The sequence below is a fragment of the Rhinolophus ferrumequinum genome, chromosome 22, assembly GCF_004115265.2.
Source record: "Rhinolophus ferrumequinum isolate MPI-CBG mRhiFer1 chromosome 22, mRhiFer1_v1.p, whole genome shotgun sequence".
Classification (NCBI taxonomy): domain Eukaryota; kingdom Metazoa; phylum Chordata; class Mammalia; order Chiroptera; family Rhinolophidae; genus Rhinolophus; species Rhinolophus ferrumequinum.
Genome location: NC_046305.1, coordinates 38,179,031 through 38,251,119, shown reverse-complemented (window position 1 = coordinate 38,251,119; position 72,089 = coordinate 38,179,031).

Here is a 72,089-nt window from a genome sequence, read left to right as displayed (position 1 = left end):
TAAGTTTAATGCATGTACAGATTTTGTGGTAGTAACCTAAAAAAATCTTAAAAATTCGCAGAGACATAAAAGAATTAGAACTTAATTGTTTTAATATATGTATATTTTGTAACAGTTAAAAACTGCATGCCAAATGTGGAGCCAGAGGGTGAGGACGAACAATACTAGAAACCTCTGATGAAGACAGAAGACATGAATGGGCCCACGGAGAGGTGTTCTTGGGTTTGCGCTGCTGGATGTAATGTGGGTCTCCTCCAACCGAGTGACCCCACTCCCATGCCACTTGATAATAAATTTACAAGGGGACAGGAAGAACCAAACTGATCATCTTATAATAGAAGCTCTGTGGTCAGGGCAGTGGGTTGAGAGGCAAAGGAGCCCTGAAGCACAATGCCCTCAGCTGTGGTTGAATTCACACACCAGCGCGGTGTCAGGCAAAGACTGACTCTCTCAGCCAACACAGTCACGCTAAGCTACTTTCTTGATAGGCAACTGAGGTGAAGATGCTACTACTATCCAGCAGGCAGTGGTTTTATCCATGGGGGCATATTTTAATATTTTTAAATGAAGAATAATGGACAAATTATTTCACTTCTGAAAAATAGACATAACACAGGATCAAGAGTCCTGATTTCTAGACTATAGTTCTTCTATCAAGATTTGTCGTAATACAACAAAAACTTAGAGATCCAAATGAAGTAATAATATACCCAGGTGGGATTGACACAACATCTAAAAATGAAGTGCACAGGACACTTAACTTAGCAGGAATTTTTCTGTGGCGCCAGGACCACTTTTGTTTTTGTGGCAGTTAGTACAATTTTGTTTTTTTCTGCTCTGTTACTTTTAACATTTAAACAACATTTATGTTTTATTAACTATTATGTCAGCATTAGGCATTATTTTAAAGCATTATAATTTAATTCAACAACAACAAAAATACGGGGTAGATTTATTCTATATTGATTCTTCAGCCTCAAAAGCCTCTAGCTTCACTCTTAGACTCTTTTCTAGCACGGATTTTCCTTGCAAAATCCAAAGACTTAAGAAGTATCAATGTTTTTTAAAGCTTGGTTAAAGCTGAGTTGTCCATGACTCATTCAATTCAAATGATAAAATACATGTGTTTTATTAACATCACTTTCTCTCCATTCAAAAAATACAAGTAAATGAGTGCTCCCAACGTTATTTTGTCTATCCCAAACATCAGGATGTGATTCCAATACCAGTCAGTATGCTAGAACATATCAGAGCACGTAAGTGCAAAATATGTTGCATTGACCCTAAAATATAATGAATTGAATATTTCCACACTTCTTGATTTGTAAAATCAATTTTGAAATGTGAACTACAGATATTCTTCTGCTTTTCCAAAGTTTGCTTTTTGCCACTTTGCTTTTTCAAACATCTGACACTAGCACCGCTTTTTGCGAATTGAAGTAAATCTGAAGAGGATTTTTGCTTTAAAAAGAGAGAGAGTGTGAGAGAGAGAGAGAGAGAGAGAGAAGAAAAAAGGGAAAATAGCAGTAACCATTTATTTTTCAGTGAGCCATTATAGAGGCAGCGTGCACTGGTAAGTGAAACTACACCATGCACACATTATTTCACTTTATGTAGGCTGTGCATTTATCATGTCATTCCTGCTTTTACTATGTTAGTGGTATCTGTGGCTTTATATGTTATTTGGTATGATTTAGCAGGTTATTCTGGGAATGCTCAAAAATTTTTCCCATATGAATTAATGGAAATTGCTTCTTCGCTCTATGCCACTTGAGCTTAGGAAAGGTATCATTGGAACGCTCTACTTTCAGATAGTAGGGGAACTTGTATTGCAAACTGCCTAGCTACAATCTGCTTGACACACAGAATCCTATACAAATAGAAATATTGAAGCAGGGGTTTGTTCAACTTGATCAAATATTGGAAGCATGCCATTGTAGCACATTTAAAACAAAGTATAAGCCCCATGGTGGAGTGGCTATCCCAATATAGGTAGAAATATCAGGTGTGGAAAAGAAGGTCATGTTGAGCCTGCTCCCTGGAATATTCTTTATTCTGCGTTCCTGGCTAACTTTTACTCACTATTCAGTTGTAAGATGAAATATGTCTTTGACAGAAAACCGTCCTAGCCCCTTTAGCCTCTCCTAAAGCCTCTCTGGGTTTTTTGTTTTTGTTGTTGTTGTTGTTAATATACTTATTAACAACATTTATTATAATTTATAATGTTATATGTGTTTCAGTGAGCCTTTTTATATCCATGTTCAATTAATTGTAAACTCCATCAGGTCAGCTTAATATATACATGTTCATCGAGGTTTATTCAGCTCTTAGCAAGAGCCATGCATATTAGAAACAGACAATACATATTTTTGAACAAACAAATGCAGCTTTTTAGGGTTATACTGATCATTTGGGTGCCTTTAACTAGCATTTCAAGAGCCTGGGCTAACCCCAAATATGTCATTATACAGATGCTGACTTTAATGGGTTAAGTTGAAAAATATTATAGAATTCTAATATTAGATATCTGTTTCCTTGAAAGAAAAAGGTTGGTCCAGGGTGGAAAAATGTGACCGGTGCATGCATCTGAAAGGCTGAATTTTTTATTTGACTTAGCAGACAAAGCAGAATATGTCCTTCAAATGCATTGAAAAACTAAGCCCGAGAGAATGGTGCCATTCTCATTTAGCCTTGCATTCTGCCCTATTTTTATCTTTGGAAATAGGAATGTTTGAGATTGTAAAAGGATAAGAGTGTATGAGTCTTTGCTGAATTCAAAGGAACATCTTTAGATTTCCAAGAATAGAAAGCTTCAACAGAACTTCTTAGAGTATTTATTATTGTGTCAGTATTCAAAACCAGCAAACTTCTACCAACTGCACTACTTTGATTTTAGTGTAACATAAAAGCTGTTTTACATGACAAATGACACTGTTGTAACCAATATTATAATTAGGGTAGAAAGCAGATATATTAGATTCACATTGAGAAAAAAGCTACAGAAGATTAATTACAATCTATTAAAATTCTACGTTCATCATCATTTAATGTTTTTTTTTTTTTTCCATTTGATGCCAGAATGGAAAGATTCCAATACATTGGTGAGATCAATCTTGCATGCCCTAATCTACCATGCTGAATGCATTCAAACTTAAGGACCCAAATGTGTTATACAGCATAATTACTTGAGAGTTAAATCTTAAGCAAGATAGAAATCCAAATTAAAATTGCCAAAAATTATATGTAGACAGAGAATATAATCAAGGAAAATCTATATAAATAAAACCTTGTCATTAAGTAGTCCAAAAAATCACAAAATTATATAACTCAAGTTGCTTACTATAGTTTAACTTGGCTTCTTATGAATTAATTGTTAAGGCATTTAAAGACATATCCATTTTCATGTGTTTCAACTTTCTCAGTTTGTATTAGCTTTTACATTAGCTGTCAGATGTCATAATAGAGTGTCATCTGAATCTTCTATCTAATAATGCATGAAAATGTAGAGAATCCAGCAAAAATATTTTTAATAATATGAGTGTTTAATGCCAGTATTTTATTAGACTAATTAATATAATTGCATACAATACCATTTGTGCCATAAATTCCAAGTAATAAGGTGTCAATCATTTAAATGTGACAATGTGACAGAGATTAAGGTCAAGATGGCAGAGTAGGTAAATGCTGTGTTCTCTTCTTCTTAAGACCACATCAATTACAACTTAACAACAGAGCAACCATCATTGAGAATCACCATTGAGAAAGAAGTCTAACTGAACCGAAGCCCTACAACTATAGACATACAGAAGAGACAACTTTGAGACTGGTAGGAGGGGCAGAGCATGGAACATGCTGGTTCCACACCTGAGTGTGACCATTACAAATCAGGAGTGATATCTTGACTGCAGAGGTAATCCCTGGAGAAGCAAGGAGTCCCAGTCCCATACCAGGGTTCCGGTGCCAGGAAGTCTTCATAACTTCTGATTGTGAAAAACAGTGGAGAATGTGGCTAAGTGAGACAGAGGGCTGCTGCACTCCCAGGCACTCCTTTTAAAGCACCGGGACATGGGCTTACTGGCTGATGGACTCACTCACTCTGAGCTCCAGTGCTGGGGCAGCAGCCTGAAAGGTACCAGGGACATATGTGAAGGAACTGAGTTGTCTGGCTTCAGGGCAAGGGCTGGAGGGGCAGCTTTCTCCTGGACAGAGGAGCTAGCAAAAGCTATTGTTTCTTTTTTGAGCTTTCCCTGTTCCTTGCATGCAGATGCAGGCAGGTGACTTGTCTGAGTCGCCATTAAACTGGCTATCACCTTTCATCAGCCCTGCACTAGTGATTCTGGGAGACCCCACCCCACCCAAATTTTGGGCACACCCAAGCTGCTTCCTGTGGCTTTTCCATATGAACACCCTGTCTTACCTCATGCTGCAGACTTTCAAAAAATTTTTCAAAGGTTTACAAAACCCAAATAAGTAGCATATGGTTTCAGCATATCCCATACCTCTTGCTGAGCAGCCCTAAGCCTGGCACTAGAGACAGCCAGCCTCCATTCAGAGACTGGCCTCTCGAGGCACCTCAAATTCCAGTGTCGGAAGTGGCCACCAGGAGATTGCTTTGTGGCTCATACCAGGTGGCCCCGGGCAGAGCATAGGCTGCAGCCTAACTTGGCCTGCAGTGGGTCCTCTCCCAGGGGACCCCAGTCCTGGCACACCTGGTGACCAGCTTCAGACAAAGCAGGAGCATCACCTTCAAGGGTAACACACCCAAAGGATAGGCTGGGCAGGCACCAGAGACCCACTAAAGCAAACCCTGCTCTGTTGAGTCAGCCTTGCACCACTGTTCCTCCACTGTAGCCATAGCCAGTCCTCACAAAAAAGTCAGCCTGAGGGTCAATTCCTCCCACTGATGTGTGAACAGCAACCAAGGCTCAACTACAACAGGAGGCCACACACAATCTACACAATGGACACACCTGGAGTACCCATGTCTGGTGACCAGGGAGACTACACCACTGGGCCTCAAAGCACACCTACTACATAAGGCTACTCTACTAAAACCAGAAGACATAGCAACCCTACCTAATACATAGAAACAAACAGAGGGAGGCAGAATAAATGGGGAGACAAAGAAACATGTCCCAAATAAAAGAACAGAACAAAGCTCCAGAAAAAGAACTAAACAAAATGGAGACAAGCAATCTACCAGATGCAGCATTGCAAACACTGATTATTAGGATGCTCAGTGATTTCAGGAAAACTGTAACAAAGAGAAAGAAAACTTAAAAATATAGATAGAAAACATGAAAAAGGACCACACAGAAATAAAAAATACAATAGCTGAAATGAAGAATACATTAGAAGAAATCCAGAGTAGATTAGATGAATCAGAGGATCAATTCAGTGATTTAGAAGATAAGGTAGAAGAAAACACCCAATCAGAAGAGCAAAAAGAAAAAAGAATCCAAAAAAATGAGGAGAGTTAAGGGGACTCTGGGACAACATCAAATGTACCAAACATTTGCATGATAGAGACACCAGAAGGAGAAGAGAGAGAGCAAGGAATTGAAAACCTATTTAAAGAAACAATGACAAAAAACTTCCCTAAAGTAGTAAAGGAAATATTAATAGACATACAAGCCCAGGAAGCACAGAGAGTCCCAAACAAGATGAACCCAAAGAGGCCCATACTAAGATACATCATAATTAAAATGCCAAAGTTTAAAGACAAAGAGAGAATCTTTGGCAGGACAGAAGGGATTGGCATGAAATATTCAAAGTGATGAAAAGCAAGGAGATACAACCAATATTCCCCTACCCAGCAAAGCTATCACTTAGAATCGAAGGACAGATAAAGACCTTCCCAGACAAAAAAAAGCTAAAGGAGTTTATCACAACCAAACTAGTATTACAAGTAATGTTAGAGAGACTTCTTTAATAATAATAAGAAAACCAAGAAGATAAAAAATTAAGAAAAATAAAATGGCAATAACTACATATCTGTCATCCATTACTTTAAATGTAAATGGATTAAGTGCTCCAATCAAAAGATAGGGTGGCTGAATGGATAAGAAAACAGGACCCTTACAAATGATACCTGTGGAGATGATCAAAAGACACACACAGACTGCAAGTAAAGGGATGGGGAAAAGATGTTTCATAAAAATGGAAACAAACAAAAATGCTGAGGTAGGAATACTAATACCATACAAAATAGACTTTAAAACAAAAGCTATAACAAGAGACAAAGAAGAACTCAGTAATCTCACTTCTGGGTATTCGAAAAAATCTGAAATGCTACTTTGTGGGGACATATGCATCCATATGTTAACTGCAGTATTGTCTAAAATGACTAAGATGTGGAGGCAGCCTGGGTGTCCATTGATGGAAGGGTAGATAAAGAGGAGGTGGTACATATATATAATGGAATATTGCTTGGCCATGGAAGGGAATGGGTTCTTGCCATCTGCTGTGGCATGGGTGGACGTGGAGTGTACTATGCTGAGTGGAGTATGTCAGAGAAAGATGCAATGAGATTTCGCTTATGCCAGTATGTGGAATCTAAAGAATAAAATAAACAAACAAATAAAACAGACACAAACTCATAGATACAGAGACCATTTTGATGGTTTCCAGTTGGGAGGGGGTTTGGGGGTGAGTGAAAAAGGGGAAGGGATTAAGAAGTACAAATTTGTTGTTACAAAGTAGTCATGGGGATGTAGGGTATAGCATAAGTAATATAGTCAATAATATTAGAATAACTATGTATGGTGTCAGATGGGTACTAGATTTATTGGTAGTGATAGACGAAGGAGGGGTGGCGGGAAGGTGAAAAAAAGTAAGGATTGAGAAATACAAGTTTGTAGTTACAAAATTGTCATGAGGTTGTAAAGTAAAGCATAGGGAATATAGTCAATAATATGTTAATAACCATGCATAGTGCCACGTGGATACTAGACTAGTCAGGGGCATCACTTTTTAAATTATATAAACGTCTAGCCGCTAGCTGTACACTGGAAATTAATATAAAATAATGTTGAATGTCAAAATAAATAAATAAAGTGTAAAAAAATAATAAAATAAAACAGGAAACTAAAAAGGATAGGGGAAAAATGAAATTGATTTTGCCCTTTTAGCTAAAAGTACTACATTAAAAAAACAAAAAACAAAAAACTGTAACACAAGTACTTTATTACTTTTTTACTTTTCTTTAATACTCATAGCCTAATTTATCCTGGAGTAATTATAGTTCAATGATCAGCTAATTAGGAGTAGTCATTATCATTTTCATAGCCTGTTAGTGGGGTATTATGTCTGAGTGATTGAATATACTTTGTTTTATAAGCCTCTCTTGTAAGTAACACACAAACAGAGCCATGGAAGATGAAAGCAAATGTCATTTCATGACCATAAAAATCACTTTATTTTTTAACCAGAGTTATGAATCTGAGTAAAGTTGTATATGTTAGAGTTGAAGTAATAAAAAGCAGCTTTAATCTTCAAAAATACGTTATCTGCATTTATGTATAATTTTCTGGTTTCCTACATAATCTCACTACATGTGCTTTTTGTTTTTCTGAATGTTAGAAATTCAAGACTTGTACTTTCATACTAAATAAATCAAGGAAATAACATTATTGAAGAAGGAAATTTGTGTGTTAGAAAAATTTAGTTTGAGATCAGGCTACTCACTGTATAGTGAGTAGGCAACTTTAGGTAAAATGCTTAATAACTCTGCACTCAACAATCTCATCTTCAAATGAGTCAAATAGTCTTTCCTCTGTCTCAGCATGGGTGATTTTAAATTTCAAAGAGGAAAATGTAGATCTAGAATGCAGTCTGTAAATGTGCTCTATACACATATCATTTAGACCTCACTCTTAAATTCAAGCTACTAGTGTTATATATAAAATAATTGGAGGACGTCATCAAAATGGCGGCATGAGGTGAGCCTCTATAAAGCTCCCCTGGAATTTACAACTAATCGAACAACAATAACTCCACAAAGGACTCCCTGCACAGCAGACAGGCAAGACGAAGAGGCCCACTACTGAATTCACCTAAAGGTGGGCTAATCGCACAACCGGTGCAGAAGGGAAGGGAGAAGTGTAGAGAAGGAGCCCCGCAGGCACAGGACACAGACGTAGCTCAGTGTTCCTAGCTCGCTGCACCGCGGAACTCCCACAGCTGTGGGAGAGGGAGGAACTCGGACTGCTAGGGCTCCACTTATGGCCCACAGGGCTGAAGGGACAGCATATATCACAGCTGAACCCAACGCTCATGACAGAGACCTCAGAGAAAAGACTGAGGGAAAAAGACTGAAAACAGTGGTTTAAACTCTCACTGCAGAGCAGAGAATGGAAGCCTTAGGCACTGAGACTAGCCGCCCCCTCCTTACCCTCCCAGAGCTCACCCCTCCCCCACCTGCCCAGTGCTAGAAGGGGAACAGTAGCAGTTTCAGATCAAAAGAACAGAATATTTGCTGTTCTGAGAACTGTGGACCACAGACACAGATTCGCAGCCCAACTAGTTCCAGCAAAGCGGAGGGAGCTGTGGAAGCAGGACCCGCTGTGGTGGTGGTCGCCGCCATTGCTCTGGGCCACCTCTCACAACTTACCCCACCCCTGGCCCGACCTATCTGGGTGGATCCCTGCAGCAGTAAACAGAACTGCTGAAACATTCAGGCTCTCAATCTTGTGCAGGAAGAGCTTTGGAACTTCAAAAGCTCTCTGCATACCCACACGGACACTGCTCCCTGTGACCCAGGTGAACTATTAACAGAGGAGAAGCCCGTCTCCCAGGGAATCCCACTTTGTGTGAGAAGCTAGAATAGTCCACAGAAAACATAGCACTACCATGTGAGAGAGAAAAAAAGGCTGCAGTCGGAGAGAAAATAAAACATTCTACCAACAAGTACTGGAAAACAAAAGAAAGACCTCTTCCTATCAACCTGTTGCAGAAGCCACTCCTGTAGATATCTAGGAAGAGAAATAATAAATCAGTAACTGCCATGAATAACCAAAGCAAAAAGACAGCTCAGAAAGAAAATGAAAAGTTTCCAGAAAAGGAACTTAAAGATATGGAAACATGTGACTCAAATGACAGAGAATTCAAGATTGCAGTTCTGAAAAAATTCAACGAGATGCAAGAAAACACAGAAAGGCAGTTTAATGAACTCAGAAACACAATCAAGGGAAAACATGAGCATTTTACGAAAGAGATTGAAATTTTAAAAAAGAACCAAATAGAATTTCTGGACATTAAGAACTCAATAGAAGAAATTAAGAATGAAATGGCCAGCTTAGGTAGTAGAGTTGACCAAATGGAGGAAAGAATCAGTGACATCGAAGATAGAAATCTGCAAATTACACAGATGGAAGAAGAAAGAGACTTGAGACTTAAAATAAATGAAAGAAATCTACAAGAACTTTCTGACTCCATCAGAAAGAGCAATATAAGCATAATGGGCATACCAGAAGGAGAAGAAAGAGAGAAGGGAACAGAGAATATATTCAAACAAATTGTCGACAAGAACTTCCCAAACTTGTGGACAGAACTGGATCCTCAAATCCAAGAAGCAAATAGAACACCTAATTACCTCAATCCCAACAGGCCTTCTCCAAGGTACATTGTACTGAAGCTGTCTAAAATCAACGACAAAGAAAGAATCCTCAAGGCAGCCAGGGAAAAGAAGACAGTAACCTACAAAAGAAAGCCCATTAGATTATCATCACATCTTTCAGCAGAAACTCTACAAGCCAGAACGGAGTGGAACCAAATAATCAAACTATTGAAAGAGAGAAATTATGAGCCAAGAATAATATATCCAGCAAAGATATCCTTTAGATATGAAGGAGGAATAAAGACCTTTCCAGACATACAGAAGCTGAGGGAATTTTCTAATACACGACCTGCACTGCAAGAAATACTAAAGGAGGCTATTCGACCACCATCAACAGGGACAATTTGTGGCAACCAAAACATAAAAAGGGGGAGAGTAAAGGCCTGAACCGGAATATGGGAATGGAGAAAGTAAGCATGCTGAAGAAAATGGAATACTCTAAATATCAAACTTTCTTTTACATAAACTTAAGGATAACCCTCAAAAAAAATCCAGAACTGAAATATATACTGTAATAAAAGAAGAAACAGAGGAAAACATCATAGAATACCACCACACAGAAATAATAGACAACAACAAAAAGGCAAAGAAATAATGGAGACACAGCCTTACCAGAAAATTAAAGATAGAATGACAGGAAATCCTCACATATCAATAATCACCCTAAATGTAAACGGAATGAACTCACCAATAAAAAGGCACAGAGTAGCAGATTGGATCAAAAAACTAAACCCAACCCTATGTTCTCTCCAAGAGACACATCTCAGCTACAAGGACAAGCATAGACTCAAAGTGAAAGGGTGGAAATTGACACTCCAAGCAAATGGTACCCAGAGAAAATCAGGTGTAGCCATCCTCATATCAGATGAAACACACTTCAGGGTGAAAAAGATAACAAGAGACAAAGATGGACATTTCATAGTGATAAAGGGGACTATACAACAAGAAGACATAACAGTCATCAATATTTATGCCCCCAATCAGGGAGCACTGAAATATACCAAGCAACTACTAACAGAACTAAAGGGAGAAATTGACCAAAACATAGTTATACTACGGGACTTAAATACATCATTGACAGTTATGGATAGATCATCCAAACAGAAAATAAATAACGAAAGAGCAGCCCTAAACGACACATTAGATGAAATGGACATAATTGACATATATAGAGCACTTCATCCTAAAACATCAGACTATACATTCTTTTCTAGTGTACATGGAACAGTCTCAAGGATAGACCATATATTGGGACATAAAATCAACCTCAGCAAATTTAAGAAGATTGAAATCATACCAAGCATATTCTCTGATCACAAGGCTTTGAAATTGGATATCAACTGCAAAAAGAAAACAGGAAAAAACACAAATACATGGAGATTAAACAACATACTTTTAAAGAACGACTGGATCAAAGAAGAAATTAGAGGAGAGATCAAAAGATACATAGAAAAATATGACAGTGAAAATACATCCTACCAAAATTTTTGGGATGCTGCGAAAGCAGTTTTAAGAGGGAAATTTATATCATTACAGGCCTATCTCCAGAAACAAGAAAAATCCCAAATAAGTAACCTCATATTGCATCTTAAAGAACTAGAAAAAGAAGAACAAGTGAAACCCAAGGTCAGCAGAAGAAAGGAAATAACAAAAATCAGAGCAGAACTAAATGAAATAGAGAACAAAAAGACAATAGAAAAAATTAATGTGACAAAGAGTTACTTCTTTGAAAAGATTAACAAAATTGACAAACCCTTGGCTAGGCTCACTAAGATAAAAAGAGAGAAGACACTAATAAACAAAATCAGAAATGAAAAAGGGGAAGTTATCACGGACACCACAGAAATACAAAGGATCATCCAAGAATAATATGAAGGACTATATGCCACCAAATTCAATAACCTAGAAGAAATGGACAAGTTCTTATAAATATATAGTCTTCCAAGGCTGAACCATGAAGAACTGGAAAATCTAAACAGACCGATCACCAGTAACAAAATTGAATCAGTCATCCAAAACCTTCCCAAAAGCAAAAGTCCGGGACCAGATGGCTTCACTAGTGAATTCTACCAAACCTTCAAAGAGGATCTGATACCAATCCTGCTCAAACTCTTCCAAAAAAATTGAAGAAGAGACAGTACTCCCTAACTCATTTTATGAGGTCAACATTACCCTGATACCAAAACCTGGTAAGGACAACACAAAAAAAGAAAACTACAGACCAATATCTCTGATGAATACAGATGCAAAAATCCTAAACCAAATTCTAGCAAATCGAATACAACAATGCATTAAAAAGATTATCATCACGACCAAGTGAAGTTAAGAGCTTCTGCACGGCAAAAGAAACCATCGACAAAGTAAAGAGGCAACGAACTGAATGGGAGAAGATTTTTGCAAACATTTCCTTCGATAAGGGGCTAATATCCAAAATATACAATGAACACATGAAACTCAACAACAAAAAAACAAACAACCCAATTGAAAAATGGGCAGGCGATCTGAAGAGACATTTCTCCAAAGAGGACATACAAATAGCAAATAGACATATGAAAAAATGCTCAACATCACTAATCATCAGAGAAATGCAAATAAAAACCACAATGAGATATCACCTCACCCCAGTCAGAATGGCTATCATCAACAAGACAAATAGTAACAAGTGTTGGAGAGGCTGTGGAGAAAAAGGAACCCTCCATACACTGTTAGTGGGAATGCAGACTGCTGCAGCCGCTATGGAAGGCAGTGTGGAGGTTCCTCAAAAATTACGAATAGAATTACCATATGACCCAGCAATCCCTCTCCTGGGTATCTACCCAAAAAAATCTGAAAACATTTATACGTAAAGACACATGTGCTTCAATGTTCATTGCCGCTTTTTTTACGGTGGCCAAGACATGGAAACAACCAAAATGTCCTTCGATAGATGAATGCATGAAGAAGTTGTGGTTTATATACACAATGGAATACTATTCAGCGGTAAGAAAAGATGATATAGGACCATTTGTGACAACATGCATGGATCTTGAGAATATAATGCTAAGCGAAATAAGTCAGACAGAAAAAGTAGAGAACCATATGATTTCACTGATATGTGGTATATAAACCAAAAACAACAAAAGAACAAGACAAACAAATGAGAAACAAAAACTCATAGACACAGACAATAGTTTAGTGGTTACCAGAGGGTAAGAGGGGTGGGGGATGGGAGATGGGGGTAACGGGGATCAAATATATGATGATGGAAGGAGAACTGACTCTGGTGGTGAACACACAATGGGATTTATAGATGATGTAATACAGAATTGTGCACCTGAAATCTATGTAATTTTACTAACAATTGTCACCCCAATAAATTAAAAAAAAAGAAAAACATAAACAAACAAACAAAAAGAAGAATCAATACGCCATTTATTTATTACTATGACTGGTGTGATCTTAGATCCTGGAAGAGTCTACTTCCAGTAAATACTAAAGTGAAATTTTTGACAGAAGATTTAGTTAGAATTAGGTGACAGAGAATGAAAATCACATTTGCTTTAATTTTGATCTGAGATTTCAAATTTACTTTTTCCAGTAAACATGGATTTTTAAAAATAAACGTTAACATAAAAAAATCAAGCACTGTGATGTGCCTCCCAAATTTTTGTGACTGAAACATAACCAGGTCTCTGTTTTCACCTGGAGCCAGAGCTCCATTCATCACAATAAAAAGATACACATGTTCACATGTACAGATGACATTTTAAAGCACTGATAAAACTGTAGATATTATTGAAGTTTTTGTGAGATGAAAGAGAAAATTATATCAAACACCAAATATCCAAATATTCTAAAATATTTTACATGTATCTAATAATTTTCTCAATGGCTCTGCCCCCTGCCTATGACAACAATGAACAAAAAATACATTATTTTTATAGTTAAAAATATTATTTAAATTTTTACTTACCTATGATTTCCCACTATGTAATGATCCTATCCTCCTCTCCTCCGTTTAGCTTTCTTTTACTCCTCCAGTTTGCATCTTTCTTCTCAGAATAAAATCACCAAACAAAAGATCTCTTTAGAACTATCCAGATTTGAAGTCTGAGAGAATTATAAATAAATGTATTCTGGTTTTTGGATAAAGATGACAGGCATACACAATTTTTTCCTTGCCTAGCACTAATTCATGTAAATCGCATAAATGAAAGTAGCCAAAACAATATTAATGCCAGACAAAAGAATTGAAGGTGAAAAGCATAAGCAGAAAGGAAAGGTTAAAGAAGCCCCTGAGGTAGAATAAATATCATTAATCTTTAACTAATAACATAACTTTGAAATAAACCAAAAACATTTAGAAATGAAAGAACAAATTGATGAAGCTATAAACATAGTGGGAGATTTTTTTAACGTAACTTATAAATCAGTAGGTTAAGTATATAAATAATAGGTATTTATATATAAGACTTAAATGAAACAAGGTTGTCATAATCAAAATACATAGATTTTTATGCCGAACAAAAGAAGAAAAAGAGTCATGACAAATTTGCATGAAAAAGACTATAGCTCAAGATATGACTAAAAACAAGCATGCAAAAATCATCTTCACTAATTGAATATATTTGAAATGAATTACATCAATAAGAATTTTACTATATATCAGAACAATTTTTCAGTTACACAGGAAAAGAATAAAACCTACAAGTTACAAATGAATCCCAATTAAAGTGCTGTATACCAAATTACGTAATTTGGGATAAACTAATACTAAGAAAAATGTACAGCTTTAAAATGAACCTATTATAAAAACATGTATTCAATGTGAATGAAGTAAGCTTTCAATTCAAGAGGCCAAAAAAAGAACATTAAACAGAAGTTACTATTAAAAATATGGTATAGCTATTTGAAATAAATGGTATAACTTAAAGTATAAATTACTGACATGGAAATCTCCCTTTAAATTAGAATTAATAAATAACTCAAAAATCTCTTTTTATTATGGTAAAAATCACGTAAGATAAAATTTATCGTTGTAACCATTTTTAAGTATACATTTCAGTAGTGCTAAGCATATTAACATTGTTGTAAAACATCTCCAGGACTTCATCTTGCAAAACTGAAGGTCTATGTCCATTAAACAACACCTCTCACCTTTCCTCTCCTCCAGTCCTTGGGCAACTCACCATTCTTCATCCTGTTTTATGCATGTGACATCTTTAGATACCTTGTGTAAATGGAATCATACAATATTTGTCTTTTTGTGACTGACTTATTTCACTTAGCATAATATCAAGGTTCATCCACATTATAGCACATATTGGTACTTCATTCTCTTTTCATGGCTAAATAATATTCCATTTTATATATATATCACATTTTGTTTATCCACTTATCTGTCAATGGACATTTGGGTTACTATTACCTTTTGACTATATTGTGAATAATACTCTATGAACATGATGTGCACATATACATATCTCTTTGAGATCCTGCTTTCAATTATTTTGGATATATATATGTATCCAGAAGTGAGAATGCTGAATCATATGGTAGCTCTATTTTAAATTTTTTGAGAAGCAACCATACTGTTTTCCTCAGAGGTTAAACCATTTTATAATCCCACTAACAGTGCACAAGGGTTCCAATAATGTTTCCATATCCTCGCCACACTTGTCATGTTCCGGGTTTTTGCTTTAGTTTTTGATAACAGCCATCCTAATCAGTGTAAAGAAATATCTCATTGTGATTATCGTTTGCATTTCTCAGATGATTAGTGATATTGATCATCTTTGCACATGCTTGTTGAACATTTGAATATCACCTTTGGAGAAATTGACGTTTCTCCAAAGATTGATCTCTTTCCCTCTTTTTTAATTGGATTATTTATTTGTTGTTGAGTTATAGAAATTATCTTTATATTCTGGATATTATATCTTATTAGATATATCATTTGCAAATATTTTCTCCATTCCATAGGTTGTCTTTCTAGTCTGTTGAATGTGTCCTTTGATGCAAAAAAACTTTTTATTAAGTTTGATGTAGTCCCATTTTTCCAATTTTCTTTTATTGTCTGTGCTTTTGACGTCATATTCTAGAAACCATAGCCAAGTCCAATGTCTTGAAGATTTCCTTGTTTTTCTTCTAGGAGTTTGGGTTTTTACACTTAGATCTCTGATTCATTTTAAGTTAATCTGTGTATATGGCATATAATAAGAGTCCACTTTCGTTCTTTTGCATATGGATATCCAGTTTTCTCAACATTATTTATTGAAGAGACTATTTTCCCCCCATTGATTGGTATTGGCATCCTTGTCAAAGATCATTTATCTATATATGTAAGGGGGTATTTCTGGGCTTTCTATTCTATTTCATTAGTCTATATGTTTATCTTTATGCCAGTAAAAAAAAAAAAAAAAAAAAAAACACTGTTTTGATTACTGTAGTTTTGCAATGTTTGGAAATTAGGAAGAGTGAGCTCTCCAATTTTATTTTTCTCAAAAATGTTGTGGTTATTTTAGGTTCCTTGACATTCCATGTGAATTTTAGGATTTTTTTTCATTTCTTCTCCCAAAAACTGTCATTGGGATTTTGATAGGGTAGTATGACTTTGGGTAGTATCGACATTTTAGCAATATTATGTTTTCCAATCCATGAACACAGGGTGCTTTTACATTTATTTATATTTTTCATTTCTTTCAGCATGTTTTGCAGTTTTCAGTATACAAGTCTTTCATCTTCTTGATTAGGTTTATGCCTAGGTATTTTATTCTGTTTGATGTTATTATAAACGGATTTGTTTTCTTAATTTCCTTTTCAGATTGCTCACTATTGTTTGTATCTTGCAACTTTGCTGAATTCCTTTATTACTTTTTAAGAGATTTTTTTTGTGTGGGGGGGATCTTTAGGATTTTTTACATATAAAATCATGTAATCTTTTCTTCTTCTTTTCCAGTTTGGATGCTGTTTGTTTCTTTGTCTGCCTAAATGCTCTGGCGAGGACTTCCAATAGTATATGGAATAGGAGTGACAAGAGCAAGCCTCCTTCTCTTGTTCTTGATCTTAGAGAAAAAGCTTTCAGTCTTTCACCATTGAGTATGTTAGCTGTGGCCTTCTGATATGTGGACTTTATTATGTTAAGGTAGTTCTCTATTCTTAGTTTTTTCAGTGTTTTTATGTGAAAGGGTGTTGAATCTTGTCAAATGCTTTTTCTGCATCAATTGAGATGATTGAACTGTTTTCCCCCCTCATTCTGTTAATATGGTGTATTGCATTGATCAATTTTTATATGTTGAATCATTCTTGCATTCCAGGAATAAATCTCTCTTAATCGTGGTGTATTATCCTTTTAATACGTTGTTGAACTTAGTTTGATAGTATTTGGTTGAGGAATTTTGCATCCATATTCATCAGTGGTATTGGTCTGTAGATTTTTTTTCTTATAGTGTCTTTGTCTGACTTTGTTATCACGGTGATGCTGGCCTCGTGGAATAAATTAGTGAGTGTTTCTTTCTCTTCAATATTTTTCAAAGAGTTAGAGGAGGATTGACATTTATTCTTCTCAAATACTTTGTAGAATTTTCCACTGAAGCCCTTTTGGATTTCATTTTTTTGGGAGGTTTTTGATTACTGAGTCAGTCTCCTTACAAGCTATGGGTCTGTTCAGATCTTGTTTTTCTTCATGTTTCAATCTTGGTATGTTGTGTGTTTCTAGGAATATATTCATTTCTTCTAAGTAATCCAATTTGTTAACATACAATTGGTCATAGTTTTCTCTTATAATCATTTAGTTGAAATGTTGTCTCTTCCATATCTGGTTTTAGTTCTCTTTTTTTCTTAGTCAATCTAATTATGTATTTGTCAATCTTGTTGATCTTTTAAAAAATCAGCTCTTAGTTGTGTTGATTTTTTTTCTATTTTTTATTCCATTTATCTCTGCTGAAATCTTTATTATTTTCTTTCTTCTGATAACTTTGGGCTTAGTTTTGTTCTTCTTTTTCTAGCTCCATAAGGTATAAAGCTAAGATGGATTGTAAATTTGAGAACTTTCTAGTCAATGTACACATTTATAGCTATAAACTTTCCTTATAACTATTTTTGATGCATTCCATAAGTTTAGATATGCTGTTTTTCATTTTCATTTGTTTCAAGATCTTTTCTAATTTTCTTTGTTATATCTTCTTTGACACATTGGTTATTTAATAGTGTGTCATATAATTTCCACATATTTGTAAAATTTATCAGTTTTCCTTCTGCTATTGATTTCTAGTTTCATTCCTTTGTGATTAGAAAAGATACTTTGTATAATTTCAATCTTTTATAACTTGTTTTGTGGCCTAACATGTGGTCTACCCTGTAGAATGTTCCATGTGCACTTGAGAATGTATATTCTGCTCTTGTTGGGTGAAATACTCTACATACAGAGGGTGTCAAAAAACAAAATGTATACACATTTTAAGAAAGAAAAAGAATATATTAAAATTGTAATACTCACTACATACTGATGACAAAAGATAAATACAAGTCATGTTTGACTTCTGCAATTACAAGAGGTACTCAAAGTGGTTACCTTCAGTGTAATTTTAATACAGTTTTTTTTTTTCTTTTCTTAAAATGTGTATACATTTTTTGGCACCCTCTGTATATCTTTTAGATTCAATTGGTATATAATATTGCTCAAGTTTTAAAATTTTAAATTTATATTATGTGTGGTTGTTCTGTCCATTGTTATAAATATTGAAGTCTCCTTCTATTATTGTGTGGATATGTATATTTTTGTCTATATCAATGTCACTTCAATTCTGTCAAAATTTGTTTTGTGTATTTAGACGTTCTGATGTGTGGTACGCACATATTTTAATTGTTATACCTTCTTGGTGAATTGATCTTTTTATTATTACACAGTGTTCTTCTTTATTTTTGGCAATAGTCTTTGATTCAAAGTCTGTTTTGTCTGATATTAGTGTAACTACCACTGCATTTTTTCCCCATTCTTTCACATTCAGCCTATGTGTGTCCAAAGGTGAGCCTCTTATAGATAGAATAGAGTTAGATCCTGGTTTTTAATCTATTCAACAATGTGTGGGTTTTGATTGGGGGGCTTAATCATTTACATTTGAAAAACTTACTGATAGGAAAATTTACTTGCTATCGCCATTTTGATAATTGTTTTTTAATAAATCTTATAGCTTTTTTATTTCTCATTTTCCTTCTTACTAACTTCCTTTGTAGTTCCTTGACTACTTTGTAGTGACAACCTTTGAATCCCTTCTCATTTTATTTTGTGTATATTATATAGGTGTTTTCTTTGTGCTTTCCATTACAATTACATAAAACATTCTACAGGTATAACATTGTATTTTAAATTGATAATAACTTCAATCACATACAAAGATTCTACTTCCTTATAGCTCTACAATCCCCTCATTTTATATTATTAATGTTACAAATTACATCTTTGTGTACTATATACCCATTAACATAGATATGCCGTTATTTCTATGTTTTTGTCACTTGAATTCTATACAAGAAAGGAAAATGAATTTATGCACAAAATTTGGATAATGCAGGTAATTATATTTTCTCCATGTATTTACCTTTTGCTATGTTGTTGTATTCTTAATTTCCTTTTATTTCATGGAAGATATTCTAGTCACTGAAAGGTCTCATTTTTCCATGTATTCTTATAATAAATCACCGCTAACTTAACTACAATGGGCAAGCATTTAGTCCTTGAAAACTAAGAGTCTAACAAATTCCTAGGGCTTAAAATTTTTTTTTCTCTAGTATTATTTTTTCTCCAACAGACTTGCTTATAAAAACAATGAATGACGTAAATACACCAAAGTTTTGCTTCTGTGTAGTTGTCAAAATTAAATTTTGTCCTAATTTTAAAGCTTAACCCATCAAAAGCATCACAAGTTTTTGAGAAGAAATTGCAACAGGAAACCACTGGTTTAGAAATTTATCTGATAGAAACACGAACAAAATTGTCAATATTGACAATTAGGACAGTAAAATTTGGGAGGGGAAAGTCCTTGAAATACTAAAGTTTTGGTGTTTGCTTTTTACTAGATACTTTCTCTAATAACTGTTAAGCTTTGGGTCAGGCAGAGGTAAAAAGAGAACTGATAAATACTTTAATTAATGACTAATTTTAGAAATAGAGAAATAAGAATATATTGTGGAACATTGGGATGGTAGGGGGAGGTAAATCTACAGCAAAAATAATTCTATGCAAATATGTTTATTACTGAGTTTTAATTTTTTTTAATTAAAATTTATTGGGGTAAAATTGATTAGCAAAATTACATAGGTTTCAAGTGTACAATTCTGCAATACATCATCTATATAGCACATTGTGTGTTCACCACCGGGGCTTAGTTCTCCTTCCATCACCATATATTTGACCCCTTCTACCCTCTTCTACTCTCCCCCTTTACCCTCTGGTAACCACTAATCTGTTGTCTGTGTCTATGAGTTTTTGTTTCTTTATTTGTTTGTCTTGTTCCTTTGTTGCTTTCAGTTTTATATCCCACATATGAGTGAAGTCATATGATTCTGTTTCTGTCTGACTCATTTTGCTTAGCATAATAATCTCAATATCCATCCATGTTGTCACAAAAGGCACTATTTCATCTTTTCTTATGGCAGACTAGTATTCCATTGTGTATATATACCACATCTTCTTTATCCATTCATCTATAGAAGGACACTTTGGTTGTTTCCATGTCTTGGTTACCATAAATAAAGTTGCAATGAACATTGGAGCACATATACCTTTATGGATAAATGTTTTCAGATTATTTGGGTAGATACCCAGGAGAAGGATTGCTGGGTCATATGGTAATTCTACTCTTAAGTTTTTGAGGAACCTCCACACTGCATTCTTGTTTTTTAGTCTTCTCTGATAAAGAAGAATGCCCTTGGAGTCTTGTATTTTGTGTGAATTAATTGGATTTTTTCAACATAGTATTCAGAAGACAGTGTCTTTAAAATAAATTTGTGTTCAGAATAAGAGTCTTCCAAGTGGAAAATTAAAAATAGGTAATTGAGACGTAAAACAGTCATGAATAAATAAACCAAAACACCCACTTAAAATTTTTAATCTTTTTGGAGATTTCTGCTTAAAAAATGAATAAACATGACTTTGATCTGAACTTAGAGAGTATCTACATGTTTGATCCAAGTGTCTAACTTTTTCTTAATTTACAAATTTCATCATTTTCCGGTATTCCAAAATACACTGAATAGGTCTTGAGATAATTCCATGAAAGTGTAAAATAATTGACATCTATATGTTAGGCATGTTTTGGGAAGAATTTAACCTTAATGAAATAGGCCAACTAAAATTAATAGGAGAAGTTGGCAATGAACCAACAGAGAGGAGGGTAATAAACCCAGATTCTCTAAGGCTATGTCTCATAAAATCTTTGTTCCGGCTTGACTTGAAATCATGCTTCTCTTGTGTATGAGCTGAAAAAATGTGAATGGGAAAGGGGGAAGTCCCAAGCTTTTTTATGAAGTTAGTTCTTTAAATTATTACTGATTGTAAATGTTTTCACAATTCATTTTAATTTTTGTAGATCTAGAGAGTGTAAAATTATATCTTATGGGGACTTCCTTGATTATCAATGTGTGTTTTCTTGATGATCAATGAAGATGAGTATCATTTGATATGTTTATGGACCATTTGAGTTTCTTTTTAATAAAAGGCTTATAGAAATAAATATACTATCATTTTCCTGTTGTATTATCTTTTTTTCATTAATTTGTAGAAATCCGTTATATATTATGGGATTTTTGTCATTGATATGTGTTGTGAATATTTTTCCATTCAGTGATTTGTTTTGATTTATCTTTTAATTTTCTTTATAGCATCTTTTTTTTGATGAACAGTGATTTTTTTATTTTTTAACACATTACTTATTGCTTTGTGGTTAGTGATTTTCTGAGCTTTATTCCATTTCATTTGATACTACCATTTCATTTAATTATTTCAAATCTATAATAAATTTTGACAGCTAGCAAGGTAAGCCCAACCAACCTCTTGTTTCCTGAAGTTTACTAGCTTTGTATTAATTCTTAATTGCTAAAGCTCTTACTTGTAAGCAGTACTTTTTGGATTCTTCAGAGGCACCCATCAAAAATTTTCCCTGTGTTTTTCTCTGAACAATGATCCAACTGATTACCTATGACTTCTCTCATTATAGCACTAATCCTTGCTTTGACAGACCTAAATTTATCAGTAGGGTCCATTCAGTATGATCCATGCCCAAACACCCAAATATTTCCACAATATTCAGTCTAACTCATAAGAAAACACAGAATTTTTTTCTGCCAAATCTTTGGAGCTCAGTCTTTCCCTCCTGTTCTCCTATTGGGGCAGTTTCAAACATTTATGGCCTTTAAACTTTTCTACTGACAATAGAGTCTCAATTTTATGCTTCTGTTTCCTCTGAATTCCAGAGAACAGATTTTATATACTCCAAGAAATTTTCTTCAAACACTTCTTGCCCCATTTACTTTGCGATAAAAGCCAGGTTGAGAGTGGCAAAATGGATCCACACCATTAAGCTCATGAATTCCAACCCAATTCTCCAATGAAATTCTCACTCAATCTTTCTTCTTCATTATTCTTTGTCTCCTTACATAACCTGGAGATAGGTGCAGGGCTATAGCTCTCAGAATCAGTTTATCATCACTCAGATTGGATAGACTATCTGGGACTTCTCTTTGGCATGTGAGAACATTTAACACTACTCCTCTTTGGAATTTCCATCTAAAACCTCCAGGCATAAAAGGTCATATTTAGCAAAATGTTTCTCTGTATCGTTTGATATTTTTAATCAAAACCAATAACATATTATTTCAGACATAGTCAATTGAATCAATTAAGTCTATCAATATACTAGTATAGAAGTGAAAACTTTATAAAGATGTTTACTGAGCAAAGTTTGTTCCCATGACTATATCTTACACAATATATTCCCCACTTTTCTTTAAGTAACTATTGTTATTGTTTTATTTTTGGTTTTCTATACAGTTCTTAATTTTGCATAAATAAGAAGATACTTATGTGTAAAATTACTATGTATTTTCCTTTCTTATGAAAATGATGTATACTGTATGTCACATGCCTTATTGAAGAAATGATTGATTTCAAGACTAGATCTGGGAAAATACAAGGTAAGCCTAGGACACAGTATTATGCCAAAATAAGGAAACACTTAAGGGTTAATGGGGGAGATTCAAAAGGAATATGACCTAGTTGGGAGAGATTTTAAACAGCTACATTTGATACAATTTGAATGTCAAAACAATACAAAAATAGAGGCAGCAATTAATTATAAAATATTACATAAACGAGAATATTCATATCCATATTAATATTTATAAAAAAGAAAGTAAAAGTCAATTTCCAATATTGTAAGGGACTATCATAAAAATTCCTTTCTGAGATTAGTTATAAGAAAATAGTTAAATATTTAGTTGCTTTTTGAGGAGGAAAGCATTAATAGATATACTATGCAAAATATGGGAATGAGATATTCTGACAGTGCCCAAGTGATCAAAATATGCATCCATTACAGTGAGGCAGTCTGCCCTATGTGCCTACTTTGAAGTACATAGAATGAACTATAGACATTCTTCGCCAAAAATATTTGACCTGAATCTAATCAAAGCTTTAGATATAAATTCTTTTAGAGAAAATATAGTAGATAAACAAGTTAAATGATACCATGAAAAAACAATAAGACAACCATAATGTGGAATATTCTAGCCTTATCCATCTTATTTTTTCAAATCAATTGTCATAATTAAAGAAATGTTTGGATAAATACAACTAATGCAATATGTGAAACCTGACTGGGTCCTGGTTCAAAACAAAACTGTGTATGACATTATTGAGACAATTGAAGAAAATTGATTATGAATGATATTAGAAATTTTATTTTTTTATGTATAATAATGAAAGTGTGGTTGTGTTAAAAAATGCTTTTATTTTGCAGTAACTATTGCTGAAATATTGAGGGATGTCTGCAACCACTTTCAAATGAATCAGCAAAGATAGATGAAAGAAAGAGAGAGCAGGGGGTTAATAGTTGCCAAAGAAGGAGGTGATAAACAGAGGTGTACTATTCCACACATTTGTTTTCCTATATCTTTGGATCTTTGCATAATAAAGTTGAGAGGAAAAAAAGACAAAGTTAGGGAAAAAAGTCTAAACTAGACGCTTTTCATGACATTATTTTATGAAGTTTTTTTTCCTGTTATGACATTGTATGAGTTCATAAATATATGGGAAGAAATTAAAAATTTGGTACTGTTGTTCTTATTTCATTGCCTTATGTGAATTTGAATCATTACATTTTTCATTATAAATATTGAACATTTGCTGTCTTTTCAATATGTTGCCAATATTAATGTGTTAATGTCTCCATAATTTTCTGAACTCTTTAGATGAGACGTGCTATGCAATTGAAAAGTATTATTGTATTGGTGATTATTATTATTAAGCTTGTATGAGACTTTATATTTAAAAGTACTTGGTAGCCATACTTATAGTCATTATTCACGTTTTTTTCCAGAGTGCACTTCAGACTAATTAATCACATTCCTGACCTGAATGTTAAATTTATGTTCAAGATTAACCTCTATGTTTTTACAATTTATTGTTTTAAGGCTTCCATTTGTTTTTTAAACCCAGAGATTTTCAAAAGTTATCTTTGAGATCAAAGCACTTTCAAATAATTCCATTTTGTTCTGTAATGTAGTGGATTTTTGAAGATAGAGTTATCATTTGTACTTGAAGCAATGGTCTTTTAGAGGTTACTCAATTCTATATGTGAAGAAAATTGCCAAATTATATTCACATTTTATTCGTATCTTTTAAATCCATTGTCTTTTTTTACTATCCATAAGGTGTTAAGTTTAGGTCATTCATTTATTAAGTCCTTGATTATTGCTTTTACAAAAAGTCAAAGAATAAAAGAGTATGGTTTTGGTAGAAGAGAGTTGGGTTTGATTCTTGAACCCACCATTATTTAGTCATATGTCTGTTAATTAACCTCGATGGGTATCAGTTTTCTTATATGTAAAAAGTCGAAAACTACTACTTCATAATTTGTTGTGATGATCTAACGAAGCATGCTTTATAAATTACTGTTACAGTATATGACACATAATAAGCACTTAGTAAATTACCAAGTAAATAATTTAAATTTTTCTAGCTTTTTTTTCATTTAAATTTGTGGTAGGACCATCTTTCTAAACCGCAAATTTGCAAAGATCAATTTTACTAAGCAAAAGTAGGTTCCAGTTTCTCTTCAGAATAGTACAGAAGTTCTATATGGTCTTATGTGGACCTCATATTCTACCATTTCTGTTTATACTTATTTATTTTAAAAGGGTTCTGAACTATATGGAACGAAATAGCACTGGCAACCCTCTTGGGACATCATCCTAAGAACTGTCGGTTTTCCTAAGCACTATATATCTTGCACATGCCAAGTGTCCCATGATGTCATTGGCAAAACCCTATTTATTGAACAAATTTTAACTCAAATGTCACCCTTCAGCGAAAGCTTTCCCTGATAATTTATCTCTCCATTGTGCTCTCATGGCAACCTGACCCTGTTCATCCCTTGAATTTCTATAAACATCTCTCTTCTCCTTTCTCTCTTTCTTCCATTTACTATGAGAACCTCGATGCTACGGCTATTTATGTCAAACTTCATTTACCAAATATCTGTTGCAGTAGCTGTCAATATCTAATTTTCCCAGTACTTATCTAAAAGGTATAATTTAAATAGCACCATTAGTCTCCAATTGTCTCAAAATATCTGCTTCATCAACATGAGATGACGCTATTTTGTTTTCCATGTTACCTGGAATTACTAACAATGACACACTAACAAAAATGGGGATATTTTCTTATTAAGACCCTGCTTAAAAATGTGCTACATGGTACTGAAAGATCTATTTCATTTCTTACCTTTTTCCCAACCACAAATTAATTTATCAGATTAGCCAACTGTGACCTTAGAAGAAGTATAGAAATTATCTCTAAATTTGGAACAAGATATAGAGCAAACTTTTAATTGGGAGTAAAGGCAAAATATAAGAGAAAATTCAGATCATATGAGTACATTTTGTGTACAAGCTAAAGGACTCCTCAGAGCAGTGGGTCAATTTTCATTAAAAGCCCACATTTTTATATTTCTTTAGTGAGTTTTCATTGTGTACAGGATAGAGGTGAGAAGCATGGGCTTTGGAGTAAACTAGTCTAGATTAGGGTTTCATGTATAATGCTTATTACATCTGTGACTTGTGACAATGTAATTAACCTATAAATGTCAGTTTTTCCATCTACAGTATGTTTGTAAAAAGATGACAATCTCATATAATAGTTGTGAGATTTAAATAGATAATATGTGTAAAGTATCACAGAGATAGCACATGATAAGTGTTGAATCACAGTAGCTATAATAAGTAATAATGTAATTATTATTATCTACTCATTCAAAATTTATAAAGCAAGTGTTATTATCCCTTACAGAAAAGATGTCAAATCTCAATAAATGTTGATGACTTTCCTGTAATGTAAAGCTGTTATCAATAGAAGGACATAAGATTCAAACTTAAGCTTTCTGATTCTCTTTACAGACCACTTTACAATACACGATTCTGCTTCTAGTTTGCAAAGGTCTCAGGCAAGGGATGAAAGATCATTAATAGATACTTAAGGCCAAATATCTGAGAAGAAGAGGAAGGAAAGAATAACCTAAAAACAAAATTCATCTGTTTTCCAGATATGCCCTTTGTGATGTTATCTAAAAATTGATGTTACGTAAAGAATCACCACTTGTAGGGCACTATGCTAAGTGTGGATGTAGAAAGACAAAACAAAACAAAACAACACCAATCAGTTTCTTCTCTAATAACTTATGACTGAGTTAAGAAATAACAAAGCCAATATATTAATTGAATACGTCTATAACTTCAAAATAAGCATAACTGAAGATGTTCCTATAAATTGAATGAAATTATTTTAAGTTGACAATAGAAAAAGATTTTATGGAAAAATATTTTTGAACTGAGTTACAATGGATATAGTAAAAGATAAGAGAGAGTATTCTAAGGAATGTAACTACTTCCACTTCACTTTTTTTAATGTGGGTTATTACCATTTACCTTCCAACCATCTATCTTCATTCACATTCTGTCAATTTTCCCAGTTGCTTTTTAAAATCCTAGCAACACATGTCCTATTTATTTTATTCTCTTAGCTATGAGACAGGTGATAACATACTTTTAGAAATGACCAGATCATTCTTTTGAAAAAGAGCCAATTACAGCAATCACTTTCAATATACTAGATAAACACATTTATTGATGCTACAGTATAACCAGAATATTTTGTAGGTATATAGGTTTCCATTTCAGTTGAGAAAATTAAAAAGTATTATATAATGAGTATTTCATTAACTTGCAGTGTTTTCTTATGATGAAAAAGAAGGAAAAATCTTATCTTAAATTGTCACGTTTGGTAATAAAGAACAGATATTAAATTACCTGCCCCCTGTCAAAGCATGAATCAGGGTAAAACCAGTCAAATAATCTCAGATACAAAATAGTCTGAACGCTTAGGAGAAAAATATAAATAAATTGAGTCAATATATTACTGTATTAAATTATGCTAATTTACAATAATTACTTTAGCTAACCTCCTGTTTTAAAGTAGAACTGTAATAATTCTGTGCAATTTACTAATTTCCTTTCCCATTCTCCACCTAGGATTTTGTTGAAAAAAGGAAAAATTGTATTCTTAGACTCAAAAATTTTGCCATCTTAATTCCATATTTAATATCATTTTGGTGAATACTTTCATTGAGTAATCTTAAATTCAAGTCAATCTGATTTACTGGTGAGATTATCATGTGCCAATCACTCTTCTAAATCCAAAGGACAAAAAGCATAGTGAAACCTGCCTCATTCAATGAGAATTTTACAATTAACTAGAGAGAAAAAATACACATATAATTGAAATACAATTTGTTAAATGTTAAAGTATATACAAAACCTCATTGTCACTCATATGGAAAACTGCTAGAGTATAATAATTGTTCTTCCTGCCCCTAGTCTTGTCCCACGCACCAACTATTTCACCTCTTTTCCACATTACTCCCGGAATGGTCTATATCATGCAGATCTGATTTTGTTAGTCCAGATGTAAAGACCACTGGTGGCTCTCCATTATACAGAGAACACAGCTCAAGTTCCTTAGCAGGATGCAGAAGACTTTCCTAACTTCAGCCTCACCTCCTATGATCTATTACCGATTTTCTGTCAATGGGTTATAAGCATCATACTGTTCTGTACCTTTCCTGTTACTTCTTTCTGGGATGCCTTTTCCATATTTAGCCTAACTCACTTGAATTTTACTTTTCCTTCATGATTTAATCAGAGCTTATTTCTTCTGAAAAACCTTGCCAAACTAAGGGCCCTTTCTTTGCCTTTTCATAACATCTTTTGCCAATCTCGATTTTACCATCTTTGTAATATTTTTGGTTAGATTACAGACAAAAGTATAAAATCTTTGTGGTGACTATAGTGCATTCCCACTCCTTCTACTGTATCTTCCTGCCTTGCAGACTCTCTTTTAGGTATATTTCTGACTTCAGATTAGATTCTGCCCCTAAATTTCACTTGTAAGAAATTTCAAGGCAGATGAAGAAGAAGACATCTTTATGCTTCTTTCACTATTTACTCCTACCAAGCACAGAGTTTTTATACGGCAGCATTCTCATGTCCAGTCCGTATCTTTGCAAGTGTTAAAATACAATTTTGGCAGAGACAGAAGCCAGAGTTTAAATTCCTGTGCGTGAGCACCAGCTCCGTGGGATTGAGATGCAGTTGCAACAGGATTACAGTGGCTTCCTGATCCCTAATTTTTTATCTCTGCATCATAACTATGGCTGAGTGTGTTTGAACTCAAGTATGTCAGGGCCCGTCTCTCCAAACACCACCTTCCTGATCTTGGAAGAATGAACAACTCCCTTTCAGGTCAGTTCTGCACTCTTCTGGAATCAATTTAAGAGACAGAGCATAGAGTCCATTCCTCCATCTCTTCCAATGACATTACAAATGCCTAATTCTCTATAATAAATTTCCTTTTTTTTTAATAGAATACCTAGAACTGTTTCTGTTTCCTGTACTACTGTATCCTGACAGAGTTTTATACCAGAACTGGTTGCAAACAACAAAATATCTCAAGAAAGGCAATCTTGGATTTGTCATCTCCGTGCATTAAATTAAAAGGCGGTGAAGATGTGAATACAACTGGAAAATGGATGCCACTGGCCCAAAGAAGACTAAGTAACTGCAGTTACTTGGCATGAAAATCCTACTGAATAGAAGGGCTATTGTTTCCTGGAGTGAAACCTGACTTATATTCTCTTCTAAAGACCAAGACTGTCATCGTTATCTTATAGCCCCTTAGCACAGAGCCTGGCACCTAGTTATATAGCATGTAAGTGTATAGACATGAAATGAGTGTTGCATTCTGCCACGGTTATCATAAGCACTTCTATGAGTGAACTTATATTTGACTTTGATGTTGGACTTTTCAGTTAATATTTCAGACAAAAGAGATAGCGTTTCAGAGGAATAAAGTCTCTAAAAGACAAAGCAAACTTGGGAAATAGCAAGTAGCTCAGTGTCACTATATCAGCAAGTGGTTTAAAAAAATGTGGTGAGAGATAATGTTAGAAAAATTTTGAAGGAAATTTTCAGAAGGAACAAAATTCTGAAGAACATAGTATATCATCTAAATCCACAATCATGCTTAAATATTTTCATTATTTTTTTTCAGAAATTTCACAGCATGTTTTCGAACTTTTATAAAGCACCTACTCTAATTCCAATCCTGTAGTAGGAATAAATAGGATTAACAATATTAGAACAGTATTATTCATTTCAGAGCACTGCTCTTTTTCTCTTATTGTCATTATATTTCAATATATATATAAAATGAAATTGAAATGGTCCTTTTCTCTTAAAATAAATCTTATTTAGCAATCATTTATAATTTCTTTTCCTTAGGTAAAATACCTATATCTATTTTCACTCTTTCCTTTGAATTATTAAATCAAAAACGACTGCTTGCTCCTATGACTTTAATCTTTTTTCGTATGTACCTCCAGTATGATTGTTTTAAAATTATATAGGGAATTAACTTTCACACATTTTCTTTCACCTGTTAATCATAACACCCAGCATTTCCACAGACTAAAAGATTGATCTAAATTTAAATAAAATTATTTTTTTACAAAGATGATTATTTCATTAAAAGATCTAGGAATCAATATTCTTTTCCTACAAACAAAAATGCAACAAAACAAGTGACGTGTTCCATGTTTCTAGTTTTTCCAAAAGTAAAATACTAGATGTAGAAAATGGGACAAGTCTTTATCATTACTACATCAAATCTTTACTACCCACAGAAGGAATCTATCATTTGATATTTTTTAGATAATAAAATTCACTCTTTAGGTACAGGGCTGATTTAATGCGCACTTCCTAGGGAACTGATTTCATGCCACTTTCCTTATTCATTCATTCATTTATTCAGTAAATATCTATTAAGTGCCTACTATGCACTTGGAAATATCAGCAAAAAAACAAAGAACGCTGAACTATAGAGCGTTCACTAACATTCTAATGTGAGAAGACAGAAAAAAACACATAATAAAATAGTTTGCTATTAATCTTCTTAACCGCTGGTTGAGATTAAGTGACAGTTCTATGCAAAGTATCTTAGTGCTTAGAGATTAAATATGCTATTTCCTCAAGTTGGAAATATTGCCCTGACTGCTGAACTATAAATTCAGCATATAAATGATATTCATAATAATGAACAGAAGTAACAGAAAGAAGCAGAATGGCTCAGAATTAACTGGAATCTAATAAACTTTATATCTCCTCAATAGCAATAATCATTACCACACAGGTACTATGTTAACCACTTCACATGCATTTAATTATTTAAAAAAAAACATTTTTACAAAAATAAGTAGTCCCAGTTACTATACCCAATTTACAGAAAAAGAAATTGAAGAACAGAGAAATTCCCATTATTCCAGAGCTTAAGGTTTGGATGGGACTAGAAGCCAGGTTATGTAATCCTGGAGGTACCAGAATTAACTGTGAGTAGACTTTAGTAATATATTTATTTAAAAAAAAGGCAACCAACTGTAATAATCATAAAGAGACAGTGGGAGCTATGGAGGCATTAAAAAAGTGAAGTAAATGTTGCAACGCACAGCTAAATTCTATTTAGGAGAGAGCAAGCCTTAGAAAAGGAAATTAGAGTTCTATTTGCAAGACCATTCTAATGTATAGATGGTACCTCAGGCTGCTTTGATGTGATGAGAAATATTTGATTAATCTAATTAACTCTCCTTGCTCTAATTTGCTTATCAATCAACTTTCTGATTCCAAGTTTAACACCAAGAAAGAAAGAATTAGCCATGTCAATGTGAGTTTTATGATGCATATGACATTTGTAGTTCCTTTGAAATATGATAAATTTTACTCTAGTTTTATTCATCTGTCTCATAAGCTTGGCTAAAAACTAATAGTATTCATGAACTCTTTGATGTGTAAAGCTGTATGCTAAATATCTTATATGCCCTAAGTATTTTTTGCCACAAGTATTTGTATTCTCTCAATTGCTGAATAAATCAACTTCTATAATTAAACTTCGCAATAACCTTACAAGTTAAGAACTAATATTATTATACTCAATTTGCAGCTGACAAAACTGAAGCATAATAGAACCAGTTAATGAGCCCATGGACATACAGGGCTAGAATTTATACTCTGGTCTGACTGACCCCAGAGCCAAAACTATTGCTTTTCAAACTGTAGTACACTAGCTAATCATTAGTATGACTAATCTCTGAAAACCCATGTTAAAAGGAAAGTTTTTGTTTTCTTTTATTTCATTCAGTTAATAATTATTCCTGAGGGATGAAATAGACCATCTGTGCCAGCAACACAAAAGGATGTTGCTTCTCAGCTAAAGTGGTTTGCTCCTGAATGTCAATCCAAAGCTGTTTTAGTCACAGAAAACAGAATCGTGATTTCAGTGTTGAAAATAGCTGAAAGGTGTGAACATCATTAAATCATACCTACTTAGTCTAATTGTAAAATACTGGTTGAGGGGTCCAAGTGACAAGTCCACACTTGTTCTCAAAGAGGAAGAGGTTCATGCATATTTTGAATGAAACTTTTCTTAATAACATCGATTTCTAGCAAAAACCCATCCATGGTTTCAACTGACTTGATAAAATAGCATGTCTCATGTAGGGACAGAGCCAGGAGTGCAGTTTCCAGGTTCTCGGCCTCACGTGGAAAGGTGCTGGCTCAGGTAGTAAATGGCCATCAACTGTGATTGGATGGCCATCAGCTGCGGCTAGTTGGCCGTCAGCTGTAACCAGTGAGCATAATATAACTGCTGTGGCTACGCTAGAAGCAAATGGGGGCTAGCCAGAAGATGGTGGCTGAGCTAGCAAGAGCAGATTGCAATTAGCACGGCCTATTGCACCTAGCAAGTGGGGTTGGTTGGCAGAGAGAAGCAGATGGCGGGTTGCAGATCCTGTGGCTCCTGCTTCCTGTGTCTCCAACCCAGGTGCCAGTGAGACTACAGCAGTATGACTCCCCTATCTATGGCTCCGTGGGTGTTCCTCTTTGGCCTCATCATATCCTGCGTTCTTATGTGGGGAGCAGGAGCTGAGACCCTGCATGATACCCTGCATAACACCTCAATATGTTGAATCGACTAAATTATTATTTAAGTCCAAAACACTCTCATAAGCATTGTCTTTATAAATATATACTTTTTTAATTGAGGACTTTCATGAATTTTAATTTAAAGAAACAAATGTCAGAAATCAACTCTCCCTAAATTCTTGAGAGTCCTTCCACCAGGAGTATTCTTCTCCCAGATTTCTTTTTGGCTTATATTTCCAAATTAACTATAGTATTGAAAAGTTGCCTGACCCAGGTTATAAAATAGTCGGTATTGTAAGGTATGTCATACCAACCTTACTAACCTGCCTAATCTTTTTTTTCTGCACAGTACTTATCACCATTGATCATTACTTCTTTGTTTATTCTTGTCTGTCTTCCCCCACTTTTGGTGTGTTTGTTTCGTGACATATCCCCAGGGCCCAGAAAAGTGAATGAGACACTGTTCTATCCCTGGATTCGTTGGAGTAACCAACAGTCAGGCTCCTGAAACTACATGACTCTGGGACTGTATTCATTACCAAGGTTAAGAACACCACACAGAGATTCTTAAAAATCAGGCAGCTAGCCATTCTCTCTGTTGCTACAAGAATTTTGCTTCTCTAATCTTCCACATAACTACCTTATCATTTCTTCAGGGAGAAAGCCAAGTTTTAAAGACTTTAATAATGGATAAATGCTGTTAAACAATAACTGACTGTGTTTTGCTAGAACTTAGATTTATGTTATACATTTATCTCCCCTGTCAGGTATTAGTTTCAAGCAAGTTCAGAATAAAACTGGTATCAGTAGTTATAGAAAAGAGAGAGAGAGAAAGAGAGAGATTTAAAGGGTTTATTCTTTTATCAGATAGTTCAGTGAGTTTCATTGTGCTTAATGGATTTAAAAAAAACTCACTGGCTGATCAACAAAACACTATAGATGAAAAAAATTTATCGGCTAACTAAGAAATATTCAGTAAACACAATCATTTTGTCAAATACCTTGACACACTGTTTACTAGTTATAATCTAACTCATAAATAAAAGTTTCTGAAAGGAAAATTTATTTTGCCAATGACATCTTTTTTATGGAAATTTTCATTTTGAAAAGCAGTTTACCGTGTCTTTGTTAAAACTTACATTTAGGATGAGCACTAAAACTAATGTTTGCTCAAAATAAATGTGCCTTATACCTTCTGTATTAGTTTCTTGTGAATGCTGTTACAAATTCCCACAAGCTTGGTGACTTAAAACAACAGAAATTTATTCTCTCTCAGTTCTGGAAGCCAGAAGTCTGGAATCAGTACCCCTGGGCCAAAATCAGCAGGGCCTCCCGCCCTCTGGATGCTGTAGCGGAAAGTCCATTCTTCGCCTCTCAGTTCCTGGTAGCTGCCAACATTCCTTGGCTCGATTGTTCTGATGAACAAGGTTCATATGTCACTATACAGATCATTGTTCTGTTCCAAAGGCATATATAGAGTCTATAATTTTTCCAATACCGCTCTATACATCACACTTTAGACTTTATAATATTTGAAAAGAGTTTGGCATGTTTTTAACCTTAATGTTCATGTCACTGTTATCAATATCTATTTGATAAAGTAAAACGTTTTTGGTAATTCCATGCCTTTATTTGTATAAAATGAATGTGCATTGTCTTAAAACACTGTCATCCATTGATGTTTAAAAGCAAATGTTAGATTTATTTTTGTGATAGCAATGAAAACACAATGATACGATCCCCTGCTGTAGGAAATACAACTGACTGATGATGACCTCAGCTGCTGCCTCTGTGGATCCCATACTATGTGTCAATGCCACACTTCCCAGGGACTTCTCCCTGGCAATGACTGATCAGGATCAGGGTATTAGTGCTGGCCATTCCTGCCAAACACAGAGCTGCTCATCTATTTTGGCTCCTTACTGATCTGGATGAAGGTTTCTGGAAACTTGTTACGGGCTAAACTGCGTTCCCCCAAAATTCATGTGATAAAGTCCTTACCCACAATACCTCAGAATGTGACTGTAAGGTCTTTAAAAAGTAATTAAGCTAAAATGAGGTCATAGGGGTGGTTCCTAATCCAACATGACTGAAGATTATAAGAACAGATTATCAAAGAAGATATTCAAATTGTCAGTAAGCACATGAAAAGATGATTAACATCACTAATCATTGGAGAAATGCAAAGCAAAACAACAATGAGATACTACCTCATACACATTAGAATGGCTGCTCTCAAAATAAATGAACAAACAAAAAGAACAGAAAATAACAAGTGTTAGAGAAAATATAGAGTTTGGAAAACTTGTGCACTGTTGTTAGGAATTTAAAATAGTATAGCTACTGTGAAAACAGTATGGTGATTCCTCAAAAAAACAAACAAAAACAAGCCATTAAATTACCATCTTATTCATCAATTTTACTTCTGGGAATATACTCAATAGAAGTGACAACAGGATCTCAAAGAGATATTTGTATGAACCCTTGTTCATAGCAGCATTATTCACAATCACAATAACTAAAACGTGGGAGCAACTCAAGTGTCCGCTGATGGATGAATGGATAAGAAAATATGATATATGCAACAATGGAGTGTTACTCAGCCTTAAAAAGGAAGGAAATTCTGGCATATGTGACCCCATGAATAAAACTTGATAATATTATGCTAAGTGAAATAAGAGCAGTCTTGAAAATATAAATATTGCATGATTCCACTTATTGGTGGTACTTTAGTCGAAATTATAGAGAAAGAAAATAAAATGGTGGATGTCAGGGACTGTAGGGAGGGGGAACAGGAAATTATCAGGTAATGGATATAGAGTTTCAGTTTTGCAAAATGAAAAGAGTTCTGAAAATGGATGGCAATCATAGTTGCATAATATGATTTTACTTAATGCCCCTGAACTATTCATTTAAAAATGATTAAGATAGTAAAGTTTATATTATGTATATTATACCACAATAAATAGTTGGGGGAAAGATGCACTAGGAGGTTATTATAAACAACTTTATACTAATGGAACATTTAAATGAAACAGGAAAATTCTTCGAAAAATGCAAGTACACAAAATTGACGCAAAATAAAGTAGAAAATCATAGTCCTATATCAATTAAAGAAAGTATATTTCTTTGCAAAAAACTTCCCATCAAGAAAACTTTAGTTCCAGATTGTTTTACTGGTAAATTCTATTATATGTTCAAAGAAGAAATATGCAAAACATATAAACTATTTCAAAAAAATAAAGGATGGAGGGACACTTTCCATCTGTTCTTTAAGTCGTCATAATATGATACCAAAGTGGATAAAGTATTACAAAAAATTTTAAAAACACTTTCTCTGAATATACAGGTAAAAATACTTAGGAAAATAGCAATAAATAAAACCCAACAAGATAGTAATGTGTCATAACCAAGAAGGGCATCCTCTACAATGCAAAGTATCTTAACATTTGAATATCAATCAACATAATTCTCCATATCAACAGGAAAAAAAGGACAAAAACGTTATGATCATTTTCATAAGTGAATAGAAAAGTCTTTAACAAAATTCAATTGCCATTCATGATAAAAATTCTCAGCAAACTAGGATTAGAAGGAAAGTCCTTAACTTAATCAAAGCATATATGAAATACAGCTGACATCATCCTTAACAGTAAAATATTGGCCGCTTTTCCCCTAAGTAAAGGGAGATAAAAGTAAAATGCCCGTACTCACCATTCTACCCAATATTGTAGTAGAGAGTCAAACGGGAGCAATAAGGCAAGCAAGAAAAAAAAAGGTTATACAGATCATAGGGGAAGAATTAAAACTGTCTATATTGTAAATGACATAATTATTGAATATAAAATCCTAAGGAATCAATAAAATTTTTATGAGAATTAATAAGCAAATTGAATAACATTGTAAGATGTCTTACATATAAAAATCAATTAATTTCTACATATTAGCAAATATTTAAAAAGTCAAACTTAAAAATATTATATTTATATTAACCTTTACAATAGAGACAAGTATTTAATTGTTAGGAATAAATATTTTTTTAAAATGTGCAAGACCACTTCACTGAAAATTTCAGGACAATAGTGGAATTAAAATACTCAGTATTATTAAAATGTCAGTTTTCACTAACTTGATTTTATAGAATCAATACACCCTTAACTAAAATGTCAAGTGATTTTCTATAGAAATTGACAAGTCATTTAAAAATTTATATGGAATTGCAAGTGACCTAGAATGACTAAAGTTATTTTAAAAGAGAATAAATTTAAAGAAATCACAATACTGGATTTCCAGACTAACTATAAAGCTACAGTAATCAAGACACTGTCATTTCAGTATAAAAGCAGAAACATATAGATAATGGAGTAGAAGAGATTTTCAAGAAATATAAACATGTGATTGTGTGTATATGTATGTGTGTGTAGATTTTTATGACAGGTTGTTTGATTTTTGACAGGTTTACAAATCAATTCATTGTGGAAAGAAAAGTTTTTCAATAAATGGTGTTGGGACACTGGATATCTGTAATGAAAAATGTACATCAATTCTTATCTCATTAACAGGTAAAAATTAAATAAAAAGTATCATAAATTATCATAAATCTACATGTAAAAGCTAAAAGTATAATAATTTCTAAAACAAAACAAAAAAATTGCAACTTGAGGTAGGCATTGTTTTCTTAGATAAGACACAAAAAATACAAATCATAAAATCCTGATAAATTTGGCTTCATTAATATTAAATTTTTCTCCTTTATAGACACTCTTAAGAAAATTTAAACGCAAGCCATTAGATGGGAAAAATATTCCTCATAATTTTATCTAGCAAAAAACTTGAACCCAGAATATATAAAGAATTCTTATGTTCAATACCAAAAGAAAATAACCCAGTGAAAAATGGGATTAAGATTTTTAAAGGCAATTCACACACAGAGAAAATGTTAAACAATTGTCCAAATAAAGCATAATGACTCACTAAAGGACAATAAATTTCAAATTTGGTAGTTTTAGCTGCTCACCCCTTTCAAATGCACACACACACACACACACACACACACACACACACCCTAAACTATAGCATTCACTGATGATGTACATGTAGCCTACACATTATACACTTACTAGAATCACTGAAAAAAAATTTAAAAGACCAATAGTAACAAGGGTTGGTGAGAATATGGAGTAAATAGAACTGCTGTTTCATATATCACTTCAATATATTCTACTCCTGGTGGGAATTAAAACTAATATGAGTGTTTTGGAAAACTATTTGGCAATTTCTTAAAAAGTTAGACATACATTATCCTTACATTCCCTCTAAGTATTTATCCAAAAGAAATGAAACTATATGTCCACTTGGAATAAAAGGAATGTTTATAATGTAGAATAGAATATTAGTGATACAAAAAGAACAGGTTATTTATAGCTGTATGGATTCATACAACATGGATGAATCTTAATAAGGCTGAGTGAAGGAACCTAGGCACATAGAGGGCATATTATATGATTCCCTGTTTAGAAAATTCTAAAGTACAACATAATCTACAATGACAGAAAGCAAATCAGGGGTTGTCTGGAACCAGGAGCAGAGGGTGAGGTAGATGCAATGGGACTTGAGAAATGCTTTGGGGGTATTGTGATGTTCTGTATCTTGATTAAAGAGGTGGTTTCTCATGTGTATTCAACTGTCAAAAGTCATTAAATGATTTACTTTAGTGGAGGCCACCTATAGTATATAAATTAGATCACACTAATTTTTATTAAATTAAAAAGTGCATACTGTAAAACCTAAAAGGTTGAGAAAACATAGCATTAAGAATATGAATGAAGGTGCTTAGAAGTCACTTAATGTCTAATAATTTAATGAATTGAACAGAATGGAATATTATACGCATTCAGTTGATAAAAAACAAACAACAACAAAAAACTTAAAATGTCCTTGTTTGCCTACTTAACACAAAGGTTTAATGATGAAACATTGGAATAGTAAGCCAAACACCACCAAAATGCTCTGCCTTACTTTAATAGAAGTTTATTTTTTAATCACAGAAAGTGGAATGATATAATTCAATGAATAAGTTTTGTGATGTATTTTTTATTAACAGAAAGGAATTGGCTGAGGATATAAATGGTAGAAAGTGTTGTGCAGATGGCCACACATTATGAATTTTTTTAAAGGATAGACTCTACCCAACCCCCAAAGGGACAAAAGCAAAAAATGTAAATAAATTAAACAATCAAACTCTACAATATGCGACTGAAACAGTTTATGTATCATATAGTCAATATATTGTTATAGTGTGTATAAATTAACTATACAGAATATAAATATCTGAAACAATAGAATGCTATATAGAGGCCTTAAAAATCTTCCCAATATGTAAACTATATCCTAGTGACAAATTTGCTCATTATTTCATTTTTGCAAAAAGTATTTTTTCTGCCTTTATCTCTATGTTTTTTCTTTTACCATATATCATTTATTACTGATATTTGAAAAAAGTCTGCCCAATGAACAGGGTCAATATTAGCAAGACGCCACATTGTCTTTTTGCTCAGGAAGCTGGTGATATATTTTTTGGTTCTAAATTCCTGCTACTTTCTAAGCCATATGATTGTCAACAAAATAATTATTTTTCCACTCTGGAATAGAGTACCTATGTCTGGTCGAGAATCCTTTAAAAGATAACAAAACAATATTCACAGGAAAAATAGAAAATGATAGGTTTTTACCAATATAAAAATACAAATAATTTAGCAAGAACTTTGTTTTTGAAATTTTTCATCTTAGTACTATTAAAATACAATATACATTGTGATGAATTATACACTTTACAATTTACTTTTTATATATATTTACATATATATTACATATTGTATTATAAAAAATATAAAATTATGCTTTAATTTTTTTGATAATTTAAAAATCTGATTTTAAATTAGTGTATGTTTAACATTTATATATGAATAAAAATGATTAACAAAAAATTGTATAGGTAATAGAGATTATCATAGAGCAAATATTTTATTCACAGAAAAAGAGACTAACTTAAGATGGACTACAAAAATAATGTGCTCATTTGGAAGATGAAGAAAATTTAAACTACATAAATCTAGGAGGTTCTCTTTTGTAGTAGAAATATGTCCACTATTGTTCTGCTAAGCCAGAAAAGAAAGCATAGCAGTTGAGAGTACAAGATTTGAAATCAGTTATACCCATATTTACTAGCTATGAGAACCTGAGAAAGTATTTTTGCTTCCATAAACCTCAGTTATTTCATCTGTAGAAATAATGTAAGCATCCCATGGCATTTCTTCGATTCAGTATCATCATGTATGAATGCATTTAATAGAGTGACTGTCACGTGGTAAATACTCCATAAATGATTCACTTTTTTTGTTCAAAAATTACTCTGTCTAGAAAATTGCAAATTGGTTCTAATTCTCACCTCCTTAAAAAAAAATTGAAAGTCAGTGACAGAAGGAATATCCTGGATCAGGTACTTTTACTGAAAAATTAAGAACAATTAGGTAGCATTATGTAACCTATTCAAGATAAAACAATGTTTTGAAAGCAAATATATAATTATATTCTAAATAAGAAACCCCTTTATTTTACATTTAAATAGTTTTCTTGAATATATTGAATAACTTTATTTCAACAATTAGGAACAAAATCAACTTCACCATACATCCTCCTTCTTAATCTTCCTGCATATTCAGAATGCCTTTCTATGAATTCCATTTAACAGAACTACAGTTTGATGCAACAATGTTTCCAAACAAATTGATGAAGCCTAATCAAAGGGCTTAGACCATGAGAACTAAGCCTGGTCTGTTATTAATGTGGAGAAAACGTATGTTATTGAAATGCTCTGTGCATTGATGCATAAAAGTAAAAGTGTTGTAGTTAAACAGAACTAAGAGCAGAAAGATATGAGCAGAAGACATGTGAATCATATGATTAAAAAAAATTACTGGTCTGGTATACCAAAAAAAAACAACAACAAAAAAACAAACTACTGGGGTAAGAGACTCAGGAAAATCTCCTTCATGAGTATTGTGAATCAGAAAACCGACTCTTCCTGGGAAGCTAAAATGATTAATAAAATGTGACTGTTATCTGTTCATATTCAACAACTTATGCCAAGGTCAACCAGTGCCCCTTCCCAGAGCAAAGTCAAACTATATATCCCATGGTCAGAAAACTTTAAATGCCTGCAAATCCACTGCTAAAACCCTCTTTGATCAGAAACCATGCATGTTCCTTTTTACATGTCTATAATATAATAGAGGTAAAATATTTCAGGGAACAAATTAAATAAAAATAAAAGATCACCATGGACCTTTGATTTCACCTTTAATAAATACAAAAGTAGGGTCAATACATCCCACTTTTTCCCCCCATCACAGCATTTGATAAGCAATCACCAAATGACAATAATATTAGGTAGGGATAACAAGAAAATTCCTGAAGAATTTCATCTCCAGGAAAGTGGTGACAAAATAAAAGTGATTATTTGGGTAGCTTTTAGCAGAATAATTAAAACAATAAATGAAGACAATCTAAACAGTCTATGGCTCATTAAATCTTTCCGTTACTATTTCATTGTCATCAAAATAATCAAAGTAGGTATCTTATACAAAGGGAAGGTTTTCCAAATTTGATAGATGTAGTCTCCCTTAATTGAAAGAGAAAAAGTCCAACAACCTCATTTTAAATGAGAAAATATATAAACAGACAATTCACAAAAGAAGCACAAATGGTCAACAAAAATGGAAAGAGGTTCAGTCTTAATCTATTTGAGAAATACAAATTAACATAGCCAAAGGATACAACATTTGCCAATCAACTTAGAAAAACATTTAGAAGTAATAATTGATAACATCAAAGATATTTAAGAACACACATACATGGGGAGTCTCTTACTCAGTTAAAATATGATTTGTTGAAGCCTTTTGGGAAAACATTTTATCACTATCTATCAAAATTTTAAGTCAAATATATAAAAAATTTTGACCTAGTAATTCCATTTTTAAAACTATCTGCAGATCTGTATCTCAGATATGCCTTAAATGTGGCTTTGCTAAGTGATTGCTAAGAAAAAAAATTGCCCAACTTATCCATTGTATAAATATAGTAAACAATCAGGAATGTCTTGGACTCTTTTTGGAACAGTTACTTGCAACTAATCTACAGGCAGGGACATAGAAAAGTTCGGAATTGGAATGAGAGTAGGTAGGTGATTTTAAAAATATAGTAAAAACGCATGGATGGGGGTAAGCGTCAAGGATTATTTGAGAAGTCTTTATCTTTTGCTCAGTGTTGCTGTGAACTTAAAACTGTTTGAAAAAATGAAGTCTAATAAAATTACTTTTAATATAGTAAAGCAAAGCTTCTCAATCTATAAAAATAAATCTTTACTGCTCACAGTTAATATTACCAATAGTTGTATAACCTGTGGATAATTTCTGGGAAATCTTTTTATTTGAGAGTATAATGTTCATGTCATCATCTCTGCAAAGTCTCCTATCCTTTGCCAGAAACGAACTATCATTATCTTTGAACTGCATTTGGGGAATCTTTCCTTAAATTATATCATGGGGTAAGCCCATTACATGGGTTCTGTTTACATTGCACTTGCACTCTGTGGGTTCCAAACACCCAATGATGTCAGATCTTAATGGCTAAATTGATTAGGAGAGACCGGAGGAAGGAAACAATATTGGAGCACTATGTAAAAAAAAAAAAAAAGAAAAAAAGACTTTCCTGGCATAAAACATAAACTTTGTAGATAATATCAGGGAAGGATAGGCTTAGTGGCATATGTCTACTCATCCTCAGCTCCAGTGGTTGGGAACATGAGATCTGAATGAAATTACAATCTGAAGGGTTCTCATTTAATAACCCAGTTATTTCTATCAGGTTTTGTAATGAGGAAACTTGGGAATTGTAGGTAGACTAATTTGCAGGTAGATTTACCATGATCTTTTAGAAGTCTTTTGTTGTCTAGGTATTATTGGTGAAATGCTCACTTCAACCATGGAAATATCAATTGAGTAGTGAAGGCTTTAATATTAGACCTACTATTCTTTGCATTTTTTTCACCTTCACAACCTGCGTTTTCCCTTATTCTCCTACATAAAAAATCTTTGTGAAGCTACTTAGTCATTTTTGCTGTTCTCTATTGTGTTACAGAATCAAAATAATGGGATTAACAATTAAAGCAGGATTGATATTTGTAGTACATAGTGTAAGCAGATGAAGCCTAGTTGATTGACTCAATATTTTGAAAATCAGTTCCACCAAGTGGTGAAGATATATAATGTAGAGAGCTATATGACTTAATATGTAAGATATATAAGGTAGAGAGCTATATGACTTAATAGGAAACAGCTTGGATTATACATTTGACAGCATTTGACAGCCTTTGACAGCCTTTGACAGCCTGTGAAGGGGGTTCAGCACTTACATTGCTATGAGCTTTAAAGGCAAATCTTCCCTCATGTGGTTTGTGTTGTGAGTACAGGGTTTCCTTAGGACCCAAAGGGAAGCCACTTAGAATTTCACTATAAGCTGATAACCAAAGGGTAACTGAACTTTCCCTCTGCCAATTTGTGTAGAGTCCTTGTTGTTTTCTTAATCACAGCTACTCAGTATTTGCCTGAGCTCATGGATGGTCTGCAAGCCCCACTGCGAACTGAGTAGTAGATAAATGCTTAATACATTGCTATGGAGCCCTGGCAAGGTAAACAGCGCTGACAAGCTTTGCGGGGAGGGTGGCTTTATCCTAGCTTCACTTGCACCACACTGATATCCTGCTTTTTAAAAGTTGGAAATTAAATTTTAAAAATAAATTAACTCCACTTCAACACTGCAGACCAAGCAAAATATTTTGTGGTCCAGAATCATTTGTGAGATGCTAGTTTACGATCTCTGATTTGGAGGGAGGGGAAGTCCTTGCTTCGAATGCTGGGTTTGCCATAGAATACAAGTGCTTGCGTAACTGTTTGCCTCATCTCTTGATTTTCCGGGCATCATAGTTGCAATGCTATCCTGCTCCCCAAGCCATGTGATTGGTTCAGGGATAGGAATGAGACCACACTGAGTCGATGAGTCTCTTCACCAGGATTCTGAAACTGGGAGATAAAAAACAGCTCTCTTGCAGTAAATGTCAAGAGCTGTTAGGAGTTAAGCTCTAGCCTTTCGTCCAAAAAGGCCAAATAGACCACTAAGCAAGGGAAGAGAGAAGAATAGTTAAGTATAGAGACAAGTACTAGAGAATAAATGATCTTTGTCACTTCAGCATCTATCCCAATACTGGGACCCAAATAAATAAGCAACACATATATTATAAATTAACAATGATATAAGTTAGATAATAGATTTAAAATTCCAAGTGCACAATTTTTATTTTATTTCAGTACAATTTCTCCCCCCTGCCTTCTCCTTAGAACAAACAAACAAACAAACAACCTCTTGTATAAAACCCATTCCATATGTTTTAGGGATGGTCGACACTGCCCCTCCACTGCTGGTCATAGAAGAAAACAGATGACCCAGGCCAAGTTAATGAGATTTTTATCTACCTGTAAACAGTAACTTTGATTTAGGGGTTGGTTCTGGGGTCAGGATTGGTACAGGACACAAACTGAGCCAAGGTGAATCAGACTATTCACTGAGATTTAAGGCACGGATAGAGAGTCATAAGATATTGGTATAGAGCACCAATAATTCATTGATTAATCAATCTTTACCTGCATGTACAGTCAGTTTGAGAATTAAGCCAATACAGTATGAAGCTGGACAAAATGATGGAAAAAGAGACTTCTTCATATGACTCTCTGAATTTAGCTCTTTCTAAAGCTGGATTTGTTATCTGGCGTGAATCAATAGGTTCTCTCTCAACCTAAACTAGTTTGAGTCAGGTCTCCGTAATTTGCAATAAATGCCATCTTATTATACTACAAAAATGATTTCATGAAACATAGACAGCTCAATATTAATGTTATTCAGTATTCGATAATTACATCTCTTTAACACTAAAAAAAGCCCTCAGATAAAATTTCCAGAAGATTTGGTATGCTGAAGTATGTTTTAAAAATTCTCATCATTATTTATATGAAAAAAGTGCTGGTTCAATATATTTAAAACATCAGCCCTGCCTCCTTATATAGTTACTCTATACAACATGTATTCTAGGTAAAAGAAATGGACTTGCTATGAAAACACTACTTCAGAACAAATATTTCTTTCATTCTACCAACCAGATTACCACGCCAAATCTCCTGTTGTAAAGAGATTCTAGACCCAGCATGGTTATTCACCTGCCAACTTCTCCATTAAGATGTATTAATTCAACCTATTAGTCAATGAGCATTAGTTCAGTATCTAATGCTATGTACCATGCACTGTGTGAGACTCTAAGATAGAAATAAGAAGAAAATAAAGCCCTAGCCCCAAGGAACTCACAATAAAATAAGGTGTACTACAAGTCAATAAACAATTTCAATACAGTGTGATAGGGACTATGATGAATGTCTACAGAGGGCGCTTTATAGGAAAGTGTTTCACCTTCCTGCAGCATTGTGTGTGTGTCTGTGTGTGTCTGTGTGTGTGTGTGTGTGTGTGTGTCTGTGTGTAAATAATGAGCCAGTCTTTCCACATACAAGTTGGTCCTTAGTTGTAGGCAAAGCATTTCTGTAAGTTTTATTCATTCTTGATCACCAAATGATAGAATATTTCCTAAGGACCTAGAAGTCTGAAGATAACCAGAGAACATACGTTTACAGACCACTTTATGCACTAGGCTCCTTTTATTGTCTTTGTATGTTAAACTTAAGTTAATAGGCTAAGATTCAATGAGGTTTTCTTTAAGAATTTAAAAAAGAATTAAGATTTAAACAATTGAGTTATTTTCTGTAGAAAATAAGAAATTATAGTTGCTATTATTACCAAATACTACAAGTTAGTCTTATTTTTTGAAGTTAAATTTCCTTAGAGGCAACATTTTAAGAAGCATACATTTTTAAAGTACATTTTGTCTTAACATTGAAACAATATGGAACAACTCCTGAGGGAATTAAATACCAATTAACATGTGGTGCACAGGTCTTCAACCAGTCCCCCACTGGAGTCTGGATTTCCTGACGTAGAGATGTGGCCCAGTGTTCTGATCACTGCAATCAGAGAAGCTGGCCCGACATTAGGGCCATCCGTGACCCTGTGTCACAGGCAGTATCTGCTTTTCCCAAGAGAGGTAGAAGAGTTTCTTGCATGTAGCAAGAATGCAAGCATCAGCAAGCCTGGCCTAGGGCCAAGAAAAGAAGAAATTGCCCCTCCAAGATGCAGTGACTGGGAAATTTATACAGAACATGCCACCTATTTGATTTCTTCATTTGGCAACCTTACTTTGCCAAGTTACGATGTTGGAATATGTCTGCCTTGCTAATAGCATAGCAGTGTGCAGAATCTTTAAGACTGGTGACTGTACTGTCTGGGGTACACTCTCACTGCCCCTGTCAGAAAGCTCCATCTGTTCCATGCTGCCACAGGCACTGTCTAGCTCTCTCTTAGCTCCCCACACACCAGTTTCTTCTTGCCTGCCTTGCAGCCCTTCATCCTCCCTCACACCCTAATTCCACATGGCTCTATGGTTCCTCCACTTTGTCTTCATCTGACCATGTAGCTTCTCTGCTTGCTAATCCTAAAGTTATCTTTTAAAAATCTCATTTGATTCAGAATAGGCTCATTAAAAAATTTAGAACAATTTTCAAAATGTGTTTTACAGAAAGGAATAGGAAATAATGTACATATTAGCTTTGACAAGATATGCATTAGAACGTTATTGCATGCTTCACTAGGGCATAGAGCCTAAAAACTATAAGCCAAAACATAAATTGTACATATAACAACATCCTAATATAAAATAGTATGAAAGCAGGTATTAGTGTATTTCCCAGAAGCTATATAAAGAGGTTGAACTGTCTATAAATATAATGATAGAATTATAATCATGAGCAGTTGTCATTGTATAGAGATAATAAAACAGAGATCTTCTTTTACTTTACAACTGACGGATCATATACAAGTCAATTAACCTCCGTGAAATATTACTTGCTACCTTTCTATTTCACAGTAGGGTTTTGGAAATTTGGATGAATATGAATTAGTGTAGCTTTGTTTATTAAGTGGCTGTGATTCAAAAAATGGAGACTAGAAAATACAACAACACATGCCCAGGTGCGAAAATCAAATATATTGCATTCTTAGTAGCTTTTAAAAGGTATTTATTGATTGCAGAATTTCTTTTAATTATTCTGGTTATTTGTCTTTTGTCATTTATTAGAACAATTCTTTAAAAAATAACTTCCTTTGTTAACTTGTCATATTAAATACTAAAAAATTTATGTTGAAGTTGAATAATATAACAAGAAAATAAATTTTTATCTCAAAAGAACAAGCATTGATTTATCCTTACAGTTAAAAACACCTATTGATATAAATTGCTTGGCAGGAAACATGTTGTATTTAAAGCTGATCTTACATTTGGAAATTCAAGCAGATCTATTCAGAACCTTTTATCTAGGTTAACTTTTATTCTTCAAAGTTGTAAATGGTTTCTTTCAAAATGTACGTTCAAGGTTACTGAATACAAAAGTAACAAGACATCAGTATTATATTTTCTTCTATACTAGAATAAATAAGAGTTAAGGAAAATATAATTATTTTAAAATATAAAACTTTAATTAAAAGTGGCCATAAAAACCTGACTTAGAAAATTTTGCAGAACATTATTCAATGTTGCCACCCTCAGGACAAATTTTAAAATAGCAGTGACAGGGTAGGATTAAAGATATTCTTTCCATGATTAAAGATTTAATCTTTCCGTGATTAAATAATGATGCAAGTTTAACTAATTAGTCTTTTTAAGGTCTCTAAACATCTAACTTTAAAAAATACATTCTTGTACTCAAATAAATGCTCAGAAAATTTCAAGTAGAGTATGTTCATCTAATAGTAACCCACTGAAAGATTTATGTAAGAAACATTGGTCTTAGGCACTGTGCTAGCTGTTGAAGATACAAAGATAACATATCCACTACCCTCAAGGCGTCCACACTGCAGAGGGGGGAATCAATACATAAACTGAATATTCCAATAGTGTGATAAATGTTCTAATAGAAGTAAACAGACTGTTATGGAAGAACACGATGTAACCACCTCACTCCAGAAGGTAAGTAAGCGACAGGGAGGAAGGCATGATGGAGATGAACACTGAATTTAGTCTGTTATTTTAATAACTTTAAAATAATATACGTCATTTCCCTTTTGCTTCTTTCTATTAAAATAAAGCAAGCAAGAGAAAAAATAATTCTGAAAACTAGAATAATTATCATGTCTACTGGTGTATACATAAAATGGAGATAACATTCACTGAAATAAGTTATTTCATGACTTATAGAGATATTTTCTTACTTTTGTATTTCCTGTTGGTAGCCTTTAACAAATTTCCAACAGTTTTCTTCGTGGAGCAATGCTGGGGGTGAAAAAATGCTGTCATTTCTCCTGGTCATATTCAGGTCTGGACAATATAACTGAATTACAGGTACTGGGTTATTGATTGTCAGATGCTGTCTTTCTCAAATGCTCTGTGAACAGCAAAGAAAAATCCTCCTAAAATGCAGTATTTGTCAATATTCCTTTCCATCATGGGAGAAACTTTTGTTCTAATAAAGATCAGTAGAAAATTTCCATTTTTATTGTCTTACTTTTCCACATAAATGGCCTCTGGGGGTGCCAAAAAAATGTATACACATGATTTGAATTCATCTTTCGTTACCGGTACATATTATTACAATTTTAAGACAGTTTTCTCCTTTCTTAAAATTTGTATACATTTTTTGGCACCCTGTGTGTGTGTATGTGTGTGTGTGTGTGTAATATGTGTTTATAAAGCAGTAAAACTATGTGGTATATGAAGCTAGTCAGATGTGTTCTACCTGAAAATTTGCTGTATTTCCATTACCCAAGAAGGATTTTGATCTGCTCTTGACTGTAATAATTTCTCAAAAAAGTCATTGTAGGATTTTTTTAAAAAATTATCATTGTCACTACTACTATTCTATTGAAAATGGAATTATTTTAGTCAGAGAAAATGGAAATAACTATGTTGATTGAAGGAATTAAATAGACAGATAAGAACTTAGCATAGGACACAAACAGCCCAAATCAAAGAAATTTCTACTAAAGTTTGAATTTGAAAGAGAAAGAAAAAAACAGGGTAGAGTGCTACATTATATCTCTCCTATGTTTTTTGTAGAACAAGAGAAAAAAAATCCAAATCTGAAGTTCATACCTTTCCTGATAAAAGATCATCCAGGGATGCTAATTGAAGTACAAGAGGTAGTTATTTCTTAATGTTACGTAAAAAAAAAAAAAAAAAACTTCTGTTCAAGTTCTGACACACTAATTAAAAACCTAACCGCACATGTCAGCAAGCAATGTTCCTCTTGAGGTATCACTTCCAAATAAGGATTATAAGTAGGTGGCGTTTTTTCTCATAGATTTAGCTTGTCTGCTATGTGGTCACATCTTTCCTTCCAGAAACATTCACTATGGAAATGATTGTGCTTTCGTTTTATATGACAAATTTTGTAAACAATCTAACCTTAAAAGTCAGCTCATACTGAACCAGAGATTACGCCCCTCCACCCCAAAAAAAGTCAAAGGTATGTGATCTTAAATTAAGGATATTACATGAAATGAGATAAATCGATCTTCATTTAAAATTCACTATATTCTTTTTATTTTCTTTCACCACAGATGAGCAAAAACTTCTTACAGATAGGCTCTTATCTGTGTCAAACCCACAAGAACCATGAGCTATCCTAAATCTATTCCTCCCTGGTGAGGATTCATTCAGCAGTTCTGCTTTAATGTCACTTAACACTGCTTCTAATTTTAATTAATGAAAGATGTTTAATTTTTTAAAACAACAGCTTAAAGTAATTCCAACTATTTTCCATATTTGCTATCAAGAAGATTTAGTTCAAGCTTCAGTTGAAGGCTCAATTGTATAAGGTAAAATCTCTAAATTTCAGTTTGTTTATTTACAAAATAGAAATAAGACTCATTTATTCATTCAGAAACAAGAAGATGAGGATAAGGATATAGAGTGAAATGACATAATTTCTATCCTCAAAATTACAGTTTAATGGTGAAGACAAGAAACTTGCAATAATATCCCAGAGTTTTATACAGATTAAATCTGATGAAACTTAAGAGGCACTTTGTAGACTATATCAGCTCTAATTCAAAATTATATAATCAAGATTATGCACAATATACATGACAATAGGGACAACTTAAATCACTTGCTATATTCTACTAAGCTCAGTTACTGGTTGAAACCAAGCAAACATACGTATATTTTCTGCTCCCTTCTTCTCCCCCTATTTCTGGTGTGAACACAGGACCAGGTCTCCTTAGGTACCCAGGGCATCTCCTTTTTATCCCTACAGTTCAGCTCACTGTGGTGACATGCTATTGAGGTATCGTGTACACACCATCGCCACCCAGATCTTGGGCTTACAGAAAGGCTGACACCATTTTCTCATACTCAACAGCAGGTCACTGGAGCCCCACTGAGTTCTCACAAAGTGAAGCAAGTGCCACTCCACCAGATCCTTCTGAAAGTCAGTTACTTGGGTCTCCAAACACTGCTTTCTACTCAACTAAATTCTTCAGAACTTGAACAAAGCAGCTTATGTCAATACTTATATATTGTTATATAGTTATAATAGTATACATTCAGAAATGTGTACATAGCATACATGAACAGTTGAAAAATAAAAATAAAATATACTCATATATCAGTCTTGCACTGGGCAGGTTTCCTAGCTCTAGAACCTGCTCTCTAGAAGACTTTGCTCTGGGCCTGCTCTGCCTACTTCCCTCCCATGAGGAAAGGAGTTCCTGGGCTCAAGGGAACATGCCCACTTGAAACCCAAAGGCTTACTTCTCTGGGTACCTAGGACCTCACAATACCCTGCCCAAGTATCCCAGAGTTGCTTCCATGGTCTGATCTGACTCTTCCCAGGGTCAGACACCACCAGGATGTGTCACTCTAAACTCCAGGGGTGTTCAAGAGGCAGATATTTCGGAAAGGTATGGGCAAATCTTGGATAGATGTGTTGTGAGACACTTGCAGTGCATGAGCATAGAGATGGGACCCGACTGGGGTGGGCCAGGGGTCATATGCCCACGGCCTGGAATGACTTTTTCTGCATCATTATGTTCTATCATAAAATTTCTAGATTCTTAGTTCATGGGGAATATATATTTTCCAACTTAGGAACATAGAATCTGATTTGCCTGATAGTTTATTATCTTGATACTTTTAAACAATAAAAAGGCATACACTTTGATGCGTGCTAAAACATGAAAAAGTTTCTAAATAGCTATGCTGGGTTAAAATGCCAGATGAAAAAATGACTACATACTTTATAATTCCATTTATTTAAAATTCGAGGAGCACCCCCTCTCACCACTGTTATTGAACATAGTTTTGGAAATCCTGGCCAGAACAATCAGGCAACAGAAAGAAATAAAAGACATCCATATTGAAAATGAACAAGTCAAATCGTCACTTTTTGCACATAACATGATTCTTTATATAGAAAACCCTTAAGACTCCACCAAAAAACTATTAGACACATTAAACAAATACAGTAAAGTTATTAGATACAAAATCAATATACAGAAATCCATTGCATTCCTGTATACTAACAATGAAATTTCAGAAAAAGAAATGGAAAACAAACAACAACAAAAAATTCCTTTTGCAATTGCAATAAAAAGAATAAAATACCTAGGAGTACACTTAACAAAAGATTAGAGGCATCTATACACTGAAAACTATGAGACATATTAAAAGAAATTGAAGAAGACACAAAAAATCAAAAGATATTCCATGTTCATGGACTGGAAGAATCAACATAGTTAAAATGGCCATATTACCCAAAGCAATATACAGATTTAATCCAATCCCCATCAAAATCCCAATGGCATTTTTTTTAAAAAAACTAGAATAAAAATGATCAGATTTGTATGGAATCACAAAAGAATCTGGATGGCCAAAGCAATCCTGAGAGAAAAGAACAAGGACAGAGATATCACACTCCCTCACTTTATACTACAAAGTGACAATAATCAAAACAGTATGTTATTGATAGAAAACCAAACACTTAGACCAATAGAATAGAATTGAGAACCCAGAAATAAAACCACATATATATGGGCAAATAATTTTCAACCAAGGAGCCAAAAACATATAATGGAGAGAAGAAAGCCTTTTCAATAATAGTGCTGGTAAAATTGGAAAGCCACAGGCAAAAGAATGAAACTAGGCTACTATCTGTCACCATACACCAAAATTAACTCAAAATAGATCAAAGACCTTAACGTAGACCTGAAGCAATAAATTACATTGAAGAAAGTCTAGGTACCAAACGTATGGACCTTGGGTTCTGAGGGATTTTATGAATTTGACCTCAAAGGCAAAGAGGTAAAAGCTCGAACTAAAAAGGTTCTGTACAGCAAAGAAGCCGTCAACAAAACAAAGAGGCAACCAACCAAATGGGAGAAGATATTTGCAAACGCCTCTGATAAGGGGCTACTATAGAAAATACATAAAGAACTCATATAACTCAACAACAAAAAAACAAACAGTCCTATTAAAATTAGGACTGTAGAAAACCTGAGCAGACACTTCTCCGAAGAAGACATACAAGCAGCCAACAGATATATGAAAAAGTACTCAACTTCAGTAGCTACTAGGGAAATGCAAATCAAAACCACAACGAGATTTCACCTTACACCTGTTAGAATGGCTACTATCAACAAGACAAATAATAACAAGTGTTGGAGAGATTGTGGAGAAAAAGGAACCCTCATACACTGCTGGTGGGAATGTAAGCTAGTACAGCTGCTATGGAAAAGAGTATGGAGGTTCCTCACAAAATTAAGAATAGAATTACCATGTGACCCAGCAATCAGCAATCTCTCTTCTGGGTATGTACCCAAAAATGAAAACATTTATCTATAAACATGTGTGTGTGTGTGTGTGTGTGTGTGTGTGTGTGTGTGTGTGTGTGTATATGTATATATATATATACACACACACACCTATGTTCATTGCAGCATTATTCACAGTGGCCAAGACATAGAAACAACAAAGTGTCCTTCAACAGATGATTGGATAGAAAATATGGTACATGTATATGAGTGCAATGGAATATTAGTCAGCCATAAGAAAATATGAAATACTGCCATTTGTGACAACATGGAATGATCTTGAGTTTATCATGCTAGGCGAAAAAAGTCGAGAACCATATGACTTCACTGATATGTGGGATATAAAACTGAAAGCAACAAAGGAACAAGACAAACAAAGAAACAAAAACTCAGAGACACAAACAATAGTTTAGTGGTTATCAGAGAGTAAGGGGGGAGGGGGTCAAATATACGGTGATGGAAGGAGAATTGACTTTGGGTGCTGAACACACAATGCAATATACAGATGATGTATTATAGAATTGTACACTTGAAACTTACATAATTTTACTAACCAATGTCACTCCAATCATTTAATTGAAAAAAATCTAAGAACAATAGGCTTTTGTTTTTCTTCTTAAATAACCTAGGAGTTGAATGGCTAAATCATATCTCATGTATGTGTTGGCTTTTTAAGAAACTGCCATATTGTTTCCCAAAGTAATTGTATCATTTTACATTCCCACTAGCTACGTCTGAGACTTTCTGTGCCAGTTCCCTTATGTCCTTGACAGCATTTGGCATGATCACTCATTTTATTTTAGTTATTTTACTAGTTGTGTAATGGGATCTCACTGTGGTTTTGGTTTGCATTTCTCTAATAACTAATGATGTTATTAGTTATCTTTGCATGTGCTTCAATACTGAGAAAAAGTGATGAATCATTTTACATTTATTGAGATTTTTATTATGGCCCAGAATAAGTTTTATCTTAGTAAATGTTCTATGTTCACATGAAAAGAAGGTGTATTATGTTGTTGTGTAAAGTATTCTACAATGTCACATTAAGTTAAATTGGTTGATGTGATGTTCAAATCTTCTATGTCCTTAGTGATTTTTTGGTATCCTTGTTCTATCAACTATTGATAAAAGCGAATTGAAATATATCTCTATAACTGTAGTTTTGTTTATTATCTTTGCAATACTTTTAGCTTTGGCTTTGTGTTTTAAAGCTTTATTTATTTATTTATTTATTTATTTATTTATTTATTGCCATAAAAGTTTAGAATTGTTAAGACCTCCTTATGAATTCATCACTTTACCATTATTGAATGATCTTTATCCCTGGCAATATTCTTTGCTCTGAAATATACTTTGATCAATATTAATTTCACCACTCAAGGTTTATTTTTTGATAAGGGTTATGAGGTATATCTTTTTTGTATCCTTTCATTTTTAACATTCTTTTCTTTATATTGAAATGTGTTTCTTGCAGGCAGCACACAATTGTGTCCCGTTTTTGTAAAATCCAGTCTGACAACCTCTGTTTCTTAATTGGGATATTTATACCACTACCTTTCATGTGTTATTGATACAGTTAGGTGAAGTCTATCATACTGCTCTTTGTTTTCTATTTGTAAGTTATGTTTTTATTTCCCTTTTCTCTTTTTCTACCTGCTTTTGAAATAATTAAATATTTTTCATTAATACATTTTATCTCTGTTGGTTTATCTGTTAGTATGTTTGCTTTGTTATTTTCGTGGATGCTTTCAGGTTTATAGCTTACATCATTAATTGATCAGGGTATAGTGATGTTATACCACTTGACATATAGTATAAGAACCTTAAATATTTATATTCCCATGTTCATTATATTCTTGATAACTATTGCTCAAGTGCTATACATGGCATATGAAAATTTTTAAAGGTAAATTAAGACTTTAGATGTTAAACCCTTCCAGAGAAGATTTAAACAAGGGGTATACCTCCTTACTCCAATCTGAGATTGAGCTGATTAGAAGTTAACTTGGAGGAAGGTTTTGGTCTGTTCCTAGTTTGCTCTTAGAGTATAGGTCAACTAACAGTCCACGATGTTTTCTAGATTTGAAAATTTTGTTCCTGTTATCTCTGTCCCTATACTTCTATTCTTGTTAATCTATATCTTTTCTTTAAAAACAAAAATCTTCACTAAAGTTTTAGTGAAATTTCAAGAGGGAGAAAAATTTGATGTACACTCAGTTTATGACCTTAATTTGGAAATGTCCTTTCCATTTTCACTGCTGAACTTACTTCTCAGGATCTGGACATGAATTTGAGAGAGATAGAACAGACAGCAATCTGAAAAAGAGACAGAGTAGAGTTCTTTATTAAAATATTCATGATCATCTAACCTTGAGGCACTTCTCTTGGATTCATTTGCCCTTCTCTTAGAAATGAGTCCTTTCTCACGTATAAACTTGACTTCTTGTTCAAGCAGTCCTTTTGTGTGTATACCCCATACATCTTCCAGACTTATAAGAGACTGGGAACAACACAGCTTAGGCTGGAAAAAAGATCTTTCCTTATTTTAAGAGTACCATTATACTCATAATCAGGTGATTTTTACACACACACACACACACACACACACACACGAAAAAATCATTAATTCAGCTAATATTTACTTAGGGTTTTCTATATGGAAAGCATTCACTTGGCCTTCAGAATTCACTGTTTCTTCATATATTTGCAAGTGAACAAATTACTATAAAGCTAAGAATTGGAGATACTGCATCAAAGCGTTAGACCACAGGGACCTCAGGAACTATGTAGTCTTATCCTGCAGGTGAGAAAACGGAAACACTGAAGAGTTTAATGATCAGACAGCTGCCCCCTGATTGCGGATTAATGAATTGTCCTGGGGGATTTCTAGTCTGTTCAACCCAAATTTAGAGTCAATGGAGTAATTTAGGAAATTTCTGCATTAAACTAGAAAATCAATTGCTGATGGTATATTAGCTAGCATCTGGGTAAAACATAATCATTGTGTTCAAGTGAGTTATCAAATCAATTTTTGAACCCACTCTAAAATGCCTTGGCCTCTAAGTTGCTGTAGTAGGTATTGCAAAACCACAACTCCCACTGTAGAATGCACATGCCTATTTTAAAATTACTCATTCTTAGTGACAGTGGCTAAATGTTGAAAGTTATGTTATACATTACACGGGCAAAGAATTGTACTGCAACTTTGTCTGATTGAAGATTTAGGTAGGAATATTTGTCTTGCTTTTCTCTTGAAATCCCTAAGTCAATAAGTTTCACATTACACAATATTTGTCTATCTTCTAAAGACCGCCTTCCGGTACTAGGTACATTATGGGATGGCTATGGGGTCAAAGGCATGCCATCATTCAAAGGTACGTCAGTTTCTCCAACAGTAGTTTCTTCAGGAACGTACAGACATGCATAGCATCAAGCAGAGTGCTGTGCAGGATAGACTGGCACTAAATAGTGAATTTGAATTAGATAATCCCTAGATCACTTCCCACTTTAACTTATAATTTCTCAGAGAGTGTTACAGTATAAATCAATATTTTCAAGAATTTAAGGATGGATTCCTCACTGAGACTTCATGAAAATGTCTTTACAGACATATTATTCTAGCACCTACTTCTTTTATTTTGTATTATGCCCTCATAATCAATTTATATTTTATTTATATAACCAATTATGTGCTATATATCTGTACAGCATAAGTAGACTCAATAGTAATGTGACTTTAAAGCAAAATAATGTTTTAGCACACAAATATGCATTTTATATGTCATATTCACAATGAAAAACAAGTTCTGATGAATTTGGGTTAATAAATAAATGTGATGATGTTTGGGGGGAATAGAAGTGTCCCAGAGAACATGTTCTTCACTCTACATTGACATACAATGAGAAGGCTTCAATTTTTTTGCAAAAGCAAAATCACTAGCTTTAAGGTAAAGACCATCCCACACTGAGAAGTCAGTCAATCCCTTGAGTGCACTCCACAGACTCAAACCCTCGGGGCTGAGGGTTTGGTAGATTCCAAGTCAGCATGATGCAGGAGCTTAGTGACTTTTAATTCCACACACACAAAGGACACACCTGGTTTCCTTAGTCCATGGCTTTCAGAAACTGAAGCCTGAGTACCCTTCTTTGTGCCTCAGCTGCAAGCAGAGCCATTATCTGCCCTAGAATAGTTTTAGGCTGATTGGGCAGATAGTAAAAATACCCCAAATGTTTCCATTGTGATAGCTGAGAAACAGTTAGCAAGTGCCCTTTTAAATTGCTTTTGCTGCATTGAAAATATTGAGATATTTGCTCTTATAAAACATCTGCAGAAAAAATAAAGTATCATATTTGTCGTGTGGGGCCTCTGGCGGGGTCTCTGGTCCCACTCCCCACACAAGAACGCAGGATATGGCTAGGCCAAAAAGGAACACCCACGGAGCCATAAGTAGGGGAGTCATATCTCTATACTCTCGCTGGCGGCTGGGTTGGAGAAACAGGAACCAGGAGCAACACAATTCTCAACCCTCACTGTGCTGCTTGCAGACTCAGCCACCATCTTCTTGCTAGCTCCCCCTTTATTCCTGCTAGCGTAGCCACGGCAGTTATATTCATGTCTAATGGCTCACTGGTTACAGCTGACGGCCAACTAGCCACAGCTGCTGGCCATTTGATCACAGTCGATGGCCATTTACTACCTGAGCCAGCACCTTTCTATGTGAGGCCGAGAGCCTGGAAACTGCTTTTTGGGGCTCTGTCCCCACACTCCACCCCTACAGGCTCTCGCCTCACAATCTACGCGACAAGCATCTTCCAAGAGGGGCCCTGTGCGAGGAGCCTGGAGGTGAATGCTATTTCCTGGACACAGCCAAGCTCTCTGGTCACAGCCAGGGTTTCTCAGGGCACCACCAGTACTTCTGGGCACAGCCAGACTTCCTGGACTTCTTAGGGTACCACTAGTCTCCCCGGACACAGCCAGGGTTTCTCAGGGCACCACCAGTACTTCTGGGCACAGCCAGACTTCCTGGACTTCTTAGGGTACCACTAGTCTACCCGGGCACATGAGGGCCTCTCAGGGCACTGCCACTCTCTCTGGACACAGCCAGACTTCCTGGACACAGCCAGGGCTCTCAGGGCACTGCCACTCTCTCTGGGCACAGCCAGACTTCCTAGACACAGCCAGGGCTCTCAGGGCACTGCCACTCTCTCTGGGCACAGCCAGACTTCCTGGACACAGCCAGGGCTCTCAGGGCACTGCCACTCTCTCTGGGCACAGCCAGACTTCCTGGACACAGCCAGGGTTCTCAGGGCACTGCCTCTCTCTCTGGGCCTCTCAGGGTACCGTGCTGGAACAACAGCGGCTCACAGTCAAGGTGCTTACATATTCTCGATGGCGGCCGGTCAAGACACAAAAGCCAATATCCGCCAGTTCCATTACATGGTGGTAGGTTCCCAAACAGTCAAGTGATCAATTAAATTAGGGATGGAAGGCAATTCCCCATAGTCCATAGTCATTTGCCAGGGCTGTCCTGGGGGTGAGGGATGACCTTGACCTCACCCTCAGCTCCCACGGAGGACTCAGCAAGTGTTTCCTCCTGGGACTACAAGTCATGCATCCGGGCTGTCTCAGCAAGCACTTTCCAGCCCACAGAGCCCAACGACCTTCGCTTTCTCCGGCCTCTGCTGGTTGGGGAACCATCCACGTCTTCCCACCCCTCCACGGGGTCCAGCTCTCCGGCAGCTGCTCCTCCTGGTCTTCCTGCAACTGAGTGTTCATAGGCACAAACTGCTCCACTGCCCTTCAGAGAGCTTTGGCCGACACCATACCCTGCTCGCTGGACCAGTTGTCATGCGGGGGACCCTGCTTGCTGCGCCATGTGTAGTGCAGGGGATCCTGCCGACTATGCCAAGTGTCATGCGGGGCGTCCGGCGGGGTCTCTGGTCCCACTCCCCACATAAGAACGCAGGACATGGTGAGGCCAAAAAGGAACACCCACGGAGCCATAAGTAGGGGAGTCATATCTCTATACTCTCGCTGGCGGCTGGGTTGGAGAAACAGGAACCAGGAGCAACACAATTCTCAACCCTCACTGTGCCGCTTGCAGACTCAGCCACCATCTTCTTGCTAGCTCCCCCTTTTTTCCTGCTAGCGTAGCCACGGCAGTTATATTCATGTCTAATGGCTCACTGGTTACAGCTGACGGCCAACTAGCCACAGCTGCTGGCCATTTGATCACAGTCGATGGCCATTTACTACCTGAGCCAGCACCTTTCTATGTGAGGCCGAGAGCCTGGAAACTGCTTTTTGGGGCTCTGTCCCCACAATATTTCATCGTATGAAGCACAAAATGATCAATCAATAAATATCAGCACATTAATTACGTAATCATCATGTACAAATTGTCAAGGTGGTCTCTCGGCAGGAAAGAGTGCCATTTAAGTAAGAGACATGGACAAAGGAAAATAGAATTAATATCACGTGGCAATAAATGTATTAAACGGGTGGTAGTTGTCCAGTGAAAGAAGATAGACTAGAAGTAGTTTGATAGATTGAACGTGGTAAAGGTCTGACTGTGCTTCCAATAAAGAAGGAATATCACTCACAAAAGAAGCAGAGGTGAGAAAATACAAGGGCTTTTTGACAATCAGAGATGGGAGGAAAAGTAAAGTGAATGGTCAAGATGGAGAGGAGCAGAGTCTACATTTATGGAAATGGGACAAGATAAGATCAAAAAAGAACTGTATAACTTGATCGGCATGTCCTGGCAACACAAAGGAATTTAGACGTCTTTAGAAATATAATGTGACTCCATTAAAAGGTTTTTAAAAACAATTAAGAGTCGATCAGAGCTTTGTTTTAAGCAGATCATCATATTAATTGTTTACAGAGAGGAGTTGATGGGAAAGGATAGAAACAACAAGCATATCTAGAGGCCTTTGCAGCATTCCAGCTCTCCAGGAACAAGGGCCTACGCCAGAGCTAGTGAGAACAGGAGGGGGGATCAGATGTGTGTGAAGAAAGTTGTTGGTTAATGGTATTGTGAAATATCCACGAAGATTGAAATTGAAGATGACATTGGCATTTTAAATCTAATTTAGAGAAAAATAATTCTGTAAATTATTTTGCAAATAATTGCAAAAGAAAACACTACTTATGAAAATGAGTGCAAAACATTGTTTACAATTGAGAGCTCTGGAGTGTAAATGATCTGAGTTTGAACTGATCAACTTTGTTATCTTAAGGAACTTACCCTGTCATCTCTGTGCCTCAACTGCCCCATCTTTAAAAAAGGGCTAATCGAGTAACTACCACAAAGAGATGGCATGAACACAAAATGAGCTTATGGATGCAAATAAATATTGCCTTGCACATAATAAATATTAGAAGCTATTATAAGTAATGCTATAACATTTAAAGCAAAGGGCATTAGTTTCATATGTTGACTTTGAGGTAATTTATTAATATCAAATAGGCAATTAGAATTGTGGCATTCGAGCTCTGGTGGGAAGCAGACAGGAGATGTACAATGGATTGTTTAAGCCTGTAAATACTTGAAACTCTTCAAGTTAACTCAGGAATAATTATACAAGTCTCATTTTTAGTACATGCATATACAATCAAATGTGCATTTTAAACAAATGATCACATACTATACACAATGTTCTGAATCTTACTTTTTGTTAACACTTCACTGTGTCTTGGATGGTTTTCCATTATCAGTACATAAAAATTGGTCGCATTCTTTTTAAGGGCTGCATAATATTACATTGTATAGATGTGCAATAATTAATTTAACAATACCTATTAGATTGTTTACGAATGTTACAAGATTAAAACTAAGGTTACAATAAACAGCCTTGTATGAACAGCATTTCACACATGAAACACTGTATTAATTAGTTAGAATTAATTAATTATTGGAGTAGGAATTAATATTTAGATTGACCAGTACAATTTCTGGGTCAGAGAGAATGTGATTTTTAAGTTCTGATATACATTTCCAAATTATTGTTTTTGTTGGTTTTACCCTTCTATATCCTCATGTATAAAATACTCAAATGTCCACTTTGTCTCATCTTGGCTCATACAATGTGTTAAAATTTTTCTCTTTTTCAAAGTGAAAAACTGAATCTTGTAGTTTTAATTTATATTTTCCTTAACGTGAGTTACATAGATCATATTTTCATACATGCTTTGATCTCTCTGTGAGTTCTCTATATGTTTTGCAGGGCTGGATAAATAATAAGAGGAAGGTAAGTAAAGGAGTACAGTGATTCAGCTGGTAACTTTATATTGCATCTTTGGTTATTTATGTATGTATGTATGTATGTATGTATGTATGTATGTATGTATTGACAGAGAGAGAGAGAGAGAGAGAGAGAAAAGGGAAAGGAGAAAAACGTAAAATATCTTCAACAATTCTCACAAGGTAAGAAAAACAGGAATATTTGGTGATTTCCATTCTAAGTCTCACACTTTCTGTCTTACCTTTCTAATATGAATAAGAGAGAGAAGGGAGAATACCTGTGTTGGAGTTTTATAAGGGGTACGGGGAATTTGTGCTCATTATTTGAAATTCAGAAGAGTCCCAGGCTTAATTTAAAATAAAATCCCATAAAAATGAATACTAATAGGAGAATTAAGTGAGACTCATTGAAACCAATAGCTACTCAAGAGATTCCTGAGCATTTTGTTTAGCACAATGTTCACTCCAGAGAGTTTCTGTAAAACATTCTATGATTGGTGACAATCCAGAATAGCTCTAAACTTGTTGAAACAAGGCAATTTAGTTTTCTCAGAACAGGGTTGTGGAAATATTCAAGTTCTTCCACTGACTTCTGTTGCAGGTCTAACGGTGCCAGACAAGAAGGTATAATTTTTATCTTCTTAACTGGCTCTTATTTATTTTATTTCAAACAGGCTCTTTTTTTTATTAGAATGGAATACATTCTTTTATATTAAGAAATAGGAATTCTGTATATATGTACCACATCTTCTTCATTTAATCACCTATTGAAGGACACATTGGTTATTTCCATGTCTTAGCCATAAGTAAAGATTAAATACTGCCATTTGCAACAACATGGATCATGGATGGATCTTGAAATTATCACGCTAAGTGAAATAAGTCAGACAGAAAAAGTTGAGAACAATATAACTTCATTTACATGTGGGATATAAAACTGAAAGCAACAAATGAACAAGACAGACAAAGAAATAGAAACTGATAGACACAGACAACAGTTTATTGGTTACCAGAGGGTAAGGGATGGTAGAAGAAGAAAAAGGGGGTCAAATATATGGTAATGGAAGGAGAAATGACACTGGGTGAACACACAATGCAATATACAAATGATGTATTATAGAAATGTACGCTTGAAACTTATATAATTTTACTAATCAATGTCACCCCAATAAATTTAATAAATTTTAAAAGACTATTGCTTAATGTAAAATATGTACTTGAATATGAATAAATTAACAAAATACATGGTAAAAAAAATAGGAATTCTGAAAACAAGCAAAAGTAAACATCTACATAGCTAAACCAAAATCTGAAATAACTATGCATGCTATTTTGACCTAGGAAAATGTCCCATTGAAGAAATGAGTTTGAGCTTCTAAATGATTTAGAAGAACTGTCTACACTAATCGAATTCACCTGATGATTGTTCAACTTTCTGGTTTGTGTTGATAGAGCTAAGATAATCCTTTCAAAAAAGAGCAATGCTTTGGAGTAGAAAGAAATCTGAATATTTGAAATCAGAATATCTAGATCTCTGATTTCTAGACTTGTAAACTTAGGCTAGTGAGGTAACATTAAACTGAGTCTCTTCTCCCCTGCAAAACAGAAGCAACAGTAACATTTCACAAGGGTCAAAAAAGAGTATGCAATTACAAGAACCTTGAAAACAGTAACCTATTTTTAGGTGTCAGGCATATTATTGCTTTCATATAAAATATAAAATGATTATAAATACGATTATACAAAGAGAAATTTTTTTAATTTCTTATTATTTGGTCTTATTATTCAGTCAGAATAGTCTATAAAATCATTTAAAATGTTGCAATAGCCCAAGTAACAAATAGCACTCACTCCTTTTAGAGAAGAGAACTGGGTAGATAAGTGTCAGAGTTGGTAAGAACACAGTCAGAATTACTAACAATGCACACCTTATGCCTACATCCTAGTATACATGATAAATAATCTCATGTAGACAATTAATAAATAATATAGTATATACTTAGCACTTTAGTGCTCAGAGTGTATTATCATCTTGTCATGCCCTTGTTTAAAGAGATTGACAGAGAAAATTCTCTGCCTGAAGAAGAAATTGAAGAATGTAGAAGCCATATCAACACTCCTTTCCTCATTCATTTATTGAGTTCCTCTTTGCTGCTAGATATGTGGTAGCCCTGGTACAATGCTCCATGTCCTATATATATATATATACACACATACATATATACATATGTGTATGTATATATATATGTTATATATATTAAATTATATATAATATGTATTATATATAATATAATATATATTAAATTTTATATAATATATGTATTATATATTATATATAATATATTAAATATAATTAAATATATTAAATATAATTAAATTAATATGTATATTATATATATATAATATTTGTATATGAAAGTGGAAAAAGGTAGACAGAGCATTTATATGCATTTGTTCATGTATGTAATGAAAATTAATTGAACCCAAGACCATTCTAGGTAAAAGAGATACAACAAGTAAGATAATCATTATATTTGTCATCTCAGAACTTATAGAGCGATCATTAAACAAATGTTTACAATAAAGAAAACTGTTATGATTGAAAAATGCAGAACAATATGAGAAATAAACTAAACTTAGAGTCAGTGAAATCAAAGAGAAGAATTGATATGTAAATTGACACCTGAAAACTGATTAGGTAAAGTGAGAGGTAAGAGTGTCCTAAGAAGAGGACACTTATTGTGCAAATATATGCAGACAAGATGGAAGTTCTCTCCCTCCTCCTCCCACCTGAGACTAAGAAAGTTTCTTCCTTAAACACTGTTGCGAGTGCCTTTAAGGGCAGTCGCTACATTTCAGTCTCTTCCTGAAAGTCAAGGGGACATTAACCCCTCGGCAGAGCCATATGTCCCTGTGTGGTAGTCGTGACTCGAGTGGGGAACAAAGTCCCGGCACACAGGTTCAGATAGAGCAAGTAACACACCTTTATTTGGGAGCCAATGTCCCTCCAGAGAACAATGCTCTGGTAAGCACAGAAGTCTATACAGAATAGAACAGAATTTAATAATGAACCAAGTCCCAGAGTCAATTGGGATGGAGAAGGTTCCTGGTCAGGGAGAGGCGACTGGGCCCACGACAGGTCTGAGGCAAGCTAGTCTTGCAAGGAAGAACTTTGGAGAGTCCCGGAGTATGGTGGCTTGCACCTCACAGAAGACTTTGTCAGGTTGCCCAGTCAGACTACTCACAGCACTGCTCTGGAGTTCTGCTTTTATCCTCTTTTCCTTGGACTTGTTTACTTCTTGGGTGATAACCAGAAGTTGTTTTCCAGGAGTTACCTCTTAGGTGATAACCGGTTGTTCGCCAGGAGATTTTTTACCTCTTAGGTGACAACCAGAAGTTGTTTGGGTGAAGGTGTTTATCACTCAATTTTGCTATGCTCAGTTTCACACAGAAACATCGGTTTTTTCTTCACTCCTGTCGGTCTCACACATGTGTGGCCATAGTCCTGTCCCTACTAGTAAACAACTTGCTTTGCAAACCTCAATCCAACATATTTAATATATTTTATATGCTCTATGCAAACACCACCACACCCTGGACTTCATATTTGCAACATTTATTTTAGTGCCTAGCATATCGATCATTTTGTAATCTCCACGAGGACAGAGAAACAGCTTCGTTCATTATTGTATCCCACCTAAAGGAGCTCAATAAATGCAGCCTAAATTTTAAAAAATGAGTTAATTGAAGGAGTCTAATAAAGATAGATCTGAGAGTGCTAAAAGTAGCTTGGAGAGAAACAGGTTGGAAAGATGGGCAGAGGCCAAATATTATTTTAATGTATGGGAGAACCATTGAAGTATTTTACGGGGAGCACTAAGGTGATTAGAATTGTGGCTTTTGGACAAAGAAGAGATTAGAGGAGATCTCCAGGAAAAAGAGACACCAGTTAGGAAAATGTTGCAATAATCCTTATGATTGACAATGGTAGCCTGGTCTAAGTTGTAGTGGTAAATATAAAGGGTAGTGAATAGACTGGAAATATTTAGAAAGCTAAGAACAAGATGGACAAGAGAGACAAATATCTCTAATTCAATTCCGCCTTGGTCAATCTTTTTATACAATAAAAATATACTGAACATGTAATATAAAATGAAAACTATGAGGATATGGGGAAATCCACAGACATAATAACAAATCAGTATAATACCATAGTCTGAAGACTGTAGCAAGTACAAAAAAACACAGAAACATAAGAAAACTAACTCATTGGTTCATGTGTTCAACAAATATTTTTGATACCCATCATGTTCCAAGTATGTTTGTACCTGCCTTCATGGGAAACTCAGATAGCAATAGCAGTTAATTGTTTAAAAACAGCAAGCATTTATGGAGTGCTTACTAAAAGTCAGTCACAGGGCTAAAATACATTTCTTGCTTTATCTTACTTAACCATCTCAACAAACCTATGATGACAATGACTGTTCTTCTTGTTGATTTATCTTCTTCTCCCCTACTGCTTAATGTCAAAATGTGCTAGGACTCAGTCTTCGATCCTTTTTTCTTCATCTACACTTATACCCAAGGTGATCTTATTCTTTTTAGTGACTTTAAATACTTTCATATGTTGTTACTCGCAAATACATATCTACTACTCAGAACTTTCACCCAAATTTAAACTTCTATATCAACTACCCGCTGGACATCTTCTCACATAGCCAAAAGGAAGTGTTCCTACTCTCCCAAACCTGCTTCATTAATAGCCTTTCCCATTTTAATGTGTGGTACTCTCCCATTCCAGTGGCTCAGGCCAAAACATGGGGTCATCTTTGACTCCTCTCATACTCCATATACAATCTTCTCAGGAAATCCTGCTGGTTTACACTTCTAAAGATATCCAAAATCCGACTCTTTCTCACCCCCTGCCTGGCCACGACCTTGCCCTAAGCTACCATCACCTTTACCTACCATTGTTTCCATACAGTCCATTCTCCCCAGAAAAACCAGAGATATTCTTTTTAAAAGTAAAGTTAGATAATGTTACTTGTCTTCTCAAAATCCTACTGCAGCTCTACTTTCTACAGATTAAAAACCAGAGTCCTCTGAATGGGTTATGTACTGGATTAAATAGTGTTATCCAAAAATGTATGTCTATTTGGAACCACACAATGTGACTTTGTTTGAAAATGTCTTTGCTGATGAGATCAAGTTAAGGTCATGGTGGATTAGAGTGGAAATTAATTCAATGATTGGTATCATAAGAAAAAAATTGGACACAAAGACACACAGGGAAAACACCTGGTAACTATGGAGGCAGAGACTGGAGTTGTGTAGTTATAAGACAGGACTTATATTCTGGACTACTAGCAACCACCAGAAGCTGGTAAGAGGCAGGAAAGGAGAGAAAGCATGGTGCTACTGTCACCTTAATTTTATACTTCTAGTCTCCTTAACTGTGAGAGATTACATTTCGTATCATTTTAAGACACCCAGTTTGTGGTAATTTATCATGGCAGCCCTGGGGATACTAAGATAGCTTAGAAGGCCCTGTGTGATATGCACTGCCCATCCTCCACCCTTATCTCTGCTGCTTTTCCTCTTGTTTACTCTATTCTAGTCACTTAGCCTCCCTATTACTTCTACACAACAGGCATGTGGCACCACAGGCCAATTGTACTCCCTGACACATCCTCCTAGATTGTTTTTCTGTTAGGGGTCTGCACAGCTATCTCCCCTACTTCTTTCAAGCTGTTGGCCAACTAAATGTGTCTTACGAAGCTTATACTAATCAGCTTATTTAAAATTGCAGTGATTTCCAAGTCACAGAAGGCTACTTATCAAACATCATTGATAACTTTGACTTATCATACTAGTCAAAAAGTATTGATTAAACATCTTCCAGGAAATTAACATGTAAATGATGACCCCTGTATTTAAGGAATATAAGGATACCACAGAGTATACACATTAAAAAAAAATATTCAGAACTCAAGTACTAAAGAAAATAATTGTTTTCTCCTGATGAATAAAAATTCATAGGAAGATTTCAGCAGGAGTAGAACAAAGCCAAGAGGTTCTTAGAATTGTGGGGCTTTTATGGGTTGTTAATTTCTCTGGCTATGTTTCTCATACTGAGAATAAAGAGGTGGAACCAAATGATCTTTAAAAAGTATCCCACCCCTAACAATTTACTAGTATCAACTTTACCTGCTTAAAAAAAAAAAGCAAAACCCATAATTTTGCTTTTATTACTTTCTCCAGTAGCTGACATTTTATATTTTTATAGTTAAATACTCACCATAAATGCTTTCCATCTATTACCTTAAGAGTTTTATTTGCTGATGAGTAGACATTGTTCTAAATGCTACCTTCTCGGCACAACAATATGAAAACCACAAATCCCTTGATTGCATTAAAATATCCTTCCCATTCTTGACCAGATCATGGAAATTTATTGCAACATTTTAGTTTTATCATCCCCAATCCAATTATGACACCACCAAGAAGAGACAGTGAGACAGGGAGCAGCAGAGAATATAATATTCCACTGGGAAAAATAAGGTATAGTTGTTCTGAAGAAAGACAGAATACATTAAAGAAATGTTCAAATATTGAACAAAGTAGCCACTAAAACATATGAAATAGTCATTTATTTGTTTAAATGAGTAAACTAGAGAAAGCATATATCGATAAGATTTAAAAGTGAGAGTTCAAGTAACAGTCTTAAGAAAAAAACAACCACTTGGAAAACCTAGAAGAGTAACAGGAATTACCACAGAAAAACTATTTAAAATAAAAACATGTAGTTTTCTTACCTCAGATTTACTTTATCCTTCAATTAATGGCATGCTCTTCAAAATATTAAAGTAATGATCTCAGAGTGCACAAATAATTGAGTGCTCTTGAATTATGTGGAATAAGATTACATTCTTTGTTCTTTTACCCTCTTTTGAAATTGGTGTAATGCTTGTGGAAAGATATTCACTTGGCAGCTCTAAACATGTAAGCCCTCCATTAACCCAGAAAGCAAGTATGGAATGCAAAGGAGATTCCAGCATCCTCCCACGAGCTATGCACATGCAAAACACTGCCCCAATGGGACCACTTGTAAAGGGAGAGTCTCGTACAGTTCACAGACCTTTCAGTTCTTTCTCCATTGTCGATCTATTCAGGGATGAAGCTAATTAACCACAGATTTGTAAAATTATTTCAGCTCAGAGAGAATCTCCAGAGATATATTCCTTGATATAGTGGTGAATTTGTTTCAAGTGTGATGCTGGCTAAAGAAAATTAACTCACTTCACCCAAGTTAATAAAATAAATGGACTATTTATCAATCCAATATTCTCATTTTATTTTGAATGACATATCTCTATTTCCATGATATACGACTTCATTATTTCTATAGTCTATGCATGACCTAAGTATATGGTGTGGGAAGAAGAGGCATTCTAACCTGAAAGCTGCTGTTTAAGTAACTGGCATTTTTTTTAAAAAATACATTCTTAAAGGCTTTGCACTGAAGATTCATTAGCTACCACTGACTCTAGCAAATTGCAAGAAATGTTTAACAATTATATCTTTATAAACCTCATTTCAAAAGCAATAGTTAATGTGAAAAAATAACACAGTTTTAAAAAGCTAATCACCAAATCCATTAAGCATTAGTGTTTCCCAGGCATAAACAATGTTCCCAGATACTAATACATGTCCTTGAGATATAGTCCACACTGCTGCTAATAAGGCATAGACATCGGGGAATTTCATAAAACTTGGGGATGGAGCTCCACAGATAAGAAAAAGGCTCCATGGTCAGCGTCCATTTGTCATTTAATCCATGCTAGTCTTCCGAACTTTATGACTGAGAGTACTTAAAATCATGAAGAAAATTCCCATCAATGTATAATATACAGTGGCATTAAGAAAATTTATACAAAATTTGAAAATCAAAAGAGAATACAGCTTACCCTTTCAATATCATACTGTGGTATAATTTAATTATTCAAGATAATTTACTTGTGTTTGACTTTTTTTAACTCCTTCGTTAACATGTAACTAAACATGCAGAAGCTATATGTTAAGTTATATGTGGACTTACAAGTATGTCTAATTGAAAAAATTATCCCAAAGATTATGTTTTTATTGCCATATAGAAAATAAACTATTTAACCTTTCAATCTTATTTTAACATTTTTTTTCAAAATGTCTATAGGTTGACATCTTCTCAACATTATTTTGTCCTACCTTTTGACCTTAATTGTTACCTCATGAATTAATGAATTTAATAAGACCATTGACATGTGTTTATTTTTTTTAAGAACCGTATTTTTAACTACTTAAAAAATATATTCTGACAATGAAACAAAACTTTCAGGATAAAGAAATCTGTATCCTTTCCAAGTTACCTAATTTCTGAGTCTCACTTTCCTCATTATCAAAACTCAACAAACCGTACACTTTAAAAAGGTAGATTTTATTATAAATTATCTCAATGAAGCTGACTTTAAAAAAGTAAAACAAGCTTTCAGACTTTTTCTACAAACCAGAAAGTCTTATTTGCATAAAAACTGTCATAGGACCAACTCAAAATTGCCTGAAGTCTGGGAAAATTTAGAAAGCTGTAAGAGTTAAACCATTTCAAAGTAGAAAATAGAAATTGTTTTCTCTCCATACAAAACTACATACTAAGAAACAGCAAGTTGAAGAAAACACTTTTTAAAAATAATGGGAGAAATTGGAGAATCCAAGCTAGGCAAATAAAATACAGATTTAATTTTAATCAAATATCAGAATGTCCTGGAACTTTTCCCTCTTACTGAACACACACTTTTTGTGAAATGTGATGGCAAAAGATTGTCAAAAGGCATCCACGAGAGTGACAATGGTAATGCTTTGACCTCTGCAATGGCACGAAGATTTTAATCTGAAACTACAGCTTTCACATATAAATCTGAATTTAGCAACAGGATGAATTAAATAATTTAGTAAATGGAATGTTTTTTCAATCAGCATTTCCCGAAAGCAGCACCCGTGGCTTTGTTAGGAGGCATCATCAAATGGTAAAAATGTCATGCTCTTTTCATGAGTGCATCTTTTCTCAACCCAGTAGGTATTCATAGCACAGACTTTTTTCTTTCTTTTTTTTTTTGAGATACTTTATTGTTTTTCTACTTTTCATTAAGGTTGGGTTGCCATGGCAATAAAGTAAGCTATCTTGCTGGATTTCACCTTTGCTGCCTTGCTTCGTATGGTCTCTCTCCTTAGTGCAAACATGGTGGATGCTGCACACATATAGATGTCGGATTTCACATTTCCTTCTTAAGTGTGCTTGGCAGCTACTCTCCTGAGACAACTGAAGCAGCACTTCACAAACTGGCATTCATCCTTCTCTCTAATGGCCACCATCATATGTCTCACTTCTTTTGTGATCTCTCTTTTAAGAAGGACACAGCTCCTCTTGAAAGATTTCTTTTTCCCATTGAAAACAGAGGACTTTTAACATTTCAATTAACTTAGTTGTCAGATCAACTCTAAATACATCCTCTGTCTAACGATAACCATCATTAAGGTATAAAAGAAAAAAAAAGAAAAAAGAGCATATAGGCTTATCACAAATGTAGGTAAACTGACTTACTTAGTGCGTAAACACTTTAACTTTCAGTCTCTTCTTATTTATATGTAGCAATTGATAATTTTCCAACTGTCTAAATATAAAATGTGATTCCTGACAAATGATGCATTTGTTTTTGAACTGGACTTTTCTCCCTGCCAAAAACAAATAGTTTTTCTTTCCATATATTCTATTTCTGACTTCCCAAGTTTAAGTCTACCATGTTTATTTGTATCTGATAGCCAGTGGTGTCCAGTATGGTCACCACTGTGGTGGTGACAGGTGGAAGGACTGTGGTGGAAGGACAGTGTTTGTTCTTCAGGTTATTTTGGTTTGGAATTTTATTTAAAGGAAATTTATTAGTCCTTTTACTTATAGTTTCAAATATGAGTTTTATATTATACATTATTCATAATAGAGATTTATATGCATTTAAGCAAAATTTGTAAGGCAAAAACTTGGCAACTTTTTTAAGATCCCATGATATTATTTTCCGATTATATTTAATTATGTGATTATAGTCAGCGTTGTCTAGATAACAATTTCCACCACATCATTATTATAAATCTCACACTTTAAATGTTTTTCTGTCTTCCAAATTGATGGCTTATTTCATTTAAGTAGCCATTTTTTTCCCATTTCGGTGCAAATTGTTCTTTCTATATTTTTAGATAATCAGTATTGTGTATTGTGAGGCTAGAGGGTTTTTCCTGCCTGTCATGATTTGTCTAATATCTTTGAAGAATCCCTCTATTCCAGTGTCTGAAGCATCTCTCCATTATGATATCCATTCCAACTTCAAGAAGAATCCTATGACTCAGGTTGGCCAAATACACCATCCCCCTGGCCCCAATGATTGCTTAAGGGATGAGTATATTACCCCCTCAAAGCTAGGAAGTTCTTCGAGGAGATATCTCTTTCTGCATAGAGAATGTACATATAAAGTAGCTGGCAGCCATCTTGCTCACAATATGAAGTGCTTCTCTATAGAATAATGCCAAATAAAAATATGCTGAGCCAAAAAAGAAAGACATGAACATAGCTTTATACATATCTGAAACCAACTTCATACATAAATATTTCAGCTATATGTCCGAATAAGCCATTTTTTTCTTAAGTTCAGCTCAAACATCCATTTTGCAGAAAGGTCTTACCTGCCTTACCTGTTAATTAAAGTAACATCTCCCTTAAGAACTCATTAGTTACTCTTTCACTACACACTTTCATAATAAGCATAACAATCTAAACTTTCTCATTTATTTATTTCATTGTTTCCTCTTTCCCCCAAAAGAATATAAGCTCCACTATGGCAGAATTTTTATTTGTATTGTTCATTATAATAGCGCCAGAATGTACCTAACACCATGCCTAGCTTTCTTTTTTTTTTTTTTTTTGAATTATGTTTTTTTTTTTTTAATTTATTTTTAATTTATTGGGGTGACAATTGTTAGTAGAATTACATAGATTTCAGTTGTGCAATTCTGTATCACATCATCCATAAATCACACTGTGTGTTCACCACCCAGAGTCAGCTCCCCTTCCATCACCATACATTTGATCCCCCTCACCCTCATCCCCCACACCCCAACCCCCTTACGCTCTGGTAACCACCAAATTACGTTCCCCAGATTAATTTTCAAACCCCGTGGCCATCCTGTGGTCACCGACTGCCCTCCAATCCCCTCACCCTACCCCCCACCCCCCACCCCTCCCGCCCATCTAGCAACCCTCAGTTTTTCCTCATTGTCTCCCAAACTGTTTC